The following is a 54,404-nucleotide window of genomic DNA, read 5'->3' as shown; positions in this document are numbered from 1 at the left end:
GCATTTGATTAATTGGGGACAAGGAGACATGAGGCAGAGGGGGTTTAGGCAGGCTGGATAAAAACCCCGCGGCACTGGGACTGTGCTCAGTGACTCCTGTCTCTCTCCAGCTGGAGGTTTATGACCCTATATTTTATGTTACCATCTCCTCCTGGGTCTGGATCACCAGCATGCGAGAGCTCTTCCGCGAGCAGTCGTCTCGGCTCCGAGTCCAGGCTTTACGCTCTTTAGACAGCCAGTAGCACTTGTCCCCATGCAGCTGCCTTGTGCCTGCAGCGAAGGGATTTGCACAGGGGTCTCTCACCCCTGGAGCAGCAGTCGCTAACTCCCTGGAGCTAGGGCATAATCTGAGCTGGGATGGGGGGTCCTCAGTCTCTGGCTAGGCCTTAGTTCGACGTTGTTTTAACATCAGTCACACAGTGGCGCTTTCCCCATCAGGCAGCACTCACCGCGCTGGATCTAATGGGGACCCATCCACCCAGGTCCACATTCCCCCTGGGGGTGTCACCTTAAGTCCAATCCAGATGTAGCTTTCGCCTCGTGTCACATCCTGTATGAAATCCTGGGAAGTGCAAAGCCGAGGGGTGGGGTGAATGTGCCGTAACAGGCTAGAATTCCCTGAGCGCTCCCGTTCGATACCTGCTCTTGGCTACAGTGGCTCTGCCCATGATGCCAGGCAGAGAACCCATCCGCACCTGAGCTAATTCACCCTCTCCCCTGGGTGGGCAGAGTCCCAGGGCAGGGGCAGGAAATGTGGCGCTCTCTGTGCAGACATGGTAACACCAGTATCTGGCCTGGGTGTCACAGGCTGAGCTGGTCCTTTAAGGGGGTCCTGGGTTCAGTCTCACCTGTGACTAGGCGCCCCTAGACTGAGAGGTAAAGGCCGGGTGGAGCTACAAGGGCAGCCCTTAGGGGTGCAAAGGCTGCAGGAGCCAGCTGGGAAGGGACATTAGGCCTGGAAAATCTGTGGTGTCTTGTTCTGAACTCTGTGTTCATAAGCCAGACTCTGAGAAGGGGAGAAAACACCCCAGTGGGCGTTTCATTAACTGTGGGAGAAGGAGAAATGAGGCAGAGGGGTCGAGGCAGGCTGGATATAAACCCCGCTGCACTGGGACTGTGCTCAGTGACTCCTGTCTCTCTTTTATGATCCTGTATTTTCTTACCATCTCCTCCTGGGTCTGGATCACCAGCATGCGAGAGCTCTTCCGCGAGCAGTCCTCACGGCTCCGAGTCCAGGCTTTACGCTCTTTAGACAGCCAGTAGCACTTGTCCCCATGCAGCTGCCAGTCCCTGGGGCAGAGTTTGCACCCGGAGCCCTCTGGCGAGAGAGATGGGAACAAAGGTGTCGTTAGTTCTGAAAACTCAAACTCCGGCTGGCTGAAAACTCCTGTTCAAAGCTGATTTTTAATGGAAAATGCCATTTTGACCAAAATGAAAGTTTTTAGTTTGGCTGAAATTTTTCATTTTTTGATGGGGGGAGGGTACTCAAAATGGAAATACTGATTTTGGGGTGGGAGAGGTCAGATTTCATTCATTTTTGGAGGGGAAATAAACACTCTTAACATTTCCCCACCACTTAGAAAAGAGAGGAAGGACTTTCACTTTTCTACTTCCTTCAAAGGACATCAAACTTTTATTTCTTTTCATATTTTTCATGAACAGGTCAGCTCTAGTCCGAGATATTGCTTAAGTTTTTTCCTACAGGCATGAAAAGAGCCTTCAGACTCAATGTACTAGTGAGAGTTTTTCTCAGGGGTCAGTACTCACAACAGGACATCTGTAGGTCTGGACTGCGTTGTGCTGACTGAGCTGGGAGGCCAGAGAGGAGAGAATTCACTTGAAGTTTTTCACTCTTTCTAAAGATCTGCTCCAACTTAGTCACAAGTTCTGGGCTCAGTGCAGGAATCACTGGCTGGGAATCTCTGGGATTTGACCATGTCAGCTTATAAAAGCTGAACAGAGACAGGCCCAGCCTGTGCCCCAATGGGAGACCTCAAATGTATATCAGATTAGCTTAAAACAAATAATACTGGTGACAGAGAAGACAAATATCACTGCCTTTAATGGTGGAGGTCTGAGTCTGTTCAAATGACAGTTTGGGGGAGGGGAAGCGCTACAGTTTCCCTGCCTCAAATGCCCCCTGCAATTCCAATAGGCAAGGGGATTCTGCTTATGGTCCCCTAAAATCCTCAGTCTTGTGTGCTGCTGAACAGCTGTCTGACTCTGTTCAAAGGATTATGTTAAAATTGGTTTTTAAATTATTCCCATAGGACTACATGGTCTTGTAAAACACTTTGGGATCCAACCTCTGTAGCAGTTGTATTATTATTACACTGTTATTAAAATTGCCTGTATTCCAGCAATGGGAATTACTCTGACCACTAGATGTCACTGCTGCTTCTCTGCACAAACAGCTGAGGATTATTATTTGTTGTACTCTAGATTGTGGGAGGAACAGGAACTTCTTTATTTAGTTTTTATTTATTTACAGCATCTGCGGGCAGCATCTGGCAATTATTAGTGACCGGGCCAGTCATGGATAGGGTTGCAGAGCTGCTCAATAGTCAATCCCCAAAGGATCGAAACAGGTGGAGCCATGGAAAGAGTAAAATAACCATGATATTGGTACTGTGACAGGCACCCTCAGCATGATCTTGCACACCAACTGGGATTGCTGAAATGAAAGAAGACAGAGGTTCTTGGGATGTACAGCCCATCACTGCTATGCCTAAAGCAATGAAAGGCATGTGGGCTGAACATTGTTTTCCCACTGTAGTTACGAGTAGAGTTGATTGAGAGTGTTGTGGCCGCATTAATTGACCAAAAAAAAAAAAAAAAAAACCTTTTTTTCCAGAATGAAAATCACTGCAGAAATGTTTCATTTGAAAATTTCCAGTTTTTGGTTGAAATAATAATAATAAAATCCAAACAGAAAATTCTCTCCCACATTTAGCATTCTTTTTTCTGCCCGTTTGCCAACTCTCACATTTTTATCACAAGTCTCATGATTTTTGGTGTTTTTCTTTGAAGCCACAGCTCTTGGAGTCAGGTGATTAAGTGAGAAGCTTAGTTTGTTTTTTTTAAAAAAAGGTGGAAGATTGGGGAGAAAAGCTTCAAAATATGACGTTAGTTCAACCTAGATGCTCAGAAACTGGAAAGTGAATAACAAAAAAAACCACAACAGCAACAACCCCAACCCTAAAGTACTATTGTTGTAAAATCTCATGATTTTGAGGCCCTGACTCATGGTTTTTCAACAGCAGGGGATGCAATGCTGGAGTGGTGTAAATAAAATGACCTTACTGCAAATGAGAATCTGGCCCATTGTATTTCAAGCTGACAGTGTCCCTTTAACTCGGTGACCAGGTTTTCAGTCACAGCGAGAGTCCTGAAGACTTTTCCAGGGAGAGCGACTCGTGGTTCTGAGACAGCAGGAGCCGGGTTACCTGCCAAGCTGCCGTGGTGGGGTTCACATAGAATTGGTTTCAAGCGAGACCGGAAATCCTCCAGGCAGGAGCTGCATTCAGTGCTATTGACGATTCTAGTTTCATTTTTATCCGCTGCATTCAGAGTTTCTCTGATCTGTAACTGGGAAACTTCAAAACAGCATCACAGTCACTTCTAAGGCAACTATTTAGGGATTGAAACCCAGCCTGTGGAGGGTATGAAATCATCAAGTGTCCATCACGGCTCGGGTAGGGGAAGAGACAGAAACTCGGGCCTTGCCTACACGGGAAAAATAAATTGACATATTTCTGTCGACTTTCAGCCACCGCTCTAATTATAATGCCAGCAGTGGCTGTTGTCCACACTGCTCTCCTTAGGTCGGTGTAGAGCACTTCCACCCACCTAAGGGACAGTGTGGGCTGTCCCTCCACCTGCACTCCCAGTCCCAGCCAGGAGCTGGGGCAGCTGCGCGGGGGCGTCTCTGCTCTCCAGTCAGAGCTGGGAGCTGCAGCTCCCGGCATCCTGCCCGGTTCCGGCTCTGAGCTGGAAGTGGGCTACAGCAGGTTCCAGGGTCACTGTTGGGTGGCAGCCTCCGGCACCCTGGCTTGCAGACAGGAGCAGCAGGGCAGCCACCCTTGTCCCACCCAGTCCCAGCTGGGCTCCAGTTGCCTGCAGCTTGCCCGGTCCCGACTCACAGCTGGAAGCAGGCTAGCTCCAGCCCCCGGCTTGCCCAGTCCCGCCTTGCAAACTAGTCTGCCTCAAGAGTCACGGTATGTCTACAGAGCAATTAAACTGGATTCCACAGAGAGTCCTCATTGCTATTCAGTGATTACTAGAGTGAGATCAGATCACTGGAGCAGGTCTAGGGGCTGGCCTGACCCTTAGGCCAGGTCTGAGCACAGAGTTGCAGGGAAAGCCAGGGAAGAGGCCCTAGCAATCACTAACAGCTGAAATCACTCAGAGCTGGGTTTGGGGGTGGGGGAATTTAAGAGCTCAGCATGGCAGCAGAAGTGGCAGTGAGCAGCAAGCAGCAGCAGAGATAAGCAGCAGCAGCCATGAACCGATTGCAGAAGTGGCGGCAGTAGCAGAGGCATTAATCCATGGCTCCTTCCCAGTTTGGTGTGGGAGGGGCAGGGAACCCATGTGAACGAAACCTTGAACTCTGGGTCTTCACTGACTAAGGACGGCAGTGAGTGGGGTGCAGTGGAGGGAGTGGCATGGTAAAAGGGATATTTGTTCGTTGGGCTTTCACACTGCAAGGTGGGAAACTGAGGCAAGGACACTGCCCAGTGTACGGTGGGGGGGAGGGGTGTTTGTATTTTGGAATCATGGCGGTGGTGTTTCTCAGATTCATGCTGGGATCCCTTTTAATAAAATGTTTCCTTTTGCTGTACACAGACTCAGTGCTGGCAAGGGGGGATGTCCTGCTCTCAGAGGCACCCAGGGGTGTTCAGTTTCCCCAGATTCCTGGGTGGGAGGTCAAGCTGGTTCTGTTTTGTGTTGTTAAGAGGAACCCCTAGATAGTGAACCTGGCCTTTGTTTCTGCCAACACCACTGGCAGAGGGGTTACACACAGTCGGGGTGTGTTCCACTTCCTCTGCCTGTGTAACTGCGATGCTGTCCCAGTCAGATCACGCGTGTCCCATACTAAGCTCCTAAGTGCACCTGTTTGTAATAATAAAGTACGTGTGGCTGTGCAAATGACTCAGCAGCCTTGAGTTACTCACCCCAAACAGCCAGCGCTATCACAGCCCCCAGCAGGATGAGGATCCCAGCCCCGGCCAACCCTAGAGCGACCCAGATCCAGCGCGGATACCAATGGGAACCTGTAAGAGACAGTGTTTGCTGACCAGGGATCCTAGTTTTCTGGGTTAATAAATCCAAAATTCTCTGATAAAAAACCCACTAAAATCCACATATTTCCGTGATTAAAATGAAAAGCTGAATTTTAGTTTCCCGACCCACAATATATATAGGTATCGGTTGAACACAATGTTTTACTGATAAATATTTAGAAATTTTAAATAAGTTTGACGCCTACCAATGCCATCAATCTTTGCAATACAATAGAATTAATAGAACTGCCATTTGTATTTTGGACATATACCAAATACTTCTATGTCTGTATTCTGTATTTTCAGCAAATTGGTTTTTTGTTTTTTTTTTAATGCACAAAAAATAAAGTGAAAATTGCTTTTATATTAGCTTTATTCACTTTCTGAATTAGTCCCAGAGGCTGAAGTGAAAGTTGAGATGCATTAAAACAGGAACACCCATATGCCATTGAGTAACCATTATAGTCCCAGAGCAGTTTATTGGAGTATATTTAGCTATGTACATTTAAAACATATTCAAAAATCAACCACAAGATGGCGAGGTAACGTGTTGAATAAGTGACACTGGTACTTGCAGTAAAATTTAGTTAATAGTTAATATATGTTTTTATTTTTTTCACAAAATGTAAAAACTAAAGATTCTCTGTAGAAATGGCAAAGTCTGTGTTTTTCCCTGGCAAACGGATTTGGCGGATCCCTGTTGGTGATGCGCCATCAGCCTCCAGCATGAGGAACAATAACACACGTCCCTCAAGGTTGGGAATGAGTTAGACCAGCACAAGGCACCTTTGCGCCAGGCTAACCGGGTCCTTCCCAGGAGTTGCACCAGTGTAATAATGCTGGTTTCTAACCGAAAATCACAGTGGCACCAAATCTGCAGGCCCATCAGCCCTCACTCAGATCCCTGAAACGCCATCTCCAAACTTACATGTCTACACTGCAACTGGGAGGTGGGAGCGTGTGTCTACCTACGCGACTGAGCGGCACGCTCCCAGCTGCAATGTAGACCTGTTCTGTGTCTCTCTAGTCTGCTCCCTTCTGCCACTGCAAACCGTGAGAGATACATGCAGTGACCAGCCAATGGCGCTGTGCTACACTTCCGCCCCTGCCCCCTACAGACCTCTTTCCTCCGCTGACTGGAAACTGACTGTGCCCTTTGCTGTGGAACTTCTCCAATATTTGCCTAAAAATTCCCCGTTTCCAAGACTTCAATAATTTTCCAAGCAATTATTCCTGCCCGGCAGCTTGTCAGCGGAAATATTTGCACAAAAGGGGCCCAAACACAGCTATAGTGAACTCGTTTCAAAATTCAAACCAATACAAGGGGAGATTTGCTGCGGTATTACCCGCTCCTAGCCTGGAAAGAATTGACAGCTGGGACCACTGACGTTCACATTGAATTGGTGCATCGTTGTCTGACCCCCTGGCCATTATGGAAAATGCAGCATTAGCCTTCGTTTAGACCAAGATTGTAAGCTCCGGGAACCTCCAGAATGAGGATGCACATTTAGATTTCATAATAAGGCTACGGCACATTTTCCATTGTCTTTCACAGCAGTGTCGTCTCATCCAGTTGTTTGCATTCAGTGTCCTATGAAAATACACTTACTGGTGGGCAGTCAAGCACCACACCTGTGGATTTGTCATAGTCCTAAAATTTACTGGGTGCTTTGTTGGTTTGCTACTTTCCCCCTGTGCAATTACACTGTGCCATGCTGAAGAAACCGCCAGACGTCAATGGTGCTATTCGTGGTGGTAAATCCTACACCTACGAGTCAGAACAAGCCCTTAGCGGTGACGTTGGAAACACAGGGAGTATTTTCACTCACTCTCTCTTGCAGTGAATTGTGCTTCACTCCATGGGGTGTCTGCTCACCCTGGGACACTTTCCCTCATCCCCTCTCTGAAACGCTACACACAAAGGCTCCAGCTGGGGTTTTCAGAACTGTCGGGTGGAGCTGAGCACCCAACACTCCTAGTAAATTTCAGCTCCATTGGGTCTCTGTGAAGCCCCGGACACTCCCTGTAATTGCTGTGTAGCAAAAGTAGACACCCTGGAAGGATGCTCAGTCACTTACCTTGGGCCCCAGCTCCAGAGGGGTGGCCTGGTTGTCTCTGCTTCGGCTGGCGGTTTAATACTGCGTAGCCCTCTTCGTCCTCCATTACCCAAGCTCGTCCCTGGTTTGATTTCCCAGCAGGTGCTCAGATGGGGAAAGGAAGCCCATTAACTGGCATCACACTTGGTCTGTGCAGCTCAGGGCTGCCACCAGCACTGACTGTTCTTCAAGAGAAACCAGACAGGAAATGCAGCCACCGAGCTCTGGTGTGGTCTGCGCTACATCTGTCTCCTCCGCCCCCCTCTGAGCTGGACTGGAGACCTGAACTGGTTAGACAGGACAGCTTTGAGCACAAGTGGGAAAGCAGAGTGCTGGTATGTGTGTGAGTGGTATTCTGGGGCAGGGCTCAAAGAGGGCAGAGTTAAGGTTGTTTTGTGGGTGGGCAGTTTCCCTTTGAGTGTTGATACATCAGTGACCTACGCTGGTTTGCAAGAACAGCTGCATATCACATTGTGTTTTGTTTGACCAGCCCTTGCTGCTACAATCCGGCAGGTAAATAAAGAGGTTTTCAGAATTAGTGCAGGCAGTTCAACACTAGGAAGAATTGCAGCCGGCCAGAGAGCTCGCTGCCAGCTCGACCTGCTAGAAATTGATTGTAGCCACATCAGCAAACACACGCACATGACACTAACCCACGGGCTCTCACAGGAAATTGCCTTTGGTCAAGAAATCATGTAGCACCAGTGGGTTGTTCACGCCATCAACATCCTCTGATGCTGCGGGCTGTCTCAGATCAGCGTTTCCTGTCCGTGCTCAGTGCTGCCCTTCCCGGCTCTGAACTCCCACTCCCCATGCTCTGCCTGTGTCCCAAAGACCAGACTCGCCTATGGTGTAGACGGGCAGGACTGCAGAGGAAGGGTAACAACAAGAAGAGGCCAAACAAGTGTTGTGTAGCATGACAGGGCAGCTTATTATTGCAGGTTGCCAGTGGTATTTCAGCCTTTTGAGAGGGCACATCCTAGAGCCCTGCTGATAGAAATCAATTTCTTTTTCTCTGCTCGTTTTACCTGATTGCCGGATCTATCACCGGGTAAACTGACTGAGATCACACTAGCCGGGCGACGTGTAAACAAATAACTATTTATTAAGGGTGTGTCATAAACACAAGCCCTTTAAAGTACCACCATAACCATAAACACTGGTGTTGAGTACACAATGAGGGAACTAAACCCCAGGCCCAATACCACAAACACAACCCCGGGTTCCCACAGTCTGTGATAGTATTTATGATATTTCTTCCCTCCCTCCGGGGAGTGCTGGTCACGACACAGGTGAGTGTGTCTGCTTCTCTTCCTGGTCCGAAGCCATCTGCTTCTCCTCCTGGACCGATGCCATCTGCTTCTCTTCCTGGTCCGACACCGTCTGCTTCTCTTCCTTGTCCATAGCTGCGCAAACACAACGACACCCCGCCACGCTACCACTCAGATGGGCAGCCCCGAGTTCTGGCACTCCCTGCCTTAAATCACCTCTGCTGGGGCTGTCCTTAGCCAATCGGCTGCCCGGATTTCTCCCGCCTTCTGGCCTTTGCAGACGGCTCTCATATTGTGCACACGGCACCAATGCCTTGCACTCCGCACTATAGCTGATGTTTTCCCGCCTTTTCCTCATCACTGGGCAGGATCCAGGCCTTGGCATCCTGCCAACAGTCAGCATCTGACTTCCCAGAGTCAGACTCCAAGATGGAGTCCAAATCCAATATTGAGTCTGACCTTGTCATCAACTAGTTACATTTCAGGGGAGGGTACATAAACTTTCCTAAACATATTCCAACAATGCCCCTCAGCCCAGTAGCTGTGGCAGAAACCAGCTTTTTCTTCTGCTTAATGTTTGCCCCTGCAATTGCTACAATCAGTTCTCAATCCCATGTTCCTAGCGTTGTTCCCACAGCTGAGCAGGGTCTATGTGCAGAGGGAAGCAGAAAAGCAGACGCTGGAACGCGGGTGGCAGGAGTCGCTGCCTGCTTCTCGCCAACTGCAGCTTGAAGACATTTTGATCCCTTGTGCCAAGGGCTTTGCCTGAGGCACAGACGGGCTTCTCAGCCTCCATCGATCGCCTGCGAAGTCCTGAGCAGCAAAGCTCTTCTGAGTGACAAAGAGGCCTGGGGGATCTGTGTTGTACCCAGTGACGTACGCAGTGAAGGGGTTTTCACTGGAAGGCGTCTGTAACCCATTTCTCAGAAAGTAACACGCAGATTCAGACAAATGTTCAGAGTCCAGAGCGATGGGCTTATCTTTGGGAGACACAGACTGCCAACTCTGCTGGTGTGTGAGCCACTGTCACTCGCCAGGGCAGTGGAAGTGCCTGCTGCCCCTTGGGTTATAACCTGGGCGTTGAACTCTGTAGCAGGGTGCCGTGGCCTTCCTCGGAGCCTGGGCCGGAGGAAGGGTCGCTCTGCCCCCGCTGGACAGAACCAGCCCCTGCAGGCCCTGCCCCCCGGAAGCAGAGGGGTGGAGCCAGGCCCAGGGCTGGGAGTATAAGAGACAGGCCCAGCAGCTCAGGAGAGAAAGAGTTGCTGCTGGAGGCAGATGTGCTGCCCCGCCCTGCCCTGTCTCACCGGCTGCAGCCAAGCCCTGAACTGGGCCGGGCTGGGCCTCCGCCCCAAGCAAACGCCCCCCGGAACGGAGGCCCTGGGAATGGCCCAAGAGACCAACTGCTAAGGGCTGGATAAGGCCTCCAGGTCCCCTAGACTGGCTGAGGCCTACAGACCCCAAAGACTGGGCCAGGCCTCTGGGGCCCTGGGACTGGGCTGAGCCCCCTGAGACTGAGAGCTGGGAGTTCCCACCTGAGGCCAGCCCCAACCTGGAGGAGCTGCCGGACGCCGAGACCCTAGAGATGGGACAGAACCTGGCTGAGCTGCCTGAGGCCGAGCCAGCCCCTGAACCCTGTGACCTGGAGGAGCTGCCCCTCGCCGAGGAGCTCCCCGCCCTGCCACCGGTGGATGAGGAGGGACGGGCGGGCCTATCCCGGCCAGCGTACCCCAGCAACCCTGAGGAGGCAGGTACCTGGGGATACGGGGAGGAAGTAGCCCAGGGGTAGCCATAGACAGTGGCTGAGTCAGGGGCGAAACCCTGTCGGCGTGTTGTGGCGGGAGTCCCGCCGACTCCATGGCAACCACCTTTGCCACTGCTAGGGCCCTGGGCTGGGACACAGTGGAGATGGGTGGGCCTGCGTCCCCCTTCCCTAGCCACCTTGGGAAAGCCTCCTCCTACCTACCACCCCAGAGAGTGAACCCCTGCTTGCTGGCCCACCCTCCCGAAGGGCCGGGGCAGCAGACTCCTAAAAGACTGCTAATTCCCCTTAGCAGAGGCACCGTGGCCTTCTTCGGAGCCTGGGGCCGAGGAAGGGTTGCAACGCCCCCGCCGGGCCGTGCCGCCCGCTTACAGACTTTAATAAAATCTATCTGAGTGGCACTGGGCCATTTTCCAGTCACAGTGGGCTGTGGGGCTTTTGTAATTTTATGTCTGATTTTGAAAGCAAGTAGTTTCTAATGCCAGGTGAAACTTGGCGGTACACAAGACAAATCAACCTCCTGAAAGGGGGACAGTCGTCTGGAAGGGTTGAGAGCCACTGGTCTAGTCTCCTGAGGGTTGTAACACTTCGGTCTCTTTTCAGTGGTTGGGTGGCGTGTGCGGGTGCTGGTGGCCTGTGACATACAGGAGGTCAGACTGGATGATCTGGTGGTGCCTTCTGGCCTTGAACTCTCCGACTTTGACTCCGTGAGGGGCAGACAGATTGGCACTTGGCAGTTAGTCCAGGACATCACCGGGGTCTGGGAGCGCTGAGGGGGACGTTTATAGCAGACCGGGGCAGTTAATTGAGAAAGCAGGGGAAGGGACAATATGCAGCCATGTAGGCCACCACTGGGGCCCAGTCAGGGACGTCAGAAAGGGTGAGGGAAGGGCCAGGAAGAGGGTGGCCTCTAGTCACCTTTGGCCCATCTGCTTTACACCTTCCCCCATGCTTTTAATTAACTAATTAAATTAATTAGTGGGGTTGTTATGGTGGTTTGCATGTGAACTGCTAGTGTGGGGAGAATAGGGGACCCTGGTATGAGGAGGGAGGAATGGGAGGGGGGGCACACTGTCCCCCATTCTCCTGCCGTGCCGTGGGCTCTATGGTATGGGGAAGGGGTTATGGGTGACACAGCCTGTGGCATGGGGGAAGGAAGGAATGGGGGGGACACACAGGGCTCCTGTCATGAGGGAGTGCAGGGTGGCTGCAAGGAGTCCCTGAAATAGAGAGGATGGGAGGGGGCACACAGGCAGCTTGTGGGGGGAAGGGAGGGATGGAAGGAGCCCCTGATGTGTGCAGTGACTTTGGCCTACAGAAGCCACGTGTGTGTGACCCTCTAGTTTACCATTTCTTCCGGGTCCTGGCCCACCAGGATTTGTGAATTCTTTGCTGTACAGGCACCCTGGCTCTGATTACAGGTTTTACTCTTACTCCTACACTGAAGCCAGTCCTATTGGCAGACTTTGCACCCAGACCCCTTCAGAAGAGAAGTGTGTGGGGGGTGTCACCGATTGTTCTGGGTGCACTGAATAACAACAATCACTTGCCTTACTGTAACGAGAGGAGCAGTCATATGTGTTAATTTGGACTGGATGCAAGAATTAATGGATGAAGTCCCATGGCCTGTGTTATGTAGGAGGTCAGATTAGCTGATCTGACCTTAAAAGACCCAAAAAACTATAAATCCTCTAACCAGGATGTTTCACTAGTTGTATGTTTTTGCTGTAGAAAGGCTGCCTGTAAGGAATGGGGAGGGTGCGTGGGAGGAACCCTGGGTACCGAGATTTTGTATTCTAGAACCCGTAGAGTGTTCTGAGATCCACAGGGAGAAAAGATCGATGAATACATTTCCATACTGTTGTATATATTTGATGCTAATATTCACACCTGTGGTGATCCAGACATAATTACAGTAATTCAGTACTAAAATCTATAGCCACCAGTGCTTACCCTGCCTGGCCTCTAGATGTCATTGCTCCTGCTTCAGACAGTCATGGCTCAGAGCATTTATCTAGTGACCCAGCCAGGACTGACAGGGACAGAGAGAGATCTCACACCACTGACTGATTAGCCATTAGAAATGAGCTAGTTTAGAGGTGGCCGGTACCTGGATAGCTAACTGTGTTCTGTGGAGCTCACTTGGGAGGAAGCTTGTTAATAGAGAAGTTTTACAGCAGCTGGACGCCCTAATAGGTTTCCCAGATGACCTGCCTTCACGCTGCCAGAGCCCTCCCTGATCTCAGTCACTCACTCCCCGCTGGAAGAAACCCTCACTGATCTGGTGTATGCCCAATGTGAGCGATCTCCATGCTGATAGTTTATCTGGTAGGGCCCATGACAGTTACAGGGGAATAACTGGCAGACAGCCAGAGCCAGCCTGATCAATATTCAGTGCTTCAAAAACTCTCTGAAATGCTCAGTATTGTAATTCTACCTGGGAGTGGGTAGCTGGAGTTTCTCATCTTGGGCTGTAGAGTTCATAGTGTAACCTGCTTCATCTTGCATCTTCTAGTCTTGGGTTTTATCTTCTGGCAAGTGATTAGGAAGCACTGGCAGGACCTGTATTGAGATTGTTTCCCCAGTGCAGGCCTATGCCCTACACTGGACAATCACATCTCCATAAGGGGGAAACCACATGGAAGCTTCAGTGCTGTCATGGACACAAGGGGAAAGGCGATAATTCAGTGTGTCCGTAGACTGGACCTCTCAGAACTTAATCATTCAGCTGAAGACGGGCACCTGGCATGGGAAATTTTAATCCAAACAGTTCGGTTGGCAATGTTGTAAGCAGCTGAAAAGAGGCTTTTGTAACAGGAAGCATCAGGCAACCTTAACTATAGCTCAGGGGTTCTCAAACAGGGGGTCGGGACCCCTCATGCAGTCACAAGGCTATTATGGGGGGGTTGTGAGCTGTCAGACTCCGCAAGCCGTGGCTGCAGGTGTCAGCCTCCTGCATGGCTGACAGCCAGAGCCCTTCAGAGCTGGGCTGCCGGAAAGCAGTGGCTGCTGGCTGGGTGCTCTGAAGGCAGCGCCGTCCCTCCCCCAGCAGCAGCACAGAAGTAAGGGTGGCATGGCATGGGGGCGCGGGGAGGTCATCACTTTTTGGGAGGAGGTCCTTACAGCCTGAAATATTTTCAAAGGAGTCCCAGAAAAAAAAGTTTGACCCCCTGTTAAAAGTGCTGCAACCACCACCTATAAGAATAATTGTACACCCACTTTGCACTAATGTAAAGGAGTGCGTGTGTCACAGGGCGATGGAAAATCAGGCCTTTAGAATTCAGCTTCCTCCTCGGTGCAGTAGAACCTCAGCATTACGAACACCTGGGGAGCAGAAGTTGTTTGTAACTCTGAAATGTTCATAACGCTGAACAAAACGTGATGGTTGTTCTTTCAAAAGTTCACAATTGAACATTCACTTAACGCAGCTTTGTAAGTTTACTATGCAGAAGAAAAATGCTACTTTTAATCATCTTAATTTAAATGAAACAAGCACGGAAACAATTTCCTTACTTTGTCACATCTTTTTTTAACTTTCCCTTTATTTTTTAGTAGTTTATATTTAACACAGTCCTGTGCTGCATTTGCTTTGTTTTTGGTCTCTGCTGCTGCCTGATAGAGTACTTCTGGTCCCAAATGAGGTGTGTGGTCGACCGGTCGGTTTGTAACTCTGGTGTGTGCAGCTCTGCGGTTCTACTGTAGTTGTTGCTGGCTGTGCAGGAGGAACATTAATAAAATCTTGTTTTAACCCCTGTTGTCAGCAGCTCTGATTGATACACGTGGGGAGCTGATCCTGCTAAGTGCAAAGGGGTCAGTCCACCTAATAGTGCAGCTCTGCTCTGAAAAGTGACTCTAAGGGGACCTCTGCACTTGGCGTAAGGGGTGTGCTTCCCAGCTCAAGGAGACAGATTTGCACCAGATGGGTATGATTAAAATCTGAACTTAATAAGCTGTCATTGTAAGGCACATTTTTTCTGGTAATACTGCATCCACACTAGGGTTATAGTAGTATAAGTATATTGGTAAAAAAAAAAATATATATATACACCCCCAAACTAAAATAGTTAAACTGATACAAAACTGTGTAGACCAAGGCCTATTATTAGACACTTATGAAAATTGCACCCCTAATTAGTACTAGTGCTTTGAAAAATGTCAAGTGCTAAGTACAATAATTATTCTACCTTGGATCCCAGCTGAGTTGGGCAGTTGGTGTTTCTCCTCTGCAACTGGAGATTTAGTACTGTGTAATCATCTTCAGCCTGCACCCTGTGTTTTGGGTTTTGTCTCCTAACACATGATTAGAAAATTAAGAGATGTGCTACCCACACCTGTACTGAGACAGTCCAAGTAAGGGCATATGCCCACAGCAGAGATGACACCTTCTCAAGTGTCTGCACTGAGAAACCACACAGGAAGCTTAGACACATGCGTAGACACAAATAGAAGGACAATAATTCAGGTGTTCATTAGACTAGACACCTCAGAACCTTAAGATGAGGAAGATTATATTGTGTGGACAAAAAATAAAGTTAAACCAAAGAATCATAGATGCAGATCACATGCTGAAACAAACTGTGGCTCCATCTTTTATTCACTTTTAAATATGGGCACCTTAGGACGGCTTCTTTTAGTTCCCCATCTGTAAAATGGGGATAAACCTCTTTTCTTCCACCTTTTTGTCTATTCCTATTGTAAATATATTGAGTGCAAAACTCTCTTGGGCAGGGAGGTGTGTGGGGTTCAAATTTGTCATTAAATTTTCAAGGAAATGTTTCAAAAAAAATATTTTTATTTTGGAAAAATTGTGTTCATTCTTCGTGAGGGGGAAAATTCTTTTACTTTTCTCCCAGTGGAAAGAGATGTGGTGGGTGGGGAGACTATTTATTTATAAAAAAAAAAAAAAAAAAAAGGGGGGGGGGGGATTTTTTTTTTTTTTTCCCCACCAAACCAAACAAAAAAAATAAATTTTCCTCAAGGAAAAAGTAATTAACCCAAATTAACAGTTTCTGCGAATATTATCGTTTTGGTTGGAAAGTCACTTTTTGTAGAAAAACCTTTCAATGAAAATTTATTTACCAGCTGTAGTTCAAAACGGCTTTGGAAAATGACCACTAAACTTCATACGCATAACTGTGCAGCAGTAACCCACGCTTACCTGGTGGCATTACAAATCCCTCAATGGCTACACCACAGACATGTGAGTCCATTACCTCTCTGAACTACAGAGGTTTTTTAGCTCAGGCAGTAAAGGTATTTAGATCAAGAAGTTTGCTTCAACAACCCAACCTGCCAACAACCCACCCAGAAGTGTTGTTTTACAATTACAGACCACATCCGTGTGTACAAATAGCCCATTCTGTACACAGTACATTTGTTAATAACTGCAAATGTCTTTTGTACAGATTACTTGTGCATAAATAGTTACATGTAAAAAACCCCAGCAAGTTTAGAAGTTTGAAATAGTGACTCTACATTTATTTTTCTGTGAGTTTTATCTGCGTAATTATTGCAGATTCCAACCCTCTGGTTTATTGTTTCATCGTCCATTGAAGTGCTGCTGTTCTGGGATGAAACACGTTGGCTGTTTAACAGCAGCACTTTAAGAACAAGAACTAAAGAAGGACACTATAATGGTCTTGCTAGAGACAGGTGGAGTTTGTTTTAGTTGCAGTGCAAATCAGACAATACAATAATGTACATTAGAGTGTTACAGCCCACACTGAGTTAAATATAACCTTACAAAGCATTCTGCTGTTTGCTTGGTTTCAAAGAAAGGAAATGGAGGGTTTTAACTATTAAGCTGTCCACTTCAAAGCTTTCGCACCTCAGCGTACAAAGAGTAAGCTTGAAAACCTAGTGGAGAAGAACAAGACATCTGAAGGACATTCTAACACTGTTTGTTCACTGCGGTTAGGTCCTGGTTCTTTGCAGAGAGGCCTTTGCTATCTGTTAACTGCATAGCCCTGTTGGTGTTCGAAACATAGGATCCTAGAGTTGGAAGGGACCTCAGGAGACCATCTAGTCCAGACCCTGCTCACAGCAGGACCAACCCCAACTAACCCATCCCAGCCAGGGCTGTGTCAAGCGTGGCCTTAAAAAGCTCTATGCATGGCAATTCCACCACCTCCCTAGGGAACCCATTCCAGTGCTTCATCACCCTCCTAGTGAAAATGTTTTTTTTTCCCAATATGCAACTTAGACCTTCCCCACTGCAACCTGAGACCATTGCTCCTTGTTCTGTTGTCTGCCACCACCAAGAACAGCCTCACTCCATCCTCCCTGGAATCCTCGTTTAGGTACTTGAAGGCCACTATCAAATCCCCCGTCACTCTTCTCTTCTGCAGGCTAAATAAGCCCAGCTCCCTCAGCCTCTCCTCATAAATCATGTGCTCCAGCCCCCTAATCATTTTTGTTGCCCTCTGCTGAACTCTCTCCAATTTGTCCACATCCTTTCTGTAGTGGGGGCCCAAACCTGGACACAATACTCCAAATGTGGCCTCACCAGTTGCACGGGGAGATTTTGAATAGAGCAGTAAAAGGGCCAAGGACCACGTGATCGTGTATCATACTTGTTGCTAACAGCAGGCAAAATGGATAGGCCTTTCAGCAGGCCTTTGCAACCTTGGCATGACTAAGTCAGGAGGGGAGGGGAGCCCCTTTATCAACCTTTTCCTGACCCTCCTCTCCCTCCCTTATGCTCTGGTGGACATGCTGAGATCTGTGTTTCAGGAAAAGCTCCTTCACGGGGCATACCCCTGCAGCTGCCCTGGCTCCAAAACTGGATTTGGATGAGAAACATCACTCCTCTTCCTATCCCGCGGTCTCCTCAAAGCAGCCAGAGCCATCTGACACTGATAGACGGTCCAAGTCTCATTTTTCACCTCACAAAAAGGCACCAAACAAGTCCTCCAGGGCTGAGCTGAGGTCTGGTTGTAAGGACCAAGGCCTCTGAGGAGGTGCCATCAAAACCGGTGCTTTCACCTTTCCTGGAGAGATCTCTGACCCCAGCACCGTCAGGTCTGGTACCCGTGTTGGCAGCTGTGCACCTACCTGGGCTGTCAGTGCCATCGACACCACAAACATTTGTGTTTATCTCTGCCAATCTCACCTGTGCTGCAAGTGCCTCCTCTGATTCCAGTCACAGCAGCCTCAGCTATGTAGCCACTGGTGTCACCGTCTGCCACGGAGGCACCATCGGTTTCTCCTGCATCCCTGATGCAGTCCACATCAGCTCCGCCAGCATCCAACACCGACTCACCTTTTGACCTTCCATCCGCCTCATCTGCTTCCACTGGTGCTGTCAGATACTTCCGTGTCTGTTCCAAAGCCCACGAGAAGTGCTCTCCCACTGAGAGGAGAGTGATATTCCCTCCTCCTCTTCAGACTCTGCACGATAGACTTCTGTTTTGTCCAAGGTGTGACACTGGCCTCTAGGGCAGCGGTTCCCAACCTTTTCCCAGTGTGCGGACCCCTTTTCAACCTCCAAACATTTCAGACCATCACATGTTACTAGTTGTTTTTTACACTCCGGTTTTTTATGGAAATCTAACGTAATAACAAAGAAATAATACGCACTCAGTAATCATTTGTAATGTACACACCTTATGAAATTATTTTTTGTTTGAAATTGTATATTTCCTTAGTGAGGATGTTGTTGTTTTTCTTTTCCGTGGACCCCCTGTAGTTGCCGTGCAGACCACCAGGGGTCTGTGGAACACGGGGGGAACCACTGCTCTAGGGGAGCCATGCTGAGATAGCTTAAAGAGGGCAAAACTGCAAGGGACAGGCAATTCCCATAAACGGGTTGGTTAATTCCAAAACTTTAAGGTCTTTCAACACCTCCTGAGGAGAGTGGATGCTTCTCTGGGAGTGCAAAAAGAACTTGTGCAAGACAACACACACAAACAATTGGATATCCTGTAGACGCCTGCCCGTCCTATTAATGAAGCTCTGCTGAAACCTGCTAAGACTCTTTGGCAGACACTAGCTTCTATTCCACCCACTGCTGAACAGGTGGATTCTCAAGCAGGGGCACACATACCCCCTGGGGTATGCAGGGGTCTTCCAGGGGGTACATCAACTCATCTAGATATTTGCCTAGTTTTACAACAGGCTACAGGAAAAGCACTAGCGACGTCAGTACAACCTAAAATTTCATACAGACAATGACTTCTTTATACTGCTCTATAGACTATACACTAAAATATAAGTACAATATTTATATTCCAATTGATTTATTTTATAATTACAGGGTAAAAATGAGAAAAAAAGCCATTTCTCAGTAATGGTGTGCTGTGACACTTTTGTATTTTTATGTCTGATTTTGTAAGCAAGTAGTTTTTAAGTGAGGTGAAGCTTGGGGTACGCAAGAGAAATCAGACTCCTGAAAGGGGTACAGCAGTCTGGAAAGGTTGAGAACCACCGGATTAGACAATATCAAGTTCCAGAGAAAGAATATTATTATTTCTTCACCAGCCCTGTCCCAGATTCTCTAGTAGTCACAGCAACAAATGAACAAACAAGGCAGATGCCCAAACACTACCCCGAAAGACAAGGAGTTTAAGAGAATGGACTTGTATGTGAGGAAGGCCTATATCATTGCGAGCCTTCCGATTAAGGTGTCAAATTATCAGCCATTATTGGCCAAATATATTTCTCATAATTGATCAGCAGTTTCAAAAATCACATTAAGGTTGCCTGAAGAATACAAAGAACAGTTCTTGGCCATAGTCTCCAAAGGACACTTCACTGCCCTGATGTTCCTCCAAGAGGCTATTGATGCAGCAGACAGCTCCATGCTCTATGGTGACAGCCATCTTGATGAGACATACTTTTCTGTTGCAAGCCCCTGACCTCCCAAAATCGTTTCAGGGAACTAAGCTATTTTCTCAAAAGACTAGTGATGCTGTGCTCATGTTAAGTTTACTGTGTGACTTTTCTGCGTGTCTACATCCCAGTAACAAAGAGACCTCAGGATGTCTCCAGATAGAGTTCTGAGCCACCTAGATACTGCCCAACAACATCATCCACATCAGTCCCTTCTCACCAGACTTCAGCTACTTTGAAGCAGTTGTTTTGACATTGTGCTCGAGAACAGCATACTGACAACATCCCATATCCAGTTTTTAGACATCCCATTGCCCTCCCTTTGGAAATGACCTATCTATCTGTATAGACAGACTGTTTGGGAAGGCTAAGGCTTCTCAGGCCTGTGATACTCACCACCCATGCAGAGAGTTGAGTCAGGAAGATGGGTATGATGGGATGTATCTACCCCACATTCACCCGGCAGGGTTTAATGCAGGACTGCTGAGCTCAGGGTCCCTGGGTAGGAAGCTGAAGAAGAGGGTGGACCCGGGTTCCCCAATCAGCCATAGGGTGAGTGAGGCCATGAGGAAGAAGTCTGCCTAGGACTAATGATGAGTTAAACCTCCCCAGGAAGGGGGAAATACGGACAATAACACAGCTGGAGGGCCAAGCCATGAAGAGGATGCTGCAGTTCCGGAAGCAGCAAGAGGGGCTGCAGGCAGACAGCAGAGATGGAGTGATGGTGTGCAAACCACAGATGGGGGGGCGTTAGCCTCGAGCCAATCCCCAGAGTACCAGGAGAAGGTGCCAGTCTGGCAGTGAGTGAGGTGCCCTGGGACAAGGGTTTATTTATAATAATAATAATAAACTAGGATATAACCTCTTTGTCATCGATTTCTCCTCCAGACAGGAAGCTGGCCTGAAATACCTGCTGAAATGGTTTGAGTCCTTCCTGGTGATGAGTAGTGATGGGAAATTGCACTCCCACCACCGGACCCCTCACTTGGAGTCGGACAAGGACCGATTTTCTCCGCAGTCCTTTTCAGCATATACATGCAGCCACAAGGTGAACGGGTCAGATGACCTGGACTCAGGTGGAAGCAGTCGGCAGAGATGTGTCTCAGCAGCACAGGCTACCATGAACACATCAAACCTCTCCCGCTCTCAACCCTGGCTTCCCATAGAACTCTGCATCAAGTTCAAGCTCTCGGCTCTTGTCTTCAAAGCACTCCATGGCCTGGGCCCAGGGTAGCGAAATAATGATCTAAAGCTCTAGGATGAAGATAGAGGTCGACAACTTCATTTTCTCCGGCTCAAGGAAACTCTCAGCAAGAAGGACAAAGCCTGTCTGTGCAGGAGACAGAACTTTCTCTGGAACGAACTCCCCCGAGAACTACAGATCATCACAAACTTTGCCATCTTCCACTCCAAGTGCAGGGCACATTTCTTTGACCTTGCCATCTCTAATACAAACGCACAGCAACAAGTATATTTATATCAAAAAGCAAAACAAAAAACCCCGACCCCACCAAACCAAGACACTCCACTGCACATTTTCCTCTGGGGAAGTGATGAGAGAACAAACACATAACAGATGTTAGTCACATTGCTTAATGCACTACTAGAAGTCTCAGACACTAAGGTGATGAGCGCGGCATAAGATCTTACATAGAACAGAATATTAATACGTTACTGTTCAGCAGAGGGCAGACACATGCATGAGACTGTTCTTAGGCACAGATCTCCCTTCTGTACGCTCTCACCTTCCTCTGTACTTGCCATGGCTGGAGATATAATTTATGCTGATTTACATATTCCTGGAGCCAGTTCCTCTTCAAGACCACCACAACAATCTCAGCACCTCAGTAAGTGGATTTTGTTTTCTATTTTTGTTTTGATATGCTCAGTCTTTGGTTAGAATACCATTTTTTTTTCTAAAAAAATAACAGTCCTGTAGCTCTTTTTAAAGACTAACAAAATTTTGTTAGTCTTTAAAGTGCTACAGGACTCTCGTTTTTCCTGTAGACAGACTAACACGGCTACTCCTCTGGAATTTTTTTCTAAGATATTTTGTGTTTGGCTTGCAGCACAGATACCTTAGAGAAGCTGTGTCCAAAGCCAAGAAGCAGCTCTGTGCTTTATGTATGGTGGGACTTAGCTAATGTGAAATTCTGTACCACTCTCAGCATTTGGTAACTGAATTGCATTAAGGTGATCTAGTGCACTTTAGTTTGTGTCACAGAAAACTTCATAGCCACTGACAGTGTAAACATGGAAGTACAAGTGCAATACCATCCAGCTGTGCTTTGTGTGACACTTTCCTACTTATTTCAGACACATTTGCGGCATACCAGCAAACCACTGAAGTAACAATACATAGCATAATGGGTTCTAGTGAGGGGCAGAGAGCAGCACACGGGGCGAGTCGGAGGAAGAATGATTGAGCACGAGGAAGGTGGGAAGCTCGTAGAATAGAATGTAATTGTTTTGTTGGAGAGAAGGTTAAAATCCACATAGGTCTGAGAGAAGAGGTGGAATCTGAAACTAGGTAGGGAGCCAATTATGTGCAGAGGGTCAGGTACTGCGGGCAGGGGTAGGTTTAGGGGTAGGCAACCCAGGTGATTGACTGGGGTGCCGGGCATGGGGGGCACCAGGCTCGGGGTGAAATGGGCTACAAATGAAATAAAAATAAGGTATTCAAAAGTTCAACAAGTGGGGGAAGGGGCCACGTTCCTTGCCTGTGATGCCATTTGGTCTAGGGCCAGCCCAAACTGTGGGGCAGGAGGGAGGAGGATCTGTTAGCCTCCATAGGGAGAGGGAAGCCCAGTATCTGAGGAATGTAGGAACTCAGTTTACGGGGCTGCCAACCTTGCATTTTAGTTTTTACTGATGTGAAGATCTGAAGCTGATTTTTTTTACGGACACGGTAAACTTTTTATTGACTTCACTAAAAATACCATAAACAATACAATAATGTCACAAAAGTGTGTACTCACTTGCGATATTCTGTACATGGGAATTGGGAATTATGCAGTTGTTTTAGCTGCAGTTAATTGATCAGTTGGGTTCTTTGGGCAGGTGCAATAATAGAAAACAGAAAACTGATAAAGTCATGGTCAGTGCAGTTTTGATTAAAGAAGTGATTCTGAATGATGCCAATCAATGTCAAAATACAATGTTTTATTTCTACTGAATTTCACGGACATTTTCATTTATTTACGGGTTTACGGACAGTGTTAAAATTGTACATTTTTTTACTGACTGTCTATAAATTTATGGACGTAGTTACTGGGACCAGAAAAGAGGAAGAAAGGAGAAGAACCTGGCCAACGGGAGATGGGAATGACAGAGATAATGAAGGGGATTTTTCTACTGGATGCTGAAATGGACACAAAACCAGGGAAGCTCTCCAGGGACAGAGATGGTGTGTTCTGTTTGTGAGTGTAGGACAGACAGTGAGTTATTGCACTGTAGCTCAGCTGAAGCGTGGAGAGTCGGGAGTTAGGGGGGATGAGGACAATGACACGTTATCAATATTTTAGGAATACTGAAAATACAAAGAACCACGTGTTGCAATTTAACTTAACGGCTGCAGTCTGAGTATCATAAATAATTTGTGATTCTCCTGAAATTAATTAAATGAGTTTAAAATCTTGATACTTTGCAGGCTGTTTAGGGAAAAAAAAAAAATGTAAATATTAACTAGCTATTTTACAGTGTATTTTCCATAAGTACAGTAAGGTTACAGATTTACTTGAAGGAAAAAAGAACTTACAAGGCGGGGAGGGTGACGAAGTCTCACATCCCAGGCGGTGTTTGGAATTTAGCCAGAGCAGGTGGAAGTAGCAATGTCATCTGGGTTCCTCTATCTGGCCCAGTCTGGTCAGGATGTCTTTCAAGATCAGGATGATGAAGGCCCAATGGGGTAGCAGTGGATCTCAGGGTCTTAGAAGACGGTTGGCGTGGCAACCATGATGGTAACGCTTGCTGTAGTGGTTGTTGGCAGACAGCTTCTTCTCGGCTTTCTCTTTTCCACACCCCTCCCCCAAAAATTCTTTTAAGGACCCCGAAACAGAGTGGTGGGTGGAATAACCCATCTCCTCACTATTTTATTTACCAAGTAAGCCTACTTTCTGACACGTCAACGTTGGTTCATTAATTTCCAGTCCCACACTCTTCTTGTTTACCAAACATGATCTTAACACAGGCCTTGATTTGTATCCGTAGGCTTTTTTGTTTGAATGAGTTCAGTCTTTCCATTTCCCTTTTGCACCTCTTCCTATCAACATTTATTATTATAGGTTGTTGTGACATGTAACAAACTTTCTCACCTTTCACATTTGAGCTCACAATTAGGGTAAATTTGTATAGTTTTTACTGATGTGAAGATCTGAAGCTGATCTTTTTTACTGGCACGATAAATTTTTTACTGACATCACTAAAAATACCATAAACAATACAATAATGTCACAAAGTGTGTACTCACTCGCAATATTCTGTACACAGATATTCAGAATTACGCAATTGTTTTAGCTGCAGTTAATTGATCAATCAGGTTCTTTGGGCGTGTGCAAGAATAGAAAACAGGAAATTGATAAAGACATGGTCAGTGCAGTTTTACAACACAAGACGTGATTCTGAACGATGCCAATCAATGACAAAATACAATGTGTTTTATTTCTGTCCAGTTTCACAGACATTTTCATTTATTTACACGTTTATGGACAGTGTTAAAATTGTACATTTTTTAACAGACTCTCTGTAAATTTACAGATGATTGGCAACCCTGCCCAGTTCTCAGAACAACACTCACATGGCCATGGTACATCATGAAATGTAGTGTGGCTGGTGAGCCTGGTGTATCAGGGCGTGTTTGGGGGCCTGGAGCAAAATCTGAAACTGAGACTCTCCACGCTTCCATGTTTCATCCAATAACCCTATTGTTCCACAGGTTTTGGGACACTCTCAAATGGGAGGCGTGGAGCAATCTACCCTTTTAAACATCTCCTCTGGGTGGCCCTGCAGCCCATCTATGAGAATAGGGAAATAAGATGCCCAAACTACAATTCTATGAGACCCACAGTGGGTGACATTTCAGAATCAAAATACTGCATTTTGGGGGTATTCAGTTTTTTGACAAAAAGAAATCAATATTTTCTACAGTTTTAGCAAATTCAACTCAATTTTCTATTGAAAAATAGTTTTGATGGAAAATTTAACCAGCCATATCCATTATATTTAACTTAGGCTCTCACTGACATATAGACAAACCCATTGCCTACAACAGAGCAGCATGTGTGTAACTGTGATGCAGAGCCTAATTTTCCACTGCCTTACTCCTTTCTACGCGACCGGTACTGATGCATCAGCAAGAGATTTACCCTGCAGCCATATTGTCAAATAGCTCTGATAGTGTATCTAGTTAATAGCTGGTCACATTAGTAAAGATGGTTGTAATTTTTAGAATTTTGAAATGTCATTGGAATTTCAAAATTTGAAAAACCAAATTGGGAAAAATATTCAGCAAAACATTTGCAAACTTTTTGACCTGGGGTGCGCGTGCGTGCGTGTGTGTGTGGGGGGGGGGGTGTTCACCTCCCGATTATACAATGAGGTTAAAATTTCATAAAACTTGGGAACACTTTTTGGACTGCTTATTATTAATTCTCTCCCCCATCCCCACAACCTCTCATCATTAGTTCTTTTCTCAACATTCAAAAATGGTTTGATTTACCAGCGTGGCCCAGAGGTGACAGGGCCTCTGGCTGACAGGTTTAGTATTATTTTTATTACAAGAGCACCAGTCATGACTGGGGACTCGTGCTAGGCGCTGCACAAACGTTTGGTGTCTCAACCAGACCATTTATGAACTAAGGCCCCAGTCCTGCTAACACTTACACACATACTTTACTTTTCTCATATAACTGGCCCTGTTGAAATCAACTGGACTACTTATGAGCTTAAAGTTAAGTGCAGGCACAAGTATTGTCACCCCTCTGCTCAGTGACAGTAGACAGTGGAGCCTGCCCTGTTGTTTTGACACTGGAGAAGAATTCAGTGAGATGGAGGCTGGGTATTTTCTCAGTGCAATCTGTTTATTTACACCCTATGCACCAGTCCTGGAATGGACGTGCTCACAGATGGCATGCAAACAGACCCTTCTTTCAGGAATCTCAAACCAAATACCAATGCCTGGTTCCCAGGAAGCAGCTCTGCCCCAAGCTGTGACTCTAGTCAGAGAAATTAAGGCAGAGAGCAAACTGCCCTGCCAGTGCAACAGCTCCCCCACAAAGTAACTATACCACAAAATGAACAATAACATCGCATTTCTTCAAAGACTGACCAGTGCTCACACACAGGAGGGAAAGGAATTTATCTGACCATGTGTAACAGCACCACCTGGTGACGCCTGACACATAACAGCATTTATAGAACTGGGATCTACATAAATGGGACAAAACACACGGGGAACTTAAGAAAGGATCTGAAGCAGGGCAGAGGAATGGCTGTGTAGAATGAGTGAGGGAGGGTCGTCAATGCATAAGGGACAGTGTGGAAAAAGGTGTGAAGGTGCTTCTGGGAGAAATGGGTGAAAGATTCTGCCTTTGTTAAAGCTGCCCCTCGAGTTATATGGAGAGGAGGGGAATTCCCATGTAAGGAGGCTGCAATAGGCTCCAGAGAAGAAGTAGTTTCATTATTTCTCACACTGTCTGCTGATGGTGTTTCTCACAACATTATCTCTTATAGGTTCCCCTGCATGTCCCCGGTGGCATCACATCGCTGTAGGGGTCGGATGGGCTGGGAACATCGTCCTGACAATAGCTGTGATAGCGCTGGGGGTTTGGGGTAAGTAGTTCCAATCGATTTATCCATTTGGGTTTAATGGTGCACCAACTCGGAATGAATATTCCATTCCTGATTCCAGTCCATTTGCGAATGAAATCCTAGACATTACATCACCACCCAGGGCAAAATATTACAGGCACAACGTGCAGTTAAGAGCTGAGACCTGTGTGATCCAGGTGAGACATGTTCACTGGTACATGTGGACGGAAGACAGAAATGCCACCTATACTGTGTAGTGAACGGGATTCTCTCTTCCTCTATCCGCACCCTAGCAGTGATGGATACTCCACTGTTTGATGATTTTACACCCTCCACAATTGTTTTTTTTTTAATCTCTAAATAGCTGCAATAGAAGTGATTATTATTGACGCTGATGCTGTTTTGAAGTTTCCCAGTTGCACATCCCATGTGATGGACAGACCAGAGGAGCTCTGAATACATCGGAAAATAATGAAACCAGAATCATCAATAGAACTGAATGCAGCTCCTGCCTGGAGGATTTCCAGTCTCGCTTGAAAACAATTCTATGTGAACCCCACCACGGCAGCTTGGCAGGTGACCACAGCTCCTACTGTCCCAGAGCCATGAGTCGCTCTCCCTTAAAGATTTGGCAAAACTCTGTGACTAAAACCCCAGTAACCATGTTAAAGGGACTCTGTTAGCTTCAAATACATTGGACCAGATTCTCATTCATAGTGAAGGCCCTTACATTACTCCAGTGCTGTGCTGCCCAAGTATTCAAAACTCATGAGTCAGACTCTAAAAAATCATGAGATTGGCTTATGGTAGGAAAATTAGACATTTTGGGTTCTTTAGATTTGCTTTCCGATTTCTGAGCCTTTAGGTTGCACGTGGGTCATGCTGTCAAGCTTTTCTCTGCAATTCTGATGGATGAAAACTTTCTTTAATGGAAACAGATTCTCACATAATCCCATGACTCCAGGAGCTGGAGCTTGAAAGAAAACACCGAACTTCACAAGAAATGTGATAAAAATATGAGCGATGGCAACATTTTCAAAGTGACAGTGTAAAGGGGGCTAACCATGGGAGTAAACTTTCATTTTTTAGTCAAAGTGTTCAGAAAGAGGAAGGTTATTTCAACAATAACTAGAAAAGTAAAAATGCAACAAGCTTTCTGCAAAGATTTTCATTTTGAGAAAAGGCAACTTTTTGTCAATCAAGTCTCCTCGTAACTGCAGCAGGAAAACAATGTTCAGAGAGCAGGGTGATTTTTTCAGTAGATGGGGCACTTTTAAATATGCTGTAATGCTTTAGGTTTGGTTCTGATGTACTATACACCCCAAACGCCTCTGTCTTTTTTTTCTTTTCATCACCCCAATTGGTGGGTGCAGGATAAATGCTGTGGCTGCGTTTTTCTGTACCAATAGAGTTATTTCACTCTCCCTGTCATCCTGCTTCTCTTTGTGTAACTCCAGCTGTTTATATTGGTAGCTCTTTGGGGCAGAGACTGTCTTACCATGTGTATGTGCAGCATCTAGCCCAATGGGGCCCTATCCAGGCTTGTGGCCTCTCTGTCCTACTGTATTACTAAGTATTGATTATTATTGATTTGTATTGCAGCAGGAGCAAAAGGCCCAGTTGTGGACCAGGGCCCCACTGTGCCAGGTGCTGTAAAAAAACATATACAGAGACAGTGCCTGTCCCAGAGAGTTTACAATTTAAGTAAAGCAAATTAATTCTCAGCTGTTTGAGCAGAGGAGCAGCGGTGACATTTAGTGGTGAGAGTAATTCCCATTGCTGGAATACAGGCAGTTTTACTCAGTGTAATAATACAATGTCTAAGAGTTCCAGAGGGGTAGCCGTGTTAGTCTGTATACAGCAAAAACAATGAGAGTTCTGTAGCACTTTAAAAACTAACAAATTAAATTTCTGCAGGCATAAGCTTTCGTGGGCTTCAGCTCACTTCTTCAGATGCAGTTGGTAGAAATAATACAGCAAATATAGGCAACATATATAGGAGGCAACCTATACATATCCAAGGGCATAGATAACAATGGGGGAGGTGGATGAAAGGCGGGTACTTGAGGCTTAATGACAATCATTGAGTAGGAGGTGAGAATGAGTGATCCAAGCAAATTACTTCCTGTAATGAGAGAGCCATTCCAAATCCCTGTTTAAACCCAGTTTGAATGTGTCAAGTTTGCAGATAATTTCTAACTCAGCAGTTTCTCTTTGAAGTCTGTTGTTGAAATTATTTTGTAGAAGTACAGCAACTTTCAGATCGGAGACAGAGTGACCTGGGAGATTGAAGTGTTCTGCGACTGGTTTATGGATGTTATTATTTTTTATGTCTGATTTGTGTCCATTTATCCTTTTGCGCAGTGATAGTCCAGTTTGGCCAATGTACATGGCAGAGGGGCATTGCTGGCACATGATGGCATATATTACGTTAGTGGATGAGCAGGTGAATGAGCCCTTTATGGTGTGAGTGATGTGGTTAGGACCAGTGATGCTGTCACTACAGTCGATGTGTGGGCAGATCTGGCAACGGGGTTTGTTGCAGGGATAGGTTCCTGGATTGGACTTCTTGTAGGATGTATGGTTGCTGGTGAGTATTTGCTTCAGGTTGGGGGGCTGTCTGTAAGCAAGGATTGGTCTGCCACCCACTGCCTGAGCGAGAGACGGATCATCTGCTAGGATAGGTTGTAGATCTTTAATGATGTGTTGGAGAGATTTTAGCTGGGGACTGTAGGTGATGACCAGTGGTAGAAACTATAGTGAAGAATAGAATTAACAGACACGTAGATAACCATGATTTGTTGGGGAAGTGTCAAAATGGCTTTTGTCAAGGGAATTCTTCATGGGAGTCACCAAGCAGGTGGATGAGGGAGATCCAGTCAATATTGTGTACTTGGATTTTCTGAAAGCCTTTGACAGGGTCCCTCACCAAAGGTTCTTAAGGTAATAAAGTAGCCCTGGGATAAGAGGGGAGATCCTGTCATGGATCAGTAACTGGTTGAAAGAGGAAACAAAGGGTAGGAATAAATGGTCAGTTGTCACAGGTGAGAGCGGTAAATAGCAGCATCCGGCAAAGATCTGTACCGGGACCAGCGCTGTTGAAAATATTCATTCATGATTTGGAAAAAGGGGGTGAACAGTGAAGTGGCAAAGTTTGCAGAATTTACAACATTATTCAAGACAGTTAAGGCGAAAGCTGCCTGTGAGGAGTTGCTGAGGGAGCTCTCACAAGTGGGTGATTTGGTAACAAACTGGCAGATGAAAATCACTATTGATAAGTGCAAGGTAACGTACACTGGAAAAATAATCCCAACTGTACCTATGCAATGATGGGTTTTAAATGAGCTGTTATGACTCAAAAAAGAGATCTTGGGGTCACTCGGGATAGTTTTATAAAAGCTTCCACTTAACATGCAACAATGGTCAAAAAGGCGAACAGTATGTTAGGAACTGTTCGGAAAGGGATAGAAAATAAGACAGAAAATATCATCGTGCCTCTGTATAAATCCAGGGAGTGCCCACACCTTGAATACTCTGTACAGTTCTTGTCAGCCCATCTCAAAAAGGATATAGTGGACCTGGGAAACAAAGATGACAAGACACGAATGGTGTGGAAAAAGTGACTAGAGACGTGTTATTTACCCTTCCCACAATACAGAAAACAGGAGGTCACCCAACGAAATTAATGGGCAGCAGGGTAATATGAGGGGAAGTACTTTTTCACATGACACACAACTAACCTGTGGAACTCATTGCCAGGGGATGTTGTGATGGCCAAAGAACTGGGTAACTGGGCTATAAATAAAGAAATAAATTCATGAAAGCTAGACCCACCACTGGCTATTAGCCAAGAGGCTCAGGGATACAACCCTGTGATTGGTGCCATGCTGACCCTCCGACTACCTGCAGCTGGGAGTGAAAGATGGATGGATCACTCCATAATTACCCTGGTCTGTGCACTCCCCCTGCAGCTCTGGTATGGCCACTGTCAGAGACAGGACACTGAGCCGTCTGGACAGTGGGCAGAGCCCATATGGAAGCTCTTATGTTCTTAGTGCCCCAGGTGGGCCTTGTTTTTAGTTCTCAGCAGAACCAGGGCACTAGCAGTGGCACAGCGCCCCCTACTGCCAGGTTGGGGCACTGGGATCAGTTCTGCCTTAATAGGGGGTGTCCCTCCTCCTCACTCCGTCACCTGTATTATTTGTTTCAACGCTGAGTTTCCCTCGAGGTCTCCCATCGGGGCACAGGCTGGGCCTGTCTCTGCTCAGCTTTTATGGTCTGACATGGTCAAACCCCAGGAATTACATTTTACTGCATCAATCCAGACAGGCCCAGCCAGTGAGTCCTGCACTGAGCCCAGAACTTGAGTGAGTCAGAGCAGATCTTTAGTAAGAGAGCAACACGTCTCTGGCCTCCCAGCTCTGCTGGCGCCCCACAGTCCGGACCAACAACGCCATGCCCTGCTGTTTGAGTACTGACTCCTGAGAACAGCCCTCGCTGGTACATTGAATCTGAAGGCTCTTTCCATGCCTGTAGGAGAAAACGTAAGCAATACCTAGGACTAGAGCTGAGACACTGCAAACCTAGTTCATGAAAAATATGAACAGAAATAAAAGTTTAATGTGCTTTGACGGATGTAGAAAAGTGACAATCCTTCCTCTTTGCTAATGGGGAGAAGGGGAGGAAATGTTAAGAGTGTTTATTTCCCTTCCAAAACTGAATGAAATCCTCCCTCTCACCCCCCATCCCTCATTAGTATTTTCATTTTGAGTACCCTCCCACCATCAAAAAACGAAAAATTTCAGCCAAACTAAAAACTTTCATTGTGGTCAACATAGCATTTTCCATTAAAAATCAGCTTTGAACAGGAGTTTTCAGCCAGCCAGAGTTTGAGTTTTCAGAACTAACGACACCTCTGTTCCCATCTCTTCCGCCAGACGGCTCTGGGTGCAAACTCTGCCCCAGGGACTGGCAGCTGCATGGGGACAAGTGCTACTGGCTGTCTAAAGAGCGTAAAGCCTGGACTCGGAGCCGTGACAGCTGCTCGCGGAAGAGCTCTCGCATGCTGGTGATCCAGAACCAGGAGGAGATGGTAACACAGAATATAGGATCATAAACCTCCAGCTGGAGAGAGACAGGAGTCACTGAGCACAGTCCCAGTGCAGCGGGGTTTATATCCAGCCTGCCTCAACCCCCTCTGCCCCATTTCTCCTTGTCCCCAGTTAATCAAATGCCCACTCGGGTGTTTTCTTCCCTTCTCAGAGTCTGGCTTATGAACACAGAGTTCAGAGCAAGAACACCACAGATTTTCCAGCCCTGACGTCCCTTCCCAGCTGGCTCATGCAGCCTTTGCACCCCTAAGGGCTGCCCTTGTAGCTCCACCCGGCCTTTACCTCTCAGTCTAGGGGCACCTAGTCACAGGTGAGACTGAACCCAGGACCCCCTTAAAGGGCCAGCTCAGCCTGTGACCCCCCAGGCCTGGTACTGGTGTTACCATGTCTGCACAGAGAGAGCCACATTTCCTGCTCCTGCCCTGGGACTCTGCCCCCCCAGGGGAGACGGTGAATTAGCTCAGGTGTGGATGGATTCTCTGCCTGGCATCACGGGCAAAGCCACTGTAGCCAAGAGCAGGTATCGAACGGGAGCACTCAGGGAATTCTAGCCTGTTACGGCACATTCACCCCACCCCTCGGCTTTGCACTTCCCAGGATTTCATACAGGATGTGATACGAGGAGAAAGCTACGTGTGGATTGGACTTAAGGTGACACTCTGGCAGGGGACGTGGACCTGGGTGGATGGGTCCCCGTTAGACCCAGCGCGGTGAGTACTGCCTGATGCGTACTGTTGGACAGGTGTTTGGGGAAAGCGCCACTGTGTAATTTGCTGAATGTTCAATGTACAACGTCGAACTAAGGCCTTGTCTACACTGAAAAGTTTTACCAGCCTAGCTCCGTTGGTTAAAGGTATTTCTGCTGCGCCAGCAAAGGCCTTGGTGTAGCCGCCCCAGTACCTACACCGAGGGGAGAAGCTGTCCTGTTGGCATAGGTAGAGTCTTCAGTGCAGCGCTGTAAACGTAGACAATCCCTTAGTCTGAGCATCTCTCACGGTGTTTTTAAATAGGCTCCATACTGCACAGGAGGCATTTTATCCTTGGGACAGCTGTTTAATTCCCATCCAACGAGCGTCCTCCTGCTCATGTGGTTCCCCTTTTTGAAGTTAAATGTTACTGTTCTGGGCTTGTTTGGTATTTCTCTCCCCCCACCCCACCAGGACACTAAAATGTAATTTCCACGGTGGTCACTATTACCAGGCCGTTCAGCTCTATTCACCCCCATGCTCCACTGAGGACTAAAGCAAGAATCCTCTCTCCCTGTGCGGTGCCAGGACTAGCTGCTCCAAGAAGCCGGCATTGAGGGGGGCTAGAAATTTTTTCTTTGCAACATGCACCAAAGTGACATTTAGTCCTTCTGCTCCAATTACTTAAATTACGTAATCCAGTGGAACAGCATCAACAGCAGAGACTGAGGGACCCTCTGTTCCCAGCTCAGACTATCCCCTAGCTCAGAGTTAGCGACTGCTGCTCTAGGAGGGGGGAGACCCCTGTGCAAATCCCTTCGCTGCAGGCACAAGGGGACGTTGAACTGGGGTCTCCTACTCTCCAGGCAAGTAACTTAGAGCCCAGTGGTCAGGGGATCAGGGAGCGCTTGCTCTTCCCGGCCATTTGGTGTGCGCTGCCTGTGGGGCCCAATCTGTTTAGTGCCCTTTGCGCATGCCTGTCGGATCAGGGCCCCCAGGCAGTGGAAGGCCTGTCTGCCGCTGGCTCCTGCAGCACCCTGGGGCGTAGGCAGCCAGAGGGAGGCAGCAGCGCAGATGGTGAGAGGCACGTAGCAAACCTTTACTCTGCAAATGTCGGCACTGAGCAGGTTAGGCACCTCCAGGGTTGGTGGCCGCTCAGCTGGGTTTTGTGATCCCAGGAGGACGTGAGTCTGGGAGGCAGGTGCCGAAAGTGGCCGTTATGTTCTTCAGTCCGTGTGTGAATCCAGCCCTCACTGGGCATCTGGAGAAGCCCCCAGGCTCCCTGCAGCCATCCCTTACGCCGGTCACAGGGTGCAGGTTTCCTCTCACCCAGGAGACTCAGACTTGGTTTTCAAAGGAAAGCTGAGGCTGGAGCTCAAGGTGGCTGCTTCCAACCAGCCAGTACCAGGTCACCAGCCCCACGAGATTCAGCCTTGTTGGTTCCTTGCCAGAGACCCCCCAACTCATCTCACATGCTGGGATGTCGTCTCAGCTGAAGCTCTGCAGGAAAGTTACAGAGATGAAGGGCACCACCAGAGCCAAGCTTCCCCTTAGAGAAGGAAGCTCAAGAAAAATATCATCTCTGGGTCTTTGACAAGGGAAGGGAAGCACAATGACAGTGACTTTCTCTTTACGTCTGCAGCTTCTCAGTCTCCAGCCCTGCTGAAGGGAACCGCTGTGGTCTGCTAAAAGGCACCCAGATTAAGTCTGATATATGTGGTTCTGAGCTCAAATGGATCTGCCAGAAAGAAGCTGCCATGATATAAACCGTGGGACAAAGGAGCCGTATTCGTGTCTCTGTAATGCAAAGTACCTGCCTTTTGTCTCCTGGGGCAAGAGCACGGCTTTAGGCAGAGCTCCAGCCAGGGCAGAGCATAACCCCAGCAGCTCCCAGACTCAGCTACACCTTCAGCTCACATTTCCCCCCTTTGTTCCTTCTCACTGGGTTGGGGCAGTGGGCTGTAATTTACAGGTCCCCTAACCTGCAGTACGTTGCTATGCTGTGCTTTCCGGGGGCATGCTGGGCTGCGAAGCACCTTGTTACCACCTGCCCCTAGCATGGAGCCTTTTCTGTGCCTGCCATGGGTCAGCTCCCCACCTCCACTGGGGGACACACACTCTCCCCTCTAGGCCACGCAGGCCCAGCTGTCACTGCAGACCGGCAATAGGCCCACCCCAACACTCAGACCTGCTGAGCATCCCCCAGGTGTCCAGCCACTGGGCAATGGGACACTCACGCTATTCACCCATCTGCTGCTTCCAACAGCACGGGACTCTCCAGCTTTACGTGTTCCACCTCAGAGCACGGCTCCGCTGAACTCCCAGGCCTTGGATTGGTTCAGAGTGAAAGCAAGTCAAAGCTGATTTAAGAAAAGTACAGAGATCCAAGCTGTGACCCTTCCGTGCCTAGGGTAGCCACTTGAAAATGCCAAGGTCAGGGCAGGCTGTAAAAGGAGAGCAGATTCTGCCAGCACTGGTGGGTGACACTGAAGTCAGACTTCCCAACCAGCCACAAACAGTGCTTCTGATTCCCCACACTGGTTATCAAGAAGCCAAAATACCAATACACACAGCCCCCTTTACTGCATTTCAGCCTCTGGCTCCCAATCAGCCACTAGGTCCAGTAAAGAGACCAGTTATTTAAACTCTATGTTCTTTACTAAAGGTTTCTCCTGACCCCAAAGGGTCAGCCACAGCACCAGATCAATATAAGTTTGGATCTTACCTGAAATACCACACTGCCAGCCAATCCTTCAGTCACTAAAACTAAAGGTTTATTATAAAATGAAAGAAAGAAACAAACTATACAAGAAATGTTAAAGGATTAAAGCAATTACATATGGACTTTCAAATCATTTGTTTGTATGTATCAGGTTTTTAGTAGAATTGTGGAGTTTGCAGGCTTGTATAGTCCCTCTGGTGCACATCCAGTACCTGGCTGGGTCTCAGTCCTTTGTTTCCCAGTTTCAGTTCAGTTGTAGATGAGCTGATCCAGAGGTAGGTATGTGGCTAAAGGCTGAACAGGATTGAAGACAAAATGGATTCCGGGCCTCCCTTTTATGTCCTCTGGCCCTTGCCATGCTCCTTGTGGAATTTCACAGGAACCAAAATGGAGTCCAGAGTCACATGAGCAAGTCCTGGTGACTCATCAGGTATATCTCTGCTTTATCCCCTTGGGCCCCTTGCACCTGTGAATGTCTTAATGGGCCATTAAGCAGGCTTAGTGCTTCAGCCATCCTGTCTGGGGTGTGACCCAGGCAGCACAATTTGAAATACAGATATATCAACCATATCCATAACTTCCATTACACACATAACACATGAACACAAACATCATCATCTTACTTAGCACATTACAGGCTTTCCAACATTACCTGACATGGCATATCTCACATGAATTATTATAATTTTGACATACTGATGTCTCACAATATAATAAATGCTCCCCCTTGACATGGCTAAGTGCCGTGTTTTGATAAGGTTATCAAGATTACCAGAGACAAACGGCCTCCTAAATCACGGGAGCGGTTTGAAGGGTGTTTTAAGGCACTACGGCGATTCATATATATCCCCTTTTAAGACCGAGTGTAAGGCTTGGAAATGTTAACTTAGAAAACTTAGCAAACTTCCCAGAAAAATTTGACAGGCTTACTCAGATTCTTAACCATTTAATAGCCTTTATTCATCAACTTGCTACAACTACTTAAATTGAATCTTTCTTTTACTGATTCATTTTTTATATAATTACAAACAAAAATTGAATATAATGATTAAATTCTAGACACACCACTTACTAATACAACTAGTAACTTAAGCAATTTATTTTACCACAAATCTTGTTCCCTTATTCTCTTACAAATTTTCAAAACACATATAAAACTAAAAAAAACAACCAACAATTACAAAACAAGTACAAAAAACAGATATGGACTTCAGAAAAGCGGACTTTGACTCCCTCAGGGAACTGATGGGCAGCATTCCCTGAGAGGCTAATATGAGGGGGAAAGGAACCCAAGAGAGCTGGCTGTATTTTAAAGAGACCTTATTGAGGGCACAAGAGCAAACCATCCCGATGTGCAGAAAGAATAGCAAATATGGTAGGCATCCAGCTTGGCTTAACAAAGATGTCCTTGGCGAACTTAAACGCAAAAAAGAAGCTTACAAGAAGTGGAAGCTTGGTCAGATGACTAGGGAGGATTATATAAACACTGCTCGAACGTGCAGGAATGAAATCAGGAAGGCCAAAGCACAATTGGAGTTGCAGCTAGCAAGGGACGTGAAGGGGAACAAGAAGGGTTTCTACAGGCATGTTGCCAACAAGAGGAAGATTAGAGAAAGTGTGGGCCCCTTAGAGAATGAGGGAGGCGACCTAGTGATGGAGGATGTGGAGAAAGCTGAGGTACTCAATGTCTTTTTTGCCTCTGTCTTCACAGACAAGATCAGCTCTCAGACTGCTGCACTGGGTGGCACAGAATGGGAAGGAGGCGAACATCCCGCAGTGCTGAAGGAATGGGTCCAAGACTATTTAGAAGGATTGGACATACACAAGTCCATGGGGCCGGATGCAATGCACCCGAGGGTGCTGAGAGAGTTGGCTGAGGTGATTTCAGAGCCATTGGCTATTATCTTTGAAAGCTCGTGGCAACAGGGGGAGGTCCCATCTTCAAAAAAGAGGACTGGAAAAAAGCAAATATAGTGCCCATCTTCAAAAAGTCACCCCGGGAGGAAAGAGGATCCGGGCAGAGTTCCTCTGGGCAGCGTCCGCTGGCTCCCTGGACGCCTTCCGGGAGCAGTGGGCGCTGTCCGGGGTTCTCTGCTCGGTGCCCCCCTCCGGTTCCCTCTTTTTGACCCTGTGACCCCCACGTCCCTCCCTGTTTTTCATTAGTTGCCCCCCGATGTCAGTTGTCTCCCGGGTCCAGTGACTCCTCCCCTTAGGCTGGGGGAGGGGCCTTTAGGGAACTACAGTCAGTTGTCTCCCGGGTCCAGTGACTCCGCCCTTACAGGTCAGCCTCACCTCAATCCCTGGAAAAATCATGGAGCAGGTCCTTAAGGAATCCATTTTAAGGCACTTGGAGGAGAGGAAGGTGATCAGGAACAGTCAACATGGATTCACTAAGGGAAAGTCATGCCTGACCAACCTGATTGCTTTCTATGATGAGGTGACTGGCTCTGTGGATGTGGGGAAGGCGGTGGATGTGATATACCTTGACTTTAGCAAAGCTTTTGATATTGTCTCACACAGTATTCTTATCAGCAAGTTAAAGAAGTATGGGTTGGATGAATGGACTATAAAATGGATAGAGAACTGGCTAGAGCATAGGGCTCAACGAGTAGTGATCAATGGCTCCATGGCTAGCTGGCAACCGGTCACAAGCAGAGTGCCCCAGGGGTCTGTCCTGGGGCCGGTTTTGTTCAACATCTTTATTAATGATCTGGAGGATGGGGTAGATTGCACCCTCAGCAAGTTTGCGGACGACACTAAGCTGGGGGGAGTGGTAGATACCCTGGAGGGTAGGGATAGGATACAGAGTGACCTAAACAAACTGGAGGATTAGGCCAAAAGAAATCTGATGAGGTTCAACAAGGACAAGTGCAGAGTCCTCCACTTAGGAAGGAAGAATCCCATGCACAGCTATAGACTGGGGACCGACGAGCTGGGCAGCAGCTCGGCAGAAAAGGACCTGGGGGTAACAGTGGATAAAAAGCTGGATATGAGTCAGCAGTGTGCCCTGGTTGTCAAGAAGGCTAATGGCATATTGGGCAGCATTAGGAGGGGCATTGCCAGCAGGTCACGGGAAGTGATTATTCCCCTGTATTCGGCATTGGTGAGGCCGCATTTAGAATATTGTGTCCAGTTTTGGGCCCCTCACTACAAAAAGGATGTGGACAAGTTGGAGAGAGTGCAGCGGAGGGCAACCAAAATGATTAGGGGCTGGAGCACAGGACTTATGAGGAGAGGCTGAGGGAACTGGGCTTGTTTAGTCTGCAGAAGAGAAGAGTGAGGGGGGATTTGATAGCAGCTTTTAACTACCTGAAAGGGGGTTCCAGGGAGGATGGGGCTAGGCTGTTCTCGGTGGTGGCAGATGACAGAACAAGGAGCAATGGTCTCAAATTGCAGGGCGGGAGGTCTAGGTTGGACATTAGGAAAAAGTTTTTCACTAGGAGGGTGGTGAAGCACTGGAATGGGTTACCTAGGGAGGTGGTGGAATCTCCATCTTTAGAGGTTTTTAAGGTGAGGCTTGACAAAGCCCTGGTTGGGATGATATAGCTGAGGTTAGTCCTGCTTTGAGCAGGGGGTTGGACTAGATGACCTCCTGAGGTCCCTTCCAACTCTAATATTCTATGATTCTATGATTCTATATTCCAACAATTACAATCACAATCACTCCTGGAATACAAGTAGAATTATTGCTAATTTTACATTCTCATTCACTACTCACCACATACAGAGACGAACTCAGCTGCAGCAAAACAACAAATATTTTATGACCTGGTCTTTTTATTTAGAGCTCTATTTTTTATCCAGGTGGAACCTCTATCGTATTCACACCCAGGTTATCATCCGCAGGACAAGTCCCAACAGGTTATCAGCCGTGACATTGACAAGTTCTCTGGGCACTGGGCTGTGAGCCAGGGACGGGGGCTGCCACCTGGCCAAGTTGCAGCAGCTGCCAGCCTGGGAAGTGGGCGTCTGCCACCTAATCTGAGCTGGGGCAGAAGTGGCTTCCGCGCCGGCTGGGACCCAGGGATGTGGGCAGGCAGCTGCTGCCTGTCTTCAAGCTGGGGCGCTGGAGGCTGTCCCTCGGCTCAGAGCCAGGGTACAGGTGGCAGCCACCCAGCTGTGAGCCCAGCTCACGAGACGCAGGGGGCTGCCACCAGGCTCCCTTTCACTCTGTTTTTGCCCAGGTACCCCCTGCTTGTGTCTCACGTGCCCCCGGGGGTACACGTACCACAGGTTGAGAAACTCTGTTCTAACCCACCTGGCGCCAGGCAGGGACTGAGCAGACATCTGTCCCCTTACGCCTACATACCAAGACTTGGGCAGCTCACATTCCAGGGTGCAAGCCAAATCAGCGAGGGGCCCTCCTCCTGCCCTGCACCCTTGGATGCTTTACACTGCCTTGCTGAAGTATCTCCCATCTGGGCCCCCCCAAACAGCCTTCCAGCTGTAAGCCATGCCCTGAGTGTGTGACTGCAGCCTGCCAGTCACACTTGGGATTTTACCAGCCTTGGTTAGTGACCCAACACACTTCCAGTCCTGGATTTCCCCCCAAAATGTATGTTCTAGACTGCCCTACCCTCTCCTGGACAGTCCAGAGATTGTACGGCTGTTTTTCCTTTAAAGCACCAAATACACAACAAACACAACCAGAGTCCTGTAGCACCTTAAAGACTAACAAATTTCTGCAGGCATGAGCTGTCGTGGGCTGCAACCCACTTCGGCAGATGCATGAAGTGGAAATCACAGATAGGGGGTGTGTATATATACAGCCAAGGGTAAGAAACAACAGTGGGGAGGGGAGGTGTTAGCAAAGTCCATTCAGTTAGGGTAGCTGAGGCCTATTCACAACCGTTGATTAGGAGGTGAGAACGTGTGAACAGTGACAATTACTTCTTGTAATGACAAAACCATGCCAAGTCCCTGTTCAGACCCAGTCTGATTGTGTCAAGTTTGCAGATCAGTTCCAGCTCTGCAGTTTCTCGCTGAAGTCTGTTTTTGAAGTTTTCTATAGAAGTACGGCAACTTTCAAGTCAGCTACAGAGTGTCCTGGGAGGTTGAAGTGCTCTCCGACTGGTTTATGGATGTTCCCATTTTTTATGTCTGATTTGTGTCCATTTATTCTTTTGCATAGTGACAGTCCAGTTTGGCCAATGTACATGGCAGAGGAGCATTGCTGGCACATGCTGGCATATATTACATTAGTAGATGTGCATGTGAATGAGCTCCTGATGGTGTGGCTGATGTGGTTAGGACCAGTGATGGTGTCACTACAGTCGATGTGTGGGCAGATCTGGCAACGGTGTTTGTTGCAGGGATAGGTTCCTGGGTTAGTGTTCTTCTTGTATGGTGTATGGTTGCTGGTGAGTATTTGCTTCAGGTTGGGGGGCTGTCTGTAAGCAAGGATAGGTCTGCCTCCCATGGCTTGAGTGAGTGAAGGATCATCTGCTAGGATAGGTTATAGATCCTTAATGATGTGTTGGAGAGATTTTAGCTGGGGCTGTAGGTGATGGCCAGTGAGGTTCTGTTGTTTTCTTTGTTGGGTCTGTCTTGTAGTAGGTGACTTCTGGGTACCCGTCTGGCTCTGTCAATTTGTTTCTTCACCTCTCCAGGTGGGTATTGTAGTTTTAAGAATGTTTTATGCAGATCCTGTAGGTGTTTGTCTCTGTCTGAGGGATCGGAGCAAATCCGGATGTATCTTAGGGCTTGGTTGTACACAATGGATCGCGTAATGTGTCCAGGGTAGAAGCTGGAGGCATGAAGATACGTATTGCGGTCAGCTGGTTTTCGGTGTAGGGTGGTATTAATGTGACCATCCTTTATTTGTATTGTCGTGTCCAGGAAGTGGAACAACTTGCACCATTAGTGGAGTTACCCAGACAATGTAATGTAAGCCCTCTGCAATGGATTAAACAACAAAAAAAAAAAAAATGACAGGATTTTAAGTGAGTAGGAACAGAGAAAATAAAGAAAGATCAGGCACTTCCATAGAATCATAGAATATTAGAGTTGGAAGGGACCTCAGGAGGTATCTAGTCCAACCCCCTGCTCAAAGCATGTAGCACTGGCTGGTGTCTGCAGACAGGACATCACTGGGCTGGATGGACCATTGCTCTGACCCACTGTGGCTGTTCTGGTGTGTTACAGCTGAACGGCATTTTATAAAAAAGGCCCTTTGTGGCTGGTGAGAAGCTGGGAAATGGGCCCAGCGGAGGCTGAGGAAGCTGGTCAGTGGATGACCTGTTGTTTGATCCCAGTCAAATACTGTCACGTCTTCCAGCCAGGATGCCCCGAGGTAGGCAGCAGCCTGGCTTTGTGATTGCGTCACGGGGCATCTGTTAGCAAGGCTGCTTGGGGGTCTGTCTGCACTGTGACTGGTACCGTGCCCCCAGCCCGGGCAGACAGGCACAGCTAGCAGTGTAGTGGTTGTGCCAAGTCTGCCCGGGCCCTAGGGTCAAAGACCAAGTGTCTAGCTCCAGCCACTGTCTATGCCACAACATCTACACAGCTATTTTTGCCACTCACTCAAGCCGAGCTAGCACAAGCCTGTCTCCCTTGGCTGGGAGCCGCACTCCCCCCGCACTGCAGACGTAGCGCTAACGTCTTGAGCACTCAGCGTGCGTCTACACTGCAAAAAACCACCCACCGCAGCGAGCCTCGGAGCTGGGGCTACAGACTCGGACTTGTGCTACGATGCTAAAAATAGCTGTGTGGGCTTTTGGGCTCTGAAACCTGTCCTCCCACTCCCCCCCCCCCCCACATACAGCAATGCCTGCCTGAGTCTGCTGAAAGTCTGAGACAGTAGCAGTGGGGAGGGGAACTGCTCCATGTATCTCAGTGGGGTGTTAACCCTGAAATCTGCTGCCCTGTGGCCCACCCCAGCAGCAGGCTCTGCATCCTTGCCCATCAAAGCTCTCCTGGGGTGATCCTGGTGTTGTGTTCTCCTGCCCACAGCCTTCTGCTCAGGTGGGTGGGGCCTGTGTTCTCCCTCTGTGGGAAAAATCCCAGCCCACCTGGAGCCAGAGGCTGGTGACCTGGAGGAGGGGAGATCCTGGCCTGCTCAAAAAGTGGTGCCGGGCCTCCTCCCAGCACAGCAGTATGTGGCTATTGTGTAGCCAGGATGGGACCAGGGTGCACATCTTGCCCATGGCTCTGCATTGCCTGGATCCCGCCTGTTCCCAGGTCTGACATGCTGACCTCCAGCTCTCGGGGGAAGCGCTGCATGAATGGCTGGGGTCACACAACAGCTGCTGAGATTGTGCTGCAGTCTCTATGCTACTGGCATTTCACTCCCCACCCAGTCTGCTCTGACAGTTGATGTAAACTGCTCAGCGTGTCCTGCACCCAGCTCTTCTGTGCAGCATTTCTGCTGCTCCTCCCCTTGCTGACACTTGCCTGGAACCTCCCCGCTGGCAGTTTGGGTGGGCTGGGCCAGCTGGGGGTGTGGGGGCAGGAACCAGGGTTAAAATATCCACCCAGCATAAAGGCTCCATGGAGGCCAGTTGATCTTAGAACCTCTCTTGGCCCTGCTGCCCCACTGCCCCCTTTCTAACTGCCCCCTTCTGCCGGGGGGCTGGGCTGGAGCCTGTTGCTGCTGCAGGACGGGGAATCCTGAGGGGCTGTGAATGCAGCAGCTCCCTGCGCTGCGAGAATGTCTCCACCTGTCCGTGACTGACGGGAAATGCCCAACTCCGACCTGCCACCAGCTCTGTGGCTTCTGTCTTGCAGGTTCCTGATAGGAGGAGGCGGTGACTGCGTGTATCTGAATCATCAGGGTTCGGTCAGCAGCTCACTGTGCACCAGTGAGAAATACTGGATCTGCACCAAACCCGATGTGTTCACAAAAGCAAAGGAGCCGGCTGCGGATGGCGGCTCATAACAAGAGTATTGTAGGACTAGTCCTGGAAACACCTGCCAGTGATCTCTCTTCAACATCCCGACTGATCCATTCCAGAAGAGCAGGGAATGGGCTGAGCATCCCTGGGCAGAACACGGTTGGTTTGGGTGAAAACTAGAAAAGCCGTTTGCACATTTTGCACACCCACCTCTGCTACCTCTTTCGTCTGCCAGTAAAACTGCTCAAATCAGCCTTTCCAGCCCAGCCTCAGCTGCACCAGGGACTCTGCCTGAGAAAAGAGCCACGATGCCAGCCTCAGCTTTCACTGTCCTAGCACCACCCCAGGAAAGCTTTTTACTTTAGAAAACTGTCGGTGAATCAGACTCTTTTGCAGAACTGTGGAGTCTGCAGGCTTGTCTAGTTCCTCTGGAGTACCTCCAGTACCTAGATGGGTCTCAGAGGTAGAAACCAGAAATGAAGACAAAAAGCAGATGGGGCAGCTGTGTTTCTGTATTTTTGACATGAAGCTTGTGATTCCTTTGTCTCAAACACAGCCACACAGCACAGGGCAAGGAAGAACCTGAGAGAGTCCTCCAGCCACAGGCCTGCATAATATTCCTATGTCCTGATCACTCATCAGATGCAGCCCCTGGGCTCTTTCACTGGATTAGTTGTACAGTTTAGTTCCCTGGATGAGCGGTCAAGCAGGTGAAGTGCTGCTGCCGTCCTGTCTGGGGATGTCACCACAAACACAGCACACGTTTGAAATACAAGCATTGCAGGCATATTTACAACTCAGAATACAAAGCTGGTACATACATTTAGATGTATGTATCTATCTTAATAAATCAGGACTTTACAATAGAGACCTTGCATGGCATATTTTATACGCTGTTTATTGCAATTCAGGAAGATTGGCAGCAGTGATGTTAGAAATGGTCATTCATATTCCACACAGCGTCACAATCCTGTACTTCCCTTCTGGAACATCTGAGGATCAGGTTCTACACACACTCAACAAGATGTGAAAAAGCGCTAAGGGCTGGAGCGAGAGGCACAATAACAGCTGCAAAAGGCAACCCCCGGGGGTGGAAGAATGGAAAGTTGGAAAAGACAGAATTAAACCCCCGGTCAGACGCAGCGGCAGTGCAGCGTGAGAAGCACAGATCTGCTGCTAACACTGACCTCAGCGGTGCACTTACAGCGATGCAGGGCGAGTACTGGTGTTACCAGAACTGATCTGTGCACACTGACACGCCGCACCACGCTCACACCGGCCCTGGGGCAGCGGCAGCGCACTGGACATCACACCTGCACGGCGCAGAGCCGGGCGGGGAATGGAGGCGGAGGAAGCAGCGACTCAGCGGATCGCAGCAGCTCAGACAACGCCGGGCGCGGCCCGGAGGCTTCCTGCAGACACACGAACTGCCGGGGCGTCTGTTCACCCCCGCGGGACACCCCGTGTCTGCGGTGCCGGTAACATCCCCCGCACTCAGCTCCCTGCAGCCCAGCCCGGGTGTCAGACCGGCCGCAGCTGCTGGGGCAGGCGGGCGGTGCCGGGGCGGTGTTTAAGGCCCAGCCCAGTGGGCGGAGGCTCGGTAGCAGGACAAGGGATGGCAGGTCACGTGGTGAGGGTAAAGGCCCCGCCCAAGCGCGGAAGAGACGAAGGAGAAAAAGAGGTGAGTCACTGTCTGTCAGCGGCACTGGGCGGGACCAACCCGCAGGCACCCGGGGGGGCAGATCTAGCCCCACAGACAGCAAGTGGCTCGGACACGCCCTGCTCTGCGGCGCTTGGTCTCTTCCTGTTGTTCTCCGCCCGGTGGCGTTGCACCGACCCCGGCGGCGGCCGCCATTTTGGTCTGGCTGCGAACAGACCCGGGTGTGAGACGCTGGAACCAGCCGAGATCAGCGCGGCCCCGCCCCAGGCTCGGAAACCGTAATTCCCTGCGGCGGCGCACGGGGGGGGGGCAGAGACCTCAACTCAGAACTGAGTGCGTGACACCTGTGCGCGTTTGTCACCCCGGCAGTGTGTTACGGCAGGTTCCCCTGCACCGACCACAGCGGACAGGCTGGTACTGGGCCGCTCCCGGGCAGTGCTGGCAGCATCAGAAATGGGCCAGGGCTCACTGCATCGAATTACCCTCAAATCACGTGAGAGTTGGCAGCAGGGTTTGAGACTTTCACAGCAGTGTCTAGGGGATTTAGAAACCGAACTGTCTGCACTGAGGTAGTGCCCAGCTGACCCGTCTGAGGTCAGGGCCCTGCTGTGCACTCATCCTCCTTTACTTTGAATGGACGATGTGTGAATGAGCCCCTGCTGGTGTGGCTGGTGTGGCTAGGACTGTGATGGTGTCACTGGAGTCGAGGTGCGGTCAGAGCTGGCAAGAAATTCTGTTCTTGAGTCAGGAGCGGGCTGTGCTGTGTAATGCTGCCCCTAGTGGAGACACTCAGAATTGCAGCAGAATGATGACAGGAGCAGTACAGAGGGCCCCAGATGTCAGTCACTGCATTACCTGGTACAGCAGAACCGCAGAGTTACCAACACCTGGGGAATGGAGCCTGTTCGTAACTGGGAAATGTCTGTAATGCTGAACAAAACGTGATGGTTCTTCCAAAAGGTTACCATTGAACATTGACTCACACAGCTTAGACACTTTACTGTGCAGAAGAAACCTGCTGCTTTTAACCATTTTAATTGATATGAAACAAGCACGGAAACAGTTTCCTGACCTAGTCACGTCTTTTTATTCAATTTTCCCTTTATATTTCAGTAGTTTACATTAACACAGCGCTGTGCGAGGTTTGCTTTTTTGGGTCTCTGCTGCTGCCTGACTGCCTGCTTCCGGTTCCAGATGAGGTGCGGGGTGACCGGTCAGTCTGTAACTCCGGTATATGTAACTCTGAGGTTCTACCCTACTTGCCATGAAGAAAAGCCTGTCTGGGGAGGAGCTAACAGGGAAGATCAAGCCTCCAATGGGGGGGGGGAGCTGTGCTCAGGGGTTGTAGGCCCAGTGAGAGGACCTAGGATTGCAGATGCCTTGCAGAGCTTCACCTCTTCTTCAGGCAAGCCCCTGCTGCCCGTGTAACAGAGGCTCTGTATTGCCGTGAGCTCGTCCCAGAGACAAATCGATGCAGTTAGCAAGAAAAGAGGAACAAATGAGAGGAAAGGCCACAGAATGTGGGAGGGAGGCACCAACAGAGACTGAAATCACATAATTCTGATTGTTACTGTTTGTTTGGTTACATGAGTATGTACAAGGGGGGGCGGGGAGGAAATCAGATCCTGACCTCCTGCTATGGCCACCCTCTGCCATTGTCACTAAATCAGTTCTCAGTCCACAGGGTGGGTAGATTTAAATCAAGGCACCTTAAATCACCAAATGGAAAGCCTCTGTTTAAATGATAGATTTTGATCAGCTTTTCCATTGGCTCTTCAGTTATTTTCTAAAGGAAGGTGCATTCTCACTGGTTGATAGAACCATTGAAACATCTGGATGCACAACTAAATAGTCTTTACACTAATCTGGTAGCAAGAAGCTGTACCAGGAGAGAGCATGTAACTGTCAGTTCATTTAAGCAATTACATGGCTTAATATTTTGAGATTCTTATTAGTTGTGCATTTTAGTACATTAGAAAATGGGGAGTGATGTTCCATGTTTACAGTTAAATGACTTATTAGACAGAGGGACTAACTGCAGTCAGTGAATTAAATGGATTATCAGGTTAGCCTGGGAAAACTTTCAAATGTATCAAAGTCTCTCCAGTTATTTTAAAAACCGGTAGATTTCATCCCCTCCCATCCCTGCTCATTTTTAAGTTTTCCTGCTTTTTCAACTCCCAGCTGATTTCTCAACTTCGAATAAATTGTCTGAATGAAGAAAATATTCTTTCTGGGCCTGCAGAAGAGATTGTGGCTGTCAAAAAGCTGGTTTACCACATTAACAAACTCTGGTTCTAGGTACTTTAGGTTGAGAATATTAGCAAGAAAATGAAGTGGAGTAAGTGCTTGGTTCATGCACCTCTTTACTGCCTGTAATTTAACTTTGTGGTTGAGCGTTTGTCTAAAACATCTTAAAGCTATTTCTGAATTTCAGTTCCATCGGCAATACAGTAGTAATCTTTCTGCAGTTTCCCGCGAGTCCTTCTTTCTACAGAAAAACAGCCTTTATCTCAAAGTTTTTGATAAAGACTCATGGATTTAGCATATTTATTTAAATGTTTTAAGAGATTATAATTTTAGGCTTCAAATGTTGTGTATTAAATTCAGATTTCATTTTAAATGGGTTTGTTTTTAAAAAGAAAAGTTTATTAAAAATCCAAGTAATTTAAATAATCTATTCCTTCCCCACCCAATATTTATCCACCCTACTTCCTTTTGTGGCCATATCTTTCTTTTTTGGGGTGGGGAGGGGTGGGGAGGAGAGACAGGACAGGGCTTCACATTGGAGGATTTCTTTCCTTTCCCAGAAATCGCTTAGTCACCTGTTGTTCCTCCTTGCTGTTTTGCCTCCCTCAGAGGCTGTTCCCAAGCTCCCTGGGTTGTCTTTCTGAGATGGCCACTGTCACTACATCATCTCCATCCACCGCCCTCTGCAGTTATCCTATCACTAGAGTATCACAGTGGCACATCCAGAATTTCCATCACTCCTTTGTCCCCTCACTGCCAGGTAACGTGTAAAGCACAGTCAGTAAGGGACACCACAGGGAGACAGTAAGTGGGTACCAGGTTGACAAGGGAGGTCTGATGTTGGCATCTTTGGATGAAGGGCTGTGTAACCCTCTTTGTCCTCGGCCAGGCTCGTTGGTTTGAATTCTTTTCAGCAGATACTTGCAGGAGACACCAAAAAAACCTGTCAGGCTCTGCAGCTCAGGGCTAACAGAAGCTGACCATCCCCAGGGAGTGTGGTCTCTGAACCATGTGGTTGCGGGGGGGTTGCTGTTTCAGTTCCATTGCTGCCTGGTTGCTGCCCCCATTACAATTCTCTACCTGATTGGCTTCACAAGGGTGTGTATTTGCTCCACATCATGGACACCTGTGAGAGGCAGTGACATGGATCCCCTGGACAAGAGCTACTGTGCAGCGTTTACCCAGTCTCTTGAGGAAGCCCTCACTGCCAGACCGCTAAGGGGTCTCTCCTCCAGGGTAGGCCCTGGGCTCCAGCCCTGCTAGCCCACACCGAACACTGGCACTTCTGCCAGCAAAACTTTGTCACAGGGGCTGTGAAAAAACACTGGCCACATCCCTGAGCAACAGAAGCTTTGCCGGCAGCAGTGCTGGCCTAGGCAAGGCCTTAGACTCCTGCCCAGGGACTTGTCCTCGCTCCAGCGACCAGGGCACCCGGCAGGAACTGGCAGTGACACAGGCAGCGTTTTCAGAGCAGGGCAGGGTTTGTTCGTCACCTGGCACACGGCCCTGGAAGTCTCTCGGTTGGCAGAGAGACAGCGAGGTTAAAGCAGCGTCGGCCTGGTCAAGCCAGAGCAAACCACTAGCAAGCCCCTGCGTAGTCAGTGGCGGCAGAGGGCAGCCAGCGTCCTCCAGGGGCTCTTACTTTATCCCCTTCTGATCATGGCTCAGGCCTTCGACCTCAGGCTGGTCTGGGCTCAGCTTCTCTGCCGAGAAGCAGGAGGAAAACCTCCTTAGGGCGGTGTTGGCCAGCTGTCAGTGCTGGGGTCAGTGAGGTTTTTTCATTCTCTCTTTGGCCCTTTGTTGCTCTGGGTTGGTTTCAACCAATTCCTTAATGATCCTGTTGGCTGCAGCCCAGACATTCAGGTAACACCCACGCCTTGTGCTGCCCTGCCCCCAAAAGAAAACGTAACCGTTTCCGCTCCAGTGGGTAACAATGCAGGGTACAGAGGGAAACTGAGGCAGACATAGGCTTAATAAAATATTACTGAAAATTCTCACTTTGTCACAGGAGGGCCAGTCTTGGTGGGGAGTTTCCATAGCAGAGCAGGTCTCTGAAGCCCTTTGGGGCTGGAGGGGGCTGATGGGCTTAAGGGGGTTCATCATAGCAGGGGGTTGGGCTGTTAGGCCGAGAAAGAGAAACCACAAATCCACACACACACACAAACACAACTGTCCTGCTTGGTCTGTCTCTGCCTTCAGATTGGCTGGAGAGTCCGGAGCAGGCATCAGGACCTCTGCCCCTGGCTGAGCTTTGCTGCCCCTGGGTGGGAAACAATTACTTGGGAGAGGAGCCGATCCCAGACCAGCGCCTGCAGCATCTTCAGCCTGAGTGTGGCTGAGAGAGACAATGGAGGCAGCCGTGGGGCCGACTTACAACCAAGTGCCTGTTAATGGCGATGGACACCTGCAGACTGGAGGGGAGCCAGGTAATGGGGCGTCGATGGCTGGGAACAAGCGGGAGAGAGACACTGACACTGCCCCAGATGGGGCCATGCTCTCAGTGGCAGCAGCAAATGCCCAACCCCCGTCCGTGGGCAGCAGGGACTGGATCAGTGCCAGGGGCTCTCAGGGCACCGGTCCCTGGCTCACAGCTGCTGTCTGGTGCACACAGCCGGGCTGGGCAGGTGCCTCTCGGGCTGTGTGTGTCAGATCCCCTGTGACAACACTGGCCCCTCTGCCTGCTTCTGTCTCCTCCCTTCTGCTGTGTGTGGCCAGTGTGAGACTCCAGGGTGCGGTGACAGGCGCACTTGGCAACGTGGGCACAGCCAGCGCTCTGCAGGGGGCACAGCAGGGGTGGGGAGGGGGGGCAGCTTGAACTCCTGCCACCGGAACAGACGGGTCCTTGTCTCTGTACCCCGGAGCTCGCCAGGCCTCGTGCCAGCGTAGCTGGGAGTGCCCAGGGGAGGGCATCGGGCTGAGGGGAAAGGGGGACTGTTCCCCCCCCCCCCAGCCTGCCTGGCCCCCCCCCGGCTCTTCTCCCAGAGCCTCTGACGGGAGCAGCAATTGACAGGATCTGCATGTTCCCTGTCAGTGAGACGGGTCCACACAGCCCTGGTTGAGCAATTGACAGGATGCTGCATGAGCCGCCTGGCCTTCTGCCTCCTCCCGAACGCAGGCAGGTGCAGACACCTTCTCGGGCAGCTCCAGCCCTGGGGCTGTCAGTGACCTGGGGGTTCCACAGCTGAGGGTGTAGGGAGCCCCCAGAACGCAGTGGGTCAGATGGGGGAGATGGCACCAGTCAGAGGCTCCCAGGACTGAAAGGCCCTTGCTGTGCCCTGTCCCTCCAAGGCAACACTGGAAGGGGCCCAGCCGGCCTGGCAGCTTTTCTCCCAGGGGCCTGTGTGTTCCCATGCCCAGCGCTCTGCACAGCGTGTGTAATTGTGCCCCGCGCAGCCGCCGTTGCTCCCTGAAATGAGTGACACAAATCACACCCTGAGCAGCACCATGAAGCGTCTGCTGCACCGACTGCCCTGCTCCGTTCCTAGTGCTCACACACGGGGTGCGGGGCACTGCCCCATGGAGTCTGCAGGGACGTACGTGCCTTGTGCACGACCTGCTCTTTCTTCCATCAGCCCGGCCACAGCTGCTAACGTTCTCCCAGACACGAGTGTCCCGGCCACAGGGGAAGGTTTAAAACCAGCGATGGTGTTAGTGTTAGTGTGATGCAAAATGCGGATCATGTTGACATCAGCATCTTACCCATTAATTATTGGCCCCTGAGAACTGCCCCCTCCCTCTGCAGCTCCCTGCCCACCCCTGCTGTAGCACTGAGCCGGGCCCAGCTCTCTGTGCTGGGCCTCCAACCAGGGGCTGTTTGTCAGCTGCATCCCTACTGAATGTGACCCCAGAGAGTGAGACCAGGGTCAGGTAACCCCCCTCTGGGGCTGGATTCCCAGTGTGCTCCTGGCTCCCTCACGCCCCCAGCACCTGCCAGAGCTTCGAGGAGTCTCAGAAGCCTGGGGCGCCAGGGCTGATTTCCCCATGTTGTCCTCACGGCCGGGCTGCAGGTCCCGCTCTCACACCATGTTACTGTCTCATTCTCAGTGGAGAGATGTGAGTGTCCGTCAGCTGATCTGGGCCCCCTTGTGTGCCCGGATATGTGCCTGGACGGCTGGATCGGATTCCGAGGGAAATGCTACTACTTCTCAGAGGGCGAAGGGGACTGGGCCTCCAGCCAGAAGCACTGCTCTTCACTGGGTGCCTCCCTGGCTGGGATTGACACCGGGCAGGACATGGTAAGAGACGCTAGTTGCAGTGGACTGTGCCTTGGCTCAGTGGCTGCTGCTGCAGTAGGAACTGGGCTCTGCCCCTGCGGGGCGAGGAGCAGCTGTGACCCCCTCGTGCTGGGAGGCCAGAGGCAATGTACCGCGGGGATCACCTCTTGACAGGGAGACTGTCCCCCTCTGGGGCTGGGCTGGCTGGGGCGTCTCCTGGCCTGTTGGGCTGCGTAGGGTTGGAGGGGGACCGAGAAGCCAGCTGGACACAGCCAGTGCTGCTCCTGTATCGGGGAAAGGCAGCCCCTGGCTCCGCTCAGCCTGTCCTCTCCTGGCTGAGGATGGGGAAGGGGGAGGGCGTCTTTGCTCAGTCCTGGCCTCTCCCAGCATCCCCTCTTCAGATCGTCTCTCCCCTTCCCCTGCCATGGTGAGAGGTGCTCAGCTGCTCTGTCAGGGAAGGCTTTGGCACACAACGCGACCTTGCATGGGAGGAGGGAACAGCTTAGCCCCAGCAGCACCCAACAGCTGCCCCAGCTCAGAGGAAATCGGGGTGCTGGGAGCTGTTTGCAGTGGGAGGGTTAATACTGAATTACCCAGAGCTGTGCCAGAGGGAGGAGAAAATCCCCAGCCACTCCCTGGAAACAGCCCGTCAGTGTAGGACTGGGATTCCCTGCCCAGAGCCTGGGGCAGCAGCAGGGTCCGGGCTCTGACCCCGCCTCTCCCTCTGCTGTTTGTAGGCTTTCGTGGTGCGCCACAAAGGCACATTTGACCACTGGATCGGCCTCCGGAGGGACCCAGGGCAGCCCTGGAAATGGGCCAATGGCACCGAATTCAACCACTCGTGAGTCTCTCTCCCTCTATGAATTCCCCGGCTGTGGGTCCCGCTGTCTGCAGCACTGCCGCACATCGACCCAGCGCTGCAGTGCAGACCAGGGCTGCGTTAGCTGTTACCATGCAAAGATCTCGGCGTCACTGTGGCTGGTTCTCTGAAAACATCCTCTCCATGTGCAGCGCAGGCAGAAACGCCACCAGGACGCTGGGAACCGCTAGGAAAGGGAGAGAGAATGTGACAAACTCCTCCTGCGCCTCTGTGAGTCCAGCACCTCCCTGCAGCTGCAGGTCGGGGAACTGCTTCGTCCCGCAGCACTCTCAAAGGTGCTGCTCCCTGCCGGCTCCCAGTCCAGTCTCTGGTTCTGCGAGGCCCTGGCCTCTTTGCCGGGGCTCTCACCCTCCAGGAAGCGGCCGGTGGGAGCAGGGGGGAGCCTGATCCCACCTCGACTCCAGTCCCCAACCCAGAGACCCAATAAGTAGCACCTCGCGCTGTGGCTTCAGGAAAACTGCTAGCTTCCCTGGGTTACTTCCCTGTGCCCCTTGGCGTAAGTGTCCGCACCCTGTTCCAGCAGGGGCCCTTCCCGGCCTCCTCGTCTGGGGAGGCTCTTGGCCGTGCCCAAACCAAACATCCAGTTCTGTCTTCCCCTTCTGGCAGGGTCTTTTCCCTCAGGTCTGGGAAAGGTCCTTCGCTCTCTTTGGGCAGGGTTCTCTCCTGTCTGCGTTCCGCTTCTCCCCCTGCCCCCTCCTGACCTTAGACAGCGTCTGGCCCTGCTCAAACTCTCTGGGGGCTGCCTCACTGCCACAACTCCACCCACCCCCTTCTCTGCCCAGAGGGGAGGCTTTTACAAGTACTAGGTGGGGCCTTATTGGCTCCTGGTGCATTAATTAACCTGAAGTAACCCCTGCTCAGCTACCAGGGACAAGAGACCTGCTGATCCTAAGGCTGAGATATATCGGCGACCTAGCACTGTCCAGGAGCCATCTGGTCTGACCCTGTCACAATAATGAGACAGAAAATATCATAAGCCTCTATATAAACCCACAGTATGCCCCACATCTTGAATACTATGTGTATTCGCCTCGCCTCAAAAAAAGATACTTTAGAACAGGGAAAGGTACAGAGAAGGGCAGTAAAAAAGATTAAGGGGGTGATGGAACAGCTTCCGTATGCAGAGAGATTAAAAGACTGGCCCTGTTCAGCTTGGATAAAAGATGACTAAGGGGGGCTATGATCCAGGTCTATAAAAATCACGAATTGTCTGGAGAAAGTGAAGAGGGAAGTGCTATTTACCCCTTCACACAACACAAGAACTAGGGTCACCCAGTGACATTAACAGGCAGCAGGTTAAAACAAACAAAAGGAGGTATTTCTTCACACAGCACAGTCAGCCTGTGGGACTTGCTGCAGGGGATGTTGTGACGGCCAAAGTATAACTGGGTCAAACAAGAATTAGCTAAGTTCATGGAGGACAGGTCTGCCTGGTCCGATTAGCCCAGTGTTCAGAGACACAACCCCATGCTCTGGGTGTCCCTAAACCTCTGACTGCCAGAAGCTGGGACTGGATGACGGGATGGATCACCATGGCAGCGAGCCTCAGAGCTGGGGCTACAGACTAGAGCTTGTGCTACGGTGCTAAAATAGCTGTGTGGGCTTTTGGGCTCTGCAACCCGCCCTGCCTCCCCCAGAGAATAACCAACACAGCGATACCTGCCTTAGTCTGGAGAAAGCCTGAGACAGTAGCACTGAGGGGGACACTGCTCCATGCATCTCAGTGGGGTGTTAACCCTGAAATCTGCTGCCCTGGGGGGGCCCAGCCCAGCAGAAGGTTCTGCATTGTTGCCGTCAGAGCTCTGCTGGGGTGATCCTGGTGTCGTGTTCCCACCCACACACACATCCTCCCCCACCCACAGCCATCTGCTCAGGTGGGTGGGACGTGTGTTCTCCCTCTCTGGGACAGACCCCAGCCTACCTGGAGCCAGAGGCTGGTGATCTGAGGGAGGGGAGATCCTGGCTTGCCCAAGGAGTGGTGCTGGGCCCCCTCCCAGGGCAGCATGTGGCTGTTGTGTGGCCAGGATGGGACCATGGGGCAGAATTTGCCTGTGCCCCTGCCTTGCCTAGATCCCGCCCTGTTCCCAGGTCTGACTCGCTGGCCTCCAGCTCTCAGGGGAAGCGCTGTGTGAATGGCTGGGGTCACACAATGGTCGCTAGGATTGTGCTGCAGTCTCTGTGCTGCTGGCATTTCACTCCAGCCCTGCCCCACCCTGTCTGCCCTGACAGCTGATGTGAACTGCCCAGGGTGTCCTGCACCCAGCTCTTCTGTCCCACGTTGCTGCTCCTCCCCTCGCTGACACTCACACGGCACCTTCCCCCGGGGCGGGTTTGGTGGGTTGGGCCTGCAGGGGTCCTTCTAAACCCAGCTGAGGGTATGGGGGCAGGAAGTGGGGTTAAAATATCCACCCAGCATAAAGGATCCATGGAGGCCAGTTGATCTTAGACCCTCTCTTGGCCCTGCTGCCCCACTGCTCCCTTTCTAACTGTCCCCTTCTGCCGGGGGCTGGGCTGGGGCCTGTTGCTGCTGCAGGAAGGGGAATCCTGAGGGGCTGTGAATGCAGCAGCTCCCTGCGCTGTGGGAATGTCTCCTCCTGTCTGTGACTGATGCAAACACCCAACTCCGACCTGCCACCAGCTCTGTGGCTTCTGTCTTGCAGGTTCCAGATAGGAGGAGGCGGTGACTGCGCGTATCTGGACGATCTGGGTGGGGTCCGGGCCTCACTGTGCACTAGTGAGAAATACTGGATCTGCACCGAACCCGATGTGTTCACAAAGGCAAAGGAGCTGGCTGTGGATGGCAGCTCATAACAAGAGTATTCTAGGACTAGTGCTGGAAACACGTGCCAGTGATCTCTTTTCAACATCCCGTCTGATCCATTCCAGAAGAGCAGGGAATGGGCTGAGCATCCCTGGGCAGAACACGGGCGCTTTGGGTGAAAACTAGAAAAGTCGTTTGCACATTTTGCACGCCCACCTCTGCTACCTCTTGTCTGCCAGTAAAA

At 49.5% G+C, this 54,404-nt stretch overlaps 3 protein-coding genes across 3 annotated transcripts; 2 read left to right on the top strand and 1 right to left on the bottom strand.

Moving 5' to 3' along the window:
• Window positions 1-142: 142 nt before the first annotated feature.
• Window positions 143-7,445, bottom strand: LOC137166018 (killer cell lectin-like receptor subfamily F member 1; the record flags this gene model as incomplete). Its single annotated transcript, XM_067567584.1, has 7 exons — window positions 7,361-7,445; window positions 5,175-5,273; window positions 4,977-4,981; window positions 3,447-3,582; window positions 1,164-1,318; window positions 450-562; window positions 143-335 (listed from the first exon to the last, which is right to left on the bottom strand). Coding segments are annotated over exons 1-7 (786 nt in total), but the record flags the coding sequence as incomplete, so codon positions are not given.
• A 13,554-nt stretch (window positions 7,446-20,999) lies between these two features.
• Window positions 21,000-33,615, top strand: LOC137166017 (killer cell lectin-like receptor subfamily B member 1B allele C). The gene is made up of 6 exons (XM_067567583.1): window positions 21,000-21,084; window positions 25,967-26,069; window positions 26,538-26,620; window positions 30,982-31,136; window positions 31,753-31,865; window positions 33,484-33,615. Exons 1-6 carry the CDS (start codon window positions 21,000-21,002, stop codon window positions 33,605-33,607), a joined length of 663 nt encoding a protein of 220 aa, XP_067423684.1. The 3' UTR covers window positions 33,608-33,615.
• A 15,037-nt stretch (window positions 33,616-48,652) lies between these two features.
• Window positions 48,653-54,210, top strand: LOC137166016 (C-type lectin domain family 2 member D-like). The gene is made up of 4 exons (XM_067567581.1): window positions 48,653-48,731; window positions 50,350-50,540; window positions 51,257-51,360; window positions 54,060-54,210. The coding sequence occupies exons 1-4, from the start codon at window positions 48,653-48,655 to the stop codon at window positions 54,208-54,210; spliced, it is 525 nt and encodes a 174-aa protein (XP_067423682.1).
• The last annotated feature ends 194 nt before the right edge of the window (window positions 54,211-54,404 follow it).

Source organism: Emydura macquarii, unplaced genomic scaffold (assembly GCF_026122565.2).
Source record: "Emydura macquarii macquarii isolate MOO-44397 ecotype Brisbane River unplaced genomic scaffold, CSIRO-AGI_Emac_v2 contig_2772, whole genome shotgun sequence".
NCBI lineage: Eukaryota > Metazoa > Chordata > Testudines > Chelidae > Emydura > Emydura macquarii.
This window is presented reverse-complemented; position numbering and strand designations above follow the sequence as displayed.

Coding starts and splice junctions, on each gene's coding strand:
- LOC137166017 (XM_067567583.1), top strand. CDS start 21,000: ATGGCTGGAGATATAATTTATGCTGATTTACATATTCCTGGAGCCAGT. Junction 26,070..26,537: donor GCGCTGGGGGTTTGGGGTAA/GTAGTTCCAATC, acceptor AATCATCAATAG/AACTGAATGCAGCTCCTGCC. Junction 31,137..31,752: donor TCCAGAACCAGGAGGAGATG/GTAACACAGAAT, acceptor TGCACTTCCCAG/GATTTCATACAGGATGTGAT.
- LOC137166016 (XM_067567581.1), top strand. CDS start 48,653: ATGGAGGCAGCCGTGGGGCCGACTTACAACCAAGTGCCTGTTAATGGC. Junction 48,732..50,349: donor GCAGACTGGAGGGGAGCCAG/GTAATGGGGCGT, acceptor TCTCATTCTCAG/TGGAGAGATGTGAGTGTCCG. Junction 51,361..54,059: donor GGCACCGAATTCAACCACTC/GTGAGTCTCTCT, acceptor TCTGTCTTGCAG/GTTCCAGATAGGAGGAGGCG.